The sequence below is a fragment of the Eurytemora carolleeae genome, unplaced genomic scaffold (genome assembly GCF_000591075.1).
Source record: "Eurytemora carolleeae unplaced genomic scaffold, Eaff_2.0 scaffold381, whole genome shotgun sequence".
Lineage (NCBI taxonomy): Eukaryota > Metazoa > Arthropoda > Copepoda > Calanoida > Temoridae > Eurytemora > Eurytemora carolleeae.
The window spans coordinates 91,652-163,740 of NW_019396271.1; the positions used below are offsets into that span (position 1 = coordinate 91,652).

A 72,089-nucleotide genomic window follows, 5' to 3' on the forward strand; every position below is an offset into this window, starting at 1 on the left:
ATAAACACAATTTTATTACATGTTAAAATATATGAAAACTGTATGACGTACCTTTTTACAAGTACAAAATTAAACTTTTATTCCAACCGTTTGAAAACCTTCTACTTAGAGGCCTACACAATCGACGGGGGTTGGTGATCAGTAAAATTTATTGTTTTCAGCGGATTTTCAGACCCCAACGAGTGCTAGTTCCCCAACCCCACATGAAAAAAACTAAAAAAAATTACGCCCTCCCCGGAAAAATATTTGTGTACGCCACTGGTCTTTTATCACCTTTAGTTTTTCTAATTTATTCTTTTTTATTAGGATATATTTTAAATATTAAAGTGCAAAGTGATTTCTTACACTCTTTGAAAATATTTTCGAAATTGCGAATTTTTTGGTCCGAAATTATCAAAATAGAGATTAGATTAATTTAGAGATATCTTACAAAATGTCGTTCTGTTCTTATTTAAAAATGATTTCTGTGAGTCTGCTTTTACGAATAATATGTTAAGATATTTTATCAGTTTAGGATGTGAATACTATAGTCGACTTATTTAGATTAAAGAATTATCAGAAAAATTCAACTTATTTTCTTTAAAATATTGAAAGTTCAAGAATGTCAAAATCAGTCTCTGCTATTCATCTTTACTTGTGAATAACAAAACAATTATTCAAAGAATATACAATACTATAATTCTACAATGAATTCCCATGCAAATACACTAATCATGGTGTTTTCAGCAACACAGAGGAATCATGGGAAAACGTTTCTTTCTCGCTGTCATATCTCAGGTTAAGGGATAAACAACCTACAGAGTTAACCAAAAAGGAAGAGACTTCAGAGACGACTGTACGGAATTTCTTCATTCCTTTCATCAAATATATGGTTCACAATAGCAATTTATAGTTTTTTTCCCTAATTATTTAATTGTTACAAAATTAATCAGACTTTAAACCGTCTCGAGTCACAAAAAAAACACATTTTCTTCCACATTTTTGATCAGATACATTTTTCAAGAGTATTTTGAACCCAACCAAAGGGTTCACTACTGTATAACAATATATATAACTCGATTCTACGGCTAGGAAATAAAAGGACCAGGATCTGCCATATTGGATTCACGATCCCCAGTATGCACGAAGCAACGAATAGGAGAAGTTCCATGGAATATACATTCGCTGCTTTGGGCGAATGTCGTGTTGAAGACGAGTTAATTGATTAAGTGTTCACCAGTTTGTATAATTAACCTGTAAATATAGTATTGTGTGTAAACATGTTTCATTATTCTACTCAATCTTGGTTTTTTTACTTTCAGACCCTTTTCAAGTCTACAGCAGTATTCCATTGTAAATCGGACATTGCCATCTCTTCATCGAGAGTCACTTGAAATGAAGATTACACTACAGTCCTATTAAACATGATTAAATGTAAGTGTCTTAAAAGTTTTATCTTTTCTGGGTAACCCTAAATGTTATTAGGTGCCGCGGATTTTCAGAAATGCAAAGAAATAAAACTAGGTGTATAATTGCTGTCTGAATTTGCGAGTTACTTGTAGGGTTGGGTCTTTTAAAACCGAATAAAAAATTATAGCTTTTCATTTCCTTTTTGATTTTTCAACTAATCTTCGTTCAGTGAAAACGAAGGGTTAAAATATCCCCCCTCTATGCATTTATGCATTTATCATAATTCTTGCTGATTTTTTAAGTTTTTTTCTCTTGTTTTTCTTTTATTGGATATCTAACCATCAAGTTCGCTATCTTAGCTAAAATAAAAGGGCGACCAAGCCACTTTGTAAATTAATAAATCCATAATTTTTGCTGATTTCCTAAAAGTTTATCTCTAGTTCTTCTTTCATGGAATATTTAAAATCACGTGTGTTATCTTATCTAAAAATATAGAGGGTGAACAAGCCACTTTATAATTATAATTTTAAATGTATAAGTTTCCTTTTGTTTAATAAAGTATTTTTAAAAAAATATCCCCCCCCCCTCTTTCTCCCCCTCCCTAGTAGTAGAAGAAGTAAACAATTTTACATCTCTGTATAAAACTAATTAGCTTATCTAGAGAGTTTTATTTGCTTACATTTAACGTATTTAAAAGTACAAAATAAACTTGGATGCACTTATGTAAATAGACCGCGCACTTTAATCTAAAATACGGGAAGTTTATTTTTTCCGGAATTGCTATGAAGACTTTGCAACCTTTTTTATAGTTTCAGTATTTTAGTTTTCATTTTATACACAAAAAGGAGGAACAAACCGATGAGAATTTCTAACTTTGGTTATTATCTAAAGCAGAAATAACGCAAAATGCAAGACTGTAATAACTGAGATAATATTGTTTTCAGTTTAGCGTGTTTGGATTATAAGAACTGAAGTAATAAAATCTCATAAAAACTTCGTGTTTGGATTATAAGAACTGAAGTAATAAAATCTCGTGAAAACTTCGTGTTTGGATTATAAGAACTGAAGTAATAAAATCTCGTAAAATCTTTTAAAACATCAATAATTATAAACTAGCATAGTTTGCAACTTGCATCATGCATGCACCTTGACCATTGAAGTTATTATTTTTTAACTATAGCTAACCTGCTATCATTGCAAGAAAACAATGGAAAAAGTAGTTTATTATTGTAAGTTGGGGGGGGGGGNTTTGAAAAAAATAGTCTTTGTTCTCCATTGCAAATGTTCTTATATAAATATAATTCAAAATAATAATTGATAAGTGGTTGAATTTTTATCAGTTATATATATATTTATATATTACAGATCTAAAAAGTGGTTGGCCTTCTTTTTTTTATCTTGAAATCTGCCTGAGATATTGAGAACCAAAACAATATCTTGGTTTTATTAATTAAAACAGGGCTAATCATCATTTATAAAAGAAAACCAATTTTTAACAAACAATAAAACAAAAGAAAAATGCTTCAGTGAAGTCACTTTATCTTTCCGATGTACCATGCTTTAAGTCATCTTTCAATTTAGTGAGGGGAAGGCTTGAATCACAACGCTGCCCTGACTGATCAATACCTTAACCTATTGGCAAAATTATGAACTGCTGAACAAAATATTATACCGATTATAATTATAATAATTATAAAAACTTATCATTATATTCACAAAGTGACCTTAAATATGACCATTTTAGATATATAACATGTGCTGCGTACATAAACGACGATTTACAGAGCTTGAATAAGTTAACCTAAGATTTATTATGACTCCTATAGAATGCGCAAAAGACTTGAATTATTTCTTAATGCACAAGATGTCTATGCAAACAGGTTGAGTGAAAAAAAGGGATTAGCCAAATAGATTATCAAGTACAATAGGTGGCAACACAGAAATGAACCATTGTACACAACGTCCACAAGTGTCAAATATAACAAGGAAAACAAAATTGTCTCATATTAGTTGACATTTTTTCCAAGATTAATAAAAAAGTGTAAAAACAGAGACTAAAGAACACATAAAATTGAACTTATTTTACCGTAAGAAAAGCACTTTATTTTAAAAATATCACTATTATTGATAATTTTGTCGACACAAAAACTGAATTGACACTTGTGACGACAGAATACAACTGTACTGAGAGTGTACAAATTCTACGTTGCCATCTATTGTACTTAACAATCTATTTGGGATTAGCGTTGTCTTGCAAACACTTGCAGGGTACATATGTTTTGGGTTAAAAAATATCAAATGTAATTTTCAAAATGCAAAAATAAATTTTGTACAAAAGCATTTTAATATGAAAAAGTTATTTTTTTTTTCGTCGGAAATTAATTAGAAAATATTATTGCTATTTATTTTGGTTAAAAATTTTACAAAAATCTATTGAGAAATATAAATGAAACATCCTAAACCAAAATCCGAGAAAATTGTTAGTACAAATCTACACCAAATCTTAAGCAATTAAACTGAGCACCTACAAAATGTTTCCTTACTGAATGTTTCCTTACAGATCGTTTCCTGCCACCAAACGTTTCCTGTCACCAAACGTTTTCTGTCACCAAACGTTTCGAGCTTAAAAACGTTTTCTTATAAACAAATGGTATCCAGAAACAATTTTAATATGTCCCAGAATGTGAATTTCATACATCTTCAGATGTAAATGCAGAGTGTGGTGGCGTTCTTCAAGAATGATTGAGTTTGTTGTCTTTATGATTGTTATCACAAACATATTCACGTATAATGTTCAATAGATTTTTAAAAAATATTTTTTTCAAAAGGCGTATCTGAAGTAAACATTTATTACAGGAAACGATTAGTAAGGAAACGTTTTGTGGCAGGAAACGTTTTGTGAGGAAACATTTGGTAAGGAAACGTTTTGTTAGGAAACTTTTTGTTAAGAAACGTTTTGGTAGGAATCGTTTTGTGACAGGAAACGTTTTGTGCAGTAAGCTTTTTGTGAGGAAACGTTCAGTAGGGAAACTTTCAGCACGGATAAATTAAAGCTTGATTTCTGGTTTTTGCACTTAATTGAGCATTTTGATAGTTTACTAAAGTTTTGGGCTACAAGAAACCCTGCCTGAAAGAAACGAACAAAACAAATTTTGTACAATCGTCTCTGAAGTCTCGTCCTTTGTGGGTAACCCTGTATGATATTTGGTACAGCTGTAGTTTAGACCAAATTTTAAAATTTGTTTATTCACCCTGTAAACCTTCAGATTCTATCTTTTTAAATAATATGAGTTGGATGAATTCCAGGGAGACGGGAGCGGAGGGGGAGGGGGGCAACTCCTTCACAATGCATTTTAATTGTGCGTGGCGCAAATACAAATAAGTTTTAACATAAAGAATAAGTTTTTTTTTATACGATGAAATTCTACTTAAATGAAAATAGAAAAAAAGAAGAGGGGGTAAAGGCATGTTTACATCTTAACTGTAGCCTTATTATTATCAATTGAATCTGAATACCAAGGTTAAAAACAGTTTATAACATAATCTAATAATTATAATACTAAAGGAACTGCCTGGGGGGGGGCACTCCCCCCTCCCCCTCCTTCTTGGCTCAAAAACTCAGTAATTGTACATTGTAGATGGACCTATTGCATTAAATAAGTTTGTTTTCAATCTACGTGTAAAACCAGTTTCAATTTATAACAATATTTAAAACACATAAGATTGATTAAATGTTGTCTTTTTATTCCAGAGTTATGTGGTTTTCATTATATAATGTATATACTGGATAAACTATTTATTTGAAGAGAACCCTTAAATCAGGGATAGTTGTTTATCCCTGGCAGTGTAAACCAATGAAAAGGTATCCAGTGTTTAGGGATCGTTTTGCTAACGATAAAAAAACGATCTTCTTAAAAACAACAATTGAAAAAAGGTAAGTTTATGGATCAAAGTATGAAAACTTGCTATGGTATGAGGCCATATTTAAATTAACAAAAACTAACATTTTCAAGACAATTCATGATAAACCTCTCTTCAGTGTTATTTATCTTTGGTGGGCTAATGATGGCCAGGCGCCAATGAGTCAGTTCAAGAATCAGAAATAAAAACAATTTAATGATCTAAAGTCATCAGAAATGAGCCGCCTGTGGAATTTTATTAACACTAATTGAATTAAGAAAAAAATTATTTAATTTTCGAAAAATAAATTCAAACTTAGAAAGAAATTTTTTTTTAGCCTATGTTTCCCTACCCATTGGTTTCCTCAAAAAGAAATTCAGCCAATATATAGAAACGCAAATTAATCATTTTGGGTTCCTAGACAGACGATTTATATCAAATTCTCTGTACAGAAACATAAAATAGGAATAACACTAGCTATACATTAATTTATATACAATATAATTTGTTTATCATCATACCACTTTTTTATTTAAATCAACAAAAACTTTCACATAAAAGGAAAAGAATCAGTTCCTCATTAAATGAATAATACAGGTGTAATTTTAATTCAATTTAGTTCCGCAGGGGAACGATTTACATCTATTTATTTTCATATAAACATCATGTACCATTAACATTGTCACCAATATAAAGCTTCATAGTATCGTAAGTAAGAAATCTATTTATAAATTATAAAAACAATGAAAAAGATTTAGAGAAAGTACACAAAAACCCCAGAAAGACAGGTTGCGGAAATATTTCTCCCAAAATTATAAAAATAATTATTTTTAATTGAAAATTTATAGGTGGCACGGATTGTTCGTATTTTTCGACAAATACTCCTTAAAGGGAAAAGATTTTATACTTAAAGGGACCTTTCACTTATTTGGGTAATTTCAGGGTAAACTAAACAGCCTATTCGCTGTTGATTGGTATCAATCTTACTTTTCAAAGACAACTGTGGCCGGAGAATAAGCCGATTTTTCGTTCAGAATTTGAAAAATATGACAGCGAATAGATTCTTTAGTTTACCCTGAAATTACCCAATTAAGTAAACGGTCCCATTAATCAAGAAGTTGTTTGCTCAAGATAAGAGTCCAGAATAAAAATTGTGAAGTATTCTAAAAATGTATAGATTGTATAGAAAACAGCCTATATAGCGTTCTCATATATAAATTTGTTAGAATGTTAAAAATAAATTAAGTGTAATAAGCTGTAAAGTAATTTAGAAAATTAAATTAGAGCAGTGACTTTTAATTTTACATTAAAACATGGCTAGTTTTGTGCAATTCACGGTTAAAGGAATTGGAGCTTTGATGTGCTGTCTATTCTATCTGTATGTTAGGGTACTGTTCCCTGTTCTATCTGTATGTTAGGGTACTGTTCCCTGTTCTATCTTAATGTTATGATACTGTTCCCTGTTCTATCTTAATGTTAGGGTACTGTTCCCTGTTCTATCTGTATGTTAGGGTACTGTTCCCTGTTCTATCTTAATGTTATGATACTGTTCTCTATTCTATCTTGATGTTATGATACTGTTCTCTATTCTATCTTGATGTTTGTTCTCTATTCTATCTTGATGTTCTGATACTGTTTTCTATTCTATCTCGATGTTATGATACTGTTCTCTATTCTATCTTGATGTTATGATACTGTTCTCTATTCTATCTTGATGTTCTGATACTGTTTTCTATTCTATCTCGATGTTATGATACTGTTTTCTATTCTATCTCGATGTTATGATACTGTTTTCTATTCTATCTTGATGTTATGATAATCTTCTCTATTCTATCTTGATCTTATGACTGTTCTCTATACTATCTTAATGCTATGATACTGTTCTCCATTCTATCTTGATGCTATGATACTGTTCTCATTCTATCTTAGTGATCTTGATGTTACAAGACTGTTGTTTATTTAATCTTAATTTTATGATACTTTTCATTATTCTATCTTGATGTTATGATACTGTTTTCTTCATGTTCTCTTGTTCTCGAAAGTCCAGATACAACAGCACTCAGATAGTTCTACATCAACAATAATATAGAGTTTAATTCACTGTAATATTTAAATTCAAATTCTCGGCGCTCAATTTTCTGCAGGAAAAATAAGAAAACCTTCATCGTCGATGATAAGACAAAGATTTAAGGGGAGCAGTTGTGAATCAGACATTTCACTCTCTCTGTTTAGTGGAGGCTCACTTGCAATAACACTTGCAGTTCCTATTAAGAACTAATAATAAATTTAATAACGTTAAAACTGTTTTAAAATTCTTTAAATTTTATATGAGACAACTTTCAGTAATCTTATAAAACTTTTTTTGATTCAATCAAATAATTTTAAACGTAGGGATAAAATGTTCAATTATGAAAAGTAATCTGTTTTAAAAGCTTATACTGTAATTAATTCAAGCAAAAATACCCATAGCTTAAATAGTCAAGACAAAATTTTTTTTTCAATTCCCCCCTCTCCCAAAAAACTAGTTGCCCTATACTTAGAAAACTTTACAGTTACAATTCCAACTGTATTTAATGGACCCCAAACAGCATTAGTATTCTGAAGAAAAATAGACCCTTTTCCAATTCTGGTTTTATTATCCAATTATGTTAAACAAATAAGACAATTATTTTCAATTATTTTAATTCAAGTGTGTTTAGGAAATGTAAACTCAAAAAAATCAAAAGTTAAATATCAAATAATAATTAGTATTTATAAACAATTAAGATTTGCACAGTATAAATTTTATTTAGCATAATAATTTTAACCCTATCACGATCAAAGTGAATAAATACTAAAGTGGAACAGACTAAGGCAACGACGACAGGTTGGGCAATATGGTTTTATTTGGTTTGTAAAAAATTGCATAAAAAGATTTCATTTGGAAAGTAAAGACTAGAAAAAAACAGACTAAAGACCCATGTAAAAGTCTTTTTTAGTTAGAACTTAGAAATTTTCATGATAAAAAATCAAAAAAATTTTATGTTTGTATGTAGTTTATATGTAAATACTATATAGTCGCAATTAATCAATTCACTTCTGAAATCTTGATTTACGTTAATCTATATTTAAGGTAAATACAAATTCTAATTTTGTGTTTGTAAACAAAGGGAGTCCAGTTTCTGTTGTACTAGCTGTGCAATCCGTATAGACCAATTTATATATACTAGCCTTAGAGGGCGCTTCGCGCCCATCTTCTAAATTAATTGTGAAAATGTTCTCTTTGTGTACATCGTAAAACAAAACAAAAATAATTCGCGGATTTTCACAAAAAAATGAAACAGTAGAGGGAATGAAACGGTAGAGGGAATGAAACGGTAGAGGGAATGAAACAGTAGAGGGAATGAAACGGTAGAGGGAATGAAACAGTAGAGGGAATGAAACGGTAGAGGGAATAAAACGGTAGGGGGAATGAAACGGTATAGAGGGTGGTGAAACGGTAGAGGGAATGAAACGGTAGAGGGGATGAAATGGTAGAAGGAATGAAACAGTAGAGGGAATGAAACGGCAGAGGGGATGAAACGGTAGAGGAAATGAAATGGTAGAGGACGGTGAAATGGCTGACCGGCATTCCAAATAAATCAAAACGAAGATATATCTCTGATATTATTTGAATTTACCAATTTAAAGTCTATTTATTTAAAAAGACCTTGAAAAATTGCCTCATTTCTAAAAGTTGTGTTAGATTGTTACAAAGTTTTAGTGTTTTGTCAATTAGATGACAAATTAAATATCAAGAGTTTTCTCAATGTCAAACACAACGATAGGATTTCTACTAACATTGTGTTATGTTATACCTGGAAATCAGATCTCAGTCTGCTCCCTTCTTGTTCTAGGTTGACCTCCAGCTGTGGAATCCTGAAAGTAATTCGGGACATTTAAAATCACCTTTTATTGACCTTGGTCCAGCCACAGAAGTATCAGAAACGTGCCTACAACATTGCACAAATGAAAGTACAATATACTATATACAATAAAATATACACTTTCAAAGTGGTAAAACACAATACATTGTGCAATTACAGCAAAAAGCGCAAGTACAGTACATTGCACAATGCCAATTATACAATGCGTAAGGACAGTACAATGTGCAATGACGGTTATACATCGCACAATTACAGTACAATGGATCTCAATGACAGTACCACAGACTAACACAGACTGCTATGACGCTAGTAAATTCGATATTTTTCACAGCAGGTTCCATTTTGTGCAACTGGAGTACACGACCAATCAACAGGGATCTGTATTCAGGGATATTTAAGGATCCGAAACAAAAAAATTTCAAAAAAAGACTAAATTCATAAATTTTATGTTTCATTTTAAAAATTTGAGTATTTCTTTAAAAGTTGTAAAACTTAACCCCTGGATGGGCATTATTTGCACCAAGTGACTTGTGGAAAAATAGCATGGCGTGCTGGGACACCTATCCCGTGAGATCTCATGAGCAGTTGCGTTTTCCAACTATTTAATACTAAAAATAAATATCGGAGATTAAAAAAAAAATCAAATTGGCCTTAACTTTGTTACAAGTCTAATACAGAAATTAAGAAAAAATTTAGAAAACAAATTTTACTTTTGCAATAGGTTAACCCTGTTAAAAACGTTTTTATTTTAAATTTATTTATAAATATTTATACATGATATATTAGTTTGATGATTTTATTCATGACTTTTGTCGGAGGAGACAGAATGAAGTCAGGGTTAAAACTATTGAACAGTAGACACCAGAGGATCCAGATGTGGCTGTAGTTGTAGTTTCTGCAGTTGTAGTTGTATTGTAAGGCCCAACAGTTGTGGTTGTATTAGTAGGTACAACAGTTGTGGTTGTATTAGTAGGCACAACAGTTGTGGTTGTATTTGTAGGAACAATAGTTGTGGTTGTATTAGTAGGCACAACAGTTGTGGTTGTATTCGTAGGAACAATAGTTGTGGTTGTATTAGTAGGTACAACAGTTGTGGTTGTATTAGTAGGCTCAACAGTTGTGGTTGTATTCGTAGGAACAATAGTTGTGGTCGTATTAGTAGACACAACAGTTGTGGTTGTATTCGTAGGAACAATAACTGTGGTTGTATTGGTGGGTACAAAAGTTGTGGTAGAATTAGTAGTAACAGCAGGTGTTGTAGAATTGGTAGGTACAGCAGTTGTAGTTGTATTTGTAGGAACATCAGTTGTTGTTGTATTTGTAGGAACATCAGTTGTTGTTGTATTGGTAGGACCGTAAGTTGTGGTTGTATTGGTAGGAACAGCAGTTGTGGAAGAACTGGTAGGAACGGCAGTTGTGGTAGAATTGGTAGGAACAGCAGTTGTGGTAGCATTGGTAAGGTCTGCCTTTTTTTCGTTGAATCTAAGTTGAGAGTTGAATATATCTACATTAACAGGAGTTGCAGCAGTAAAAACAACTATTAAAACTATAAAGATAAACATAGTTTTCGCTCCAAACATTGCTGATAATTTGTTTATAACTGCTGATGAAATCGATTTATCAACTGATGCTGATTTCAGCTCTCCTCTTGATTATATGTAAATCCTCCTCTCTTATCTTGAGAATGTTGACGATGTATTACGGATGTATTTAGTCATTTTCAATCCATATAATAATTAGTTCATATTATCAAATATGTTTTGACGTATGAAGGAACTAAACGCTCGTCACAAATTCTAACTTTCCAATTTTAACTTTGTTAACTGATGTCATGGACTTACGTCAGTTTAAACTATGAAGTTAGAAGTCAGCACTTGTTCGGGTGGGAAGCTCGGGATCTAGTCACCCCGGACTAATTAGAGTGAGAAGCATTTGGTGTCTTTGATTTGAGATCCAACGTGTTTTTGTCTATAATTCAACAATCAGTAAACTTACGGATTTGTTTATTATATAATTTTTCATTCGAAACGCATATGCGGACGAAAAAGTATTTTTAAAAAAAGACTACAAAATTATGCTAAATGGGTCAAATTGTGATCGAAAGTCACAACTTTCTCAAATATTGACAGAACCGTTAAATCCTCGGGATATTGATCTGCATCTTTTGCATGATTCTCCAGATTATTTTGAATCCTCTACGAATACCCGGTGGTGGTATATACCCTGCCTGGATAACTTTAATGGAGGGATCAAGCATTATCCTCAAATTTAAATTGTTCATATCGGATATCATGATCAAGTGTTAACAAAATCCAAACAAGAGTAATGATCGATTCCCTGTTAGGTCAAATATAGTCTAAGCTTCCACCAACAAGTTACATCAATATAAAGACTGGAAATCAGAGTTTATTGCGAGTGTTCAGTTCCTTTCAACATAAAAAGTTGATCAATACATTCTTATTTTTAATAACATTTTGAACATAACACATTCTTATGTTTTAGAAAGAAAGGATAGAAAAAGTTAAATTATCAAACTGCTTAATATTTAATATTTTTTGATTATTAGTTTGATAGATTTGGAGTTACATTAAACAGGTAAAAGATGGAGGGATCGAATCCATATTTGATTCAGATTCTTCATATACCCCCTCTCTTTTTCTTTTTCACAAACACTCCCTTGAAGAGATTAATCGATAGGGGAGATTAAGAATAAGAATAAGAGTTGATTAAAAAATATTCAATAATTAAAATGACTTTTAAAAGCATTTATTTTACAGTCCGCATACTTTTGTCATCTAGGCTAATATCCTACAATGATATTTGGGTCTAAGAGATGTTATGACATGGAGAAATCAGATATTCAGACAGGTCTTCATGCTGTAAATGCCTGAAGGAGAAATGTTATGTAAAAAAACATCTGTGTGAGTAAAATCCCCCCCCCCACTTTCCGGCATGAATAGGGGTTAATTTAACTAAGCTGAAATATTCCTCAAAAGTAAATTTACAACGATTGAAAATAAGAAAAACTTTTGAAATCTTCCAATGATGATTATTCACTATTACAATACACTGCAATAATGTTATATTTGTTAAATACACATTTTAATGTTTGCTTTACAATTTAAAATGTGTAAGCATATACAAAACTATTCCTTATCATTCTTGTTTACCTCGTCGTAAAATCTCCATGTTTTACAAAAAATATGCTTTTTAATAATATCAAAAATTGTTTTTTTTTATTTGGGATGAATATTTTTCACAAGCTCAAAAAAGTTGAATTACTTTAGACGTTTCCTTTCAGTTTTTTTTTGTGAAATTCATCCCCCCGACTTGTAAGCTAATTTAACTCTTTGCGAAGTTTCTCATTATTATACGCATACGGTTGAGAAAAAAAGAACGAACAAGTTACCTGGAAAACGAACTTGATAATTTGATTCCTCTGTTTTGTTTATTAGATCCAAGATAATGCGCAAAGACCACACAGTTAGAATCCTGCATCGAGGTAGATTGAACCAGGGCCTACACAATGTTAACATATTCAAAAACAATTTGTAGCCGGCATGAAATTAAGTTTTATATAAAAAAATCGAAACTTCATATACCGCAAATTAATTGGAAAAACTATCATGCATAAAGTGCACGCAAACAGTAAAATATTGTTTATGAAAAAGTACAAGCAAGAAATGGCAATCTATAGTCGGGAAAACCCCCTTAAAACGGAAAGAGACAAATAGAGAAAGGGGTCGGGCCCAGACTAAAGAAGACGGTAAGCTTTACAGACTTGAAAGAAAGTTGGAGCAACTAATGGGCCATTGTTGATATTATTAATTTTTTTAGTGGGAGCCGGGGGGAATATTGTCACTATCTAAACAGTTAAGGATGTAGTTACTATCTAAACTTTTATAAACATAATCGGGGGGGGGGGGGGGGAAAAAAACCTACCTGATATAATGAATCCAACTGTTTGACATGCGCAGAATTATCCGGATTGAAAACAAAAACTATCCCGTGCGCATCCTTCTGTATCGCAGGCCAGCAACTTTCATAGTTTCCAGATCCACTCGTATCCTTCATTAAAGGGACTGTCAAAGTTTTTTATGTGACCATTTTAAGTCCCGATTTGTATAAAACCATTCTCAAAGCAAAAATGTCAGAGAACTATCAAAAAAGCAATTAAGCTCTCTCACCACAAATTCAAATTTTCTAATCTCTATATTTTTTGCTTCCTGATGTCAAAGACCATTTATTTGTATTATGACATATCAAATTTGTAACTTATAAATAAACACTATCCGGTTGAAAATATACGATTTGATATCGTCCTCTATGTTTCTTAGATACTGTTTTTAAGAGGCCCTTGTATTAAGAAATAGGGTATGTAACATTTGAAAAGATGGTACACTTGAAACAACGTCATAAGGCCCTTTAAGATATAATTTTGGCGTTAAAAAACGGATCTCTAGTATAAAGCTACAAATGGTATAGAACAAGAGAGAATACGAAGCCTACCTTATACATTTCTTTCATTGAAAATTAAGATATTTCAAATTTTTCAAAAACAGTATCAATTAAAAAGTATTTTTAAAGAATGTATTCACCAAATTCAAATGTCTGTAAAGTTAAAAATCTAAAGTTTTGGATTCATCTCTGAACTCGTGAATGAATGTATGGAAGCAAAAGATAAAATTTTTCTAAGTTAAGATTTGAACTTTATCAACAAAGAATCTCAGACTCTTGAGTTTAAGGGACTGTAGAATAAAATAACAGGGGTTCCTTTTTACCCTACGTATAAGCGAAAGTGACCAATATATTCTTTTTTTTCTGTCTGAAAATCAATAATTCTTAAAAATGATTTTTCTGTGAATTTTAGGATATCCACGAAAGGACCATATTTATTGGGCAAAATTTTCGTAATTTTTGCGCAAATATTTTTTGAAAACTTTGTAAACAAGATTTGCAGTAAGTTTTGGTCGTGTTAGCGCAATTTTTTTACGTAATTTGCGCAAAACCGGAAGTATCCGGCAAAAGTAAATTTTAACGCAAAACAAGTTATTGCAAATTAATCAAAATTGACAGTTTCAGCACAGAATTAAACAGCTGAAGGTTTATTCTAATATTTACAAAGCAATATATTATTATTTTGCTGGTTTGTTACTTTTTGTTACAAAATCTTTAAATTGAGGGACAAAAATTAATAAACACATATGATTGAAATATGATTGAAATGTGATTGAAATATCAAACGCATATATATATATTATATATATGATTGAAATATCTATGCCCACTGAGATGAATACAACTATGAAACTTAGCCATCAAATTTGTATACAGCCTCGACTTTGAAGTGTCGCAACACCTTGGTCTTTGGATTTACCTCACCTACTCACTGATACTTTTTGGTAGGCCTAGACATATACATTTTAAAAATACTACGCGTCTGTTTCCATCTTAAGTTTAAAATAAGTAATTGGCAAAATGCTGCTCAACTTTTGTGTGTAATCGTGAATATCTTAATTTGCAGTGTGCCATCAGGCATCAAATTGCAAAATAGAGTTTAGGAAAGTAATCATTTTTTTTTAAGCATTACAATTATTATTTATACAGAATACACCTGAATTTAACCTTTTACTGAGAATTTGTTCCGCAAAATTGCGAAAAACAGAATAACGCAAAAGCGGAATAGCGCATCTTTTCGCGAAATAAAGTTTGGGAATGATTGCGCAAAGTCGCAATTTTTCGAGTAAAAATGTAGCGCTACGAAAGCAAAAATTTGCACTTTCTTTTGCAAAAATTGCGCAAAAGTTTTGCGATTGCAACTCAGTAATTGAGAAGTCACATGAAATTACGGGAACAGTCTCTTTAAAAAAAATAATATGTACTTTAATATTCGTATATTTCATATAAAAGATGCCCGAAGCCTAACTTTGAATTTGTCCACGAAAATATTTCATAATGTCACATATTCTGATTTTTCTTTAAACGTTTCTGTTAAACTTTGAAATAATATTTTTGGTAAAAGTGTGGAGGTTAAAGGTATGGGAAAACTGAAGATCATAGGAAAATTATTAAAATTCAAAAATGCTAAATAAAGTAATAATACCATTTTAAATTTTTTTAACATTTATTTTTGAATTTTAATTTTAACAAAAAATAATACCATTAATTCTAAGTTCCCAAACGTACATTTAGAAAAACATTTTTGCTAACAAAACATTTTTAATCTACTTTTATATAAAATCTTGCTTATTTTTCAAATTTAATGAAATGAAAAAAAGAAGTTTCTTCGCAACATAAATAAAACTCAGACTTAAAGATAAATAGGATATTTTATAATTAAATTTAACTAAGTTTTCACGTTTGTTTTCTGGATTTGAAAAATTTAACATTCTTGTATAATAGTAAGACTATTTCAGCCTCATTTAATTTTTATTGATATTTCTTATTTTATTATATAAACTGAAATATATAAACTGAAATATATAAACTGAAATATATAAACTTAAATATATTAACTAAAATATATAAACTGAAATATATATACTGAAATATATAAACTGAAATATATAAACTGAAATATATAAACTGAAATATATTAACTGAAATATATTAACTGAAATATATAAACTGAAATATATCAACTGAAATATATAAACTGAAATATATAAACTGAAATATATAAACTGAAATATATAAACTGAAATATATAAACTGAAATGTATAAACTGAAATATTCTTTACTAAAAACCAAAGTTCTACCTTCACCTTGCTTTCTGATTTAAGTCAACTCTAGATGTCATTTTAAAAACCTTTTTATTTAACTCACAACGGTACCCAATTAATCTATATCTACTTCAACATAACAATGAGGAAAATATAATCTTTTTTCTTTCTCAAATTGTGTGAATTGTTACAAATTCTTTCATCGCGTTGACAGCATAAATCTGAAAAAATTTAAATGGTACCGTTCTAAATCGGACATGACACTTTACAAATGGAGAGTTAATAGAAATTACGTAGAGTCTCTCAAAGACTAAGTCAATTACTAAACAAAAAAATAATACGCTTACCCAAAGTTCGACCTCGGCTCGACCAGATTTCTTATTAATGTCGAGATTCGAGGACTCGAACTCTAGGATTCGAACCCCCACAGTTGGTCGATATTTTCCTACAAATATCAAACAATATTTAATTATCCAAGCTTTGCACGGTGAACTAGACAGCAGGAGAAGGTCAAATTTATGTGAGATTACTGGTACGAGGTTGTGATCTCGTAGCTCCTCTATATGTCGGATTTTATGCACGAGTGAAAGAAAAACAAGTTTATCTGATTACACATTAGGAAACAAAATATTCTTCTAAGTAGCTCTTTAAATAAGGGGTGTTATGATTGAAAACCTGAAATATTTCGATCTTGCGTCAAATATACAATAAGAATATAGTTTCAAATTGTGATAAATAAGGGTTGAATGCTTTCATTCGTTTCGTAAATCTTTCTTTTCATAGAATGCCTGTTCAGCTATATTGTAAAACATATGAACGAAAAGTAAAAAATAATTATTGTTTAACTTTGTTTAGATTAGATATAAAACTTTTATAGAAACAATTCGACATTTGAAGAGAAACTTGAGAAAAGAAAGGAAAATGTTAGTTTAAAAGATAACATATAGAAATAGAGAAACTGTAAAATACTAATCAATTAATACGATTTTAATTCTAGACTATTATTGGAAAGGACCCTTTAAAACTTTTTTTCAATAAAGAAAAATGTTTGACCCTTTTTATTAATACCTTACCTTGCATATTTTCTGTGGCATCAGAAAGGAAATTGGATATCAGAGTTTTTCCAGACTGAAAAATGATTTTTAAGGTTTGTAAAGACATCATCGATTTTTAGCTTAGAAAGTGTTTAATTCTTATAATTTCCTTTATTAATTCTGCAGCAAGAAGTTCACCTGTAACTTTTAGAGAGAAACCGCAAAAGATATATAGATTTAACCCATAGATAGAGAAAATCACCAATATCCAAGGTTTCAGCGAAAATCAAAATTGTTTCGCAAAAATTTCCCATTTATCGCGAAAAAAAATTTCGCCGAAAACTTTTTTGCATTTCGATTGTTCACAAAAAATGCAAACATTTTCACTTTTTTCGCAAAATTTGCTTCAATCTGTTTCGCGAAAAAATTGTGGAAAGGGAATGCGAAAATTTTCGTCAAAAAAAGCGAAAATTTTGTGAAAAAAACGTTTCATTTAAAAGATTCTTTCTTGGTTGGCTTAAGGCTTATGGATAGCTGCAGATTTAGGTGAACGTACGTGGGCGGACAGAAACTCAGAAAGATAGCTAGAAAAATCAAAATCTCTTCATAAAACAAGAGAAATTATTAATATGACGTAATAAAACTTCAAATGTTCTCAGAGTAGAGAATTCCACAAGTTTTTTGCGCAATTAATTGTTGCAGCTAAACCTCTTTTACGGAATTTTTTTTCGCGAAAAACTGCCAAATTTTCCGCAAAAGTTTGCGAAATGTGAACGAAATTCTTAGCGAAGCGTTTCGTTCGCTTGAACCTTACCATTAATCAAAATAAATGTACCATTGTGATTGTGAATTGCACATCCCACCCCATAAATGGAAAGTTCTTGAAATTACACCTATACTCTTCAGTCCCATTTTTTAAAAGGCAATTTAATATCACCGAGCAGTAAAAAATGTTTGTAAAAGATAACACTAGATACATAAATTAGAATATACTAAAAGGTGTCGGGATAAAGGTTTCAGAAAGAAAGATGTGACTTTTTTAATTAGTTTCTAGATAATTGTGCCAGTAATTGGATAATGGATAATGTATCACTAACCAATTCTTATAATTTTCATTTAACCTTAACACTTTACCGGGGAAGGGTGGGAAAGTAATTTAAAAAATTATATTACAACATTTTTTATAACTTCAGCGCGCTTGTTCTTGGCTTAAGTTGAACCAAAAGTAAATGGTAAAATTCTATAGAGAGAAACCACTTGCAATTTCACTGCGAATTGGTTAAACGTATAAAGTAATTAAAAAAACTAATTATATTAAACCCAGAAAATTTATTTAAAGTACTAGATTAAACAGTATTATTCGCGTAATAAAGGAACAAATTTCTGCGATATATTTTCCCAATTTGATTTAATGAGACTGTCGACATGACATATATTCGATTTTAAGAGAATTTTTATCCGGCATTTTTAATTACAATTTCATGATCTTGGGTATAAAAGTTTCTTATTTGTTTCGAGGCAAATAAGTAACATTTTATACCGGCAAAGCAGGTTTCCCTTTTTTATTTCGCGGATTTTAATAAAAATCGCACATTTTTATAAGAACTTTAATTGAATAAATTTAAATATATATAAATATATATATATATATAAATTTATATACTGATTTGTGTTATCATTTGGGAAATTATTTTTTTGTTGTGATTTTGACTTTTTTCTTTGTTTTCGGATTAAATCAAAGTTGTTTAGCCACTCATATACGTTCGTGATTAAAAATCTTGAATTTAAACGTTAAAAAAACGAAAAAAGTAAAAATCTCAACTAAAAAACACAATGTCCCACATGATAACACAAGACAGTTGCATAAATAGATAAATTCGACGTGACCATCTCTTTCGTCTGATAAAACATTTTTAAGATATCTATGTTTTTTCTTTCTGAATTTCGATAATTCCCAGTTAGCTCTTCTAATGACTTCTGAACTTACAAATAAAGTAACATGGAAGAAAATGTTCATAGTTTTTATATTGGAAAAATTACAATATCTTGCCATGATTGCTAATAAGACATAGAAAAATAGTTGGTGGGTCAATTGAAATTACATTATAAAACAAAAAAGAAGATGTTTTATAATGTTCCTTGATTTATTTAATGCTTTATAAACTGTATACCTGGCTTGGGCCTACCACTAGTATCTTAACTTTATACATATTCTGAAAAATCATAAAAGATGAAGACGAAGAATAGAAATTTGAGAAATAATTCCTAACTTTTTACTGAAAAATTATATAAGATTAGGAAGAAGAATAAAAGTAATATAAGAATTTTTTTACTTTTCACATAATCTGAAGAAAAGATAAGACTAAAAACTAGTATAGCTATTTAAGTAAGACTTTTTAACGCTTTACAAATACTGAAAAATAGATAAGTATTTAAATAAAAATTATTAACTTCATACATATTCTAAAAAATGAAATAAAAGTTTAAGAAAAAGAATTCAAAACTTTTTTACATATTCTAAGAAAAGATAAGATTATAAATGAGAATAGCAATTTAAATGATAATAACTAGATAGATTAAGAATAAGAAAATAATTATTTTTCAACTTTACACATATTCTGAAAAAAAAGATGAAAACAAAGAATAGAATAAGAATTCTAAATTTTTTATAAAAAAGGATAACATTAAAAATGTGATTAGAAGTTAAGTAAATAACAATTGCTAACTTTGTTTATATTCCAAAAAATAGATAAAAATTAAGACAAAATAAAAGTCGTTTAAGTAAAGAAATCTGAAAAAAAGATTGAGAACACGAATATCAAGGAACAGATTATTATTGAAACTAGTCAAAGTATGAAACATCAGTATGCAAGATTTAGATATTGTCAGTTGCTAAAACAATTGAAAATTAGAACAAAAGTAGAAAACAAGAAAAAATAAAGAGCAAACCTGATTGAAAAAGTATCAATATTTTAATCGTAGAAGCAGGAATAGTTTGTAACCACTCGCAGTATATTTACAATGGTATGCAATAGAAAGCCAAATATTATTTATTTCTTCCTGCTTTCCTTTTGTATATTTCGGACGGATGAAATAGAACCATGTTAAAAACATTAAACGTAATACATAAACTTACATAGATATTGATATTTAATTCAAGTTTAAAGATTTCATCAACCATAACTTTCAAATTAAAATGTAAGTAACTTAAACTTAAAGGGACTGTAAACGTAATTTCAAGTGGCCTTTCATGCAAAAATGGCAATGCCCGATTCACAGTGGTACCCTTAAAAGCTTTGCCTGATCAAGTATAAATTATATATTAATGTTTAAAATTTTGAAAATCGATAAGTTTTAATGACATGGTTTCTCTACAAAAGTGAATTGCGCATTTCTACTGCAGAAAAAATTTAGGAATTATCACAACTAAACACTTGTCAAGCTGGAAAACGTATTATCTTCTACAGTATTGATTATATAAAAATTTAAAGGCCGGTTACCAAATTGTTAATTTGTCACTGCGTATATCTTTTCCATGAGGTTCACTTGAAATTACGCTTTTTGTGCGTATCTAAACAATTAAATTTTGATATTATAAATTATATTTTATGGAAAATAATTTGTTGGACGAGTTAGACAAAAAATTTTGTCTGGGGGATTTAACTTCTGTTAACATCTTAAAATCTAGTTCGTTTGTGGCTAAACATCCCACATGGGAACTAGAGTTTTTACTCACTCTTATATCCAGGGGGCAGACCCCCATTGCCACCCTCCCCCCAGTTAACGCCCCTGAAAGTATATTGACATGATTGCCTGGAGGGATGGGTTGTTTACAACATATTTACGTGTTTTTACCAAAAATCACCTGTAAGGCTGTACACGGCAGGGGTTAAGGATAAGGATGCGGTACTTTGATTGTTCAAAAGGGGAGGGGTGAATTCAAGGGGGTTATGAAGGGGGGGGGGTTTTATGTGCAGTTTCCATCAATACATAAAGAAGTGAACAGTTTTTATATTTGTATATTGATGGCATAAATAATACTCTCCATTTCACCATGGTAAACTTTTCACATTTTAAAAAAGTGTTTTTTATATAAAAGGCAAGGTGTCAAATATACATCCGATTAAACCATAGCAATGTAAGCTGTGATGTTCAGGGTTACCCACAAAGGATGAAACTTTACAGACGATTGTACGGAATTTGTTTAGTCCGTTTTCTTGCATTCAGGGTTCCTTGTAGGCTAAAACTGGTTTTTGTTCTGTGCTTGATCATTTAGTAAACCACTTAAATTCTATATTGAATCCATGAACCAAAAATAAAGCTTTAAATTGTCATATTTTTTTAGTTTTGGGTCTTCTTTTATACAGTCTCATCCTTTATGAGTAACCCTGTACGTTTAAAATTCAGTGATGGTGATGGACGGACGTTTGATAGAATTACCTATAGTTCAGCTCTTTCGGTGACGCGAATATTTATTTCAAATTATTGGACGACTTTCAAAACTCCACTGACAAAAATTGTTAAAATCAATGAGAAATCAATTAATATTATATATCTTTCACAAAATAAGTTCTAAAATTATAAAATTATATATATAAGCAAGACATTTATAGTAGGATGTGTAAAAAATTATTTTGTAATATTACATTCTAACTTTACGTCGTTTTTTTTAATATACTGTAAATACAGTAAATATATCTCATATTTCTGTATGCCTTTTTAACACATATGTATAAAGCACGGATTTTTTATATATAAATATATACTTACATCTATCACGGTAAATTAGAGGTCCTGGTCTAAAGTCCATCAATTTATAACAATTTAGATTTTCGTATTTGCGATCTCGTACAATATATTTTAAAAATTCAAGTGAAAAAGGTCTCTTACGCTATGTTTTACGTTTTTGAAAAAGAATTCAAATGTTTTAAAAGGGATAACATTTTATTTTCATCAATGTTTTAATATTTTAATATTTTCCTACTAGTATTTCAACTGTTTCACCTCCTTATTTTGAAATATCAAAGGTTTTCATCATCAGCTTACAAAGATATGGGAATGAGAAAAGTTGAGTTTGTTGCGAGGACTCATTTTTTCTCTGTAAATAACTTTAATTGTTTTGAAAACAAGAACTATTTTGTACATCTCGTCTCAATATTTCTCTCCCCGTTTGCTAAAAACATGACTAAAAATATTCCGATATATTCAGAGGATATACTTCGAGTTGCTCTTAGTTTTACGTAATATAAAGAGATATATAAACTTTAACTTTGTAATTAAACTTAGACGTTCACGAGCTAAATTTATGTATCTATAAATTCCACTGCAAACTAAAATATGCACATTAGCACACGAACATTTATTATGATTTTTCCACATACTCCTTCAAGCATTTTAAAGCGTTAATATCTTTATAGCCGAGGCTATAAAACATTTTTAAGATTGTTAAGATCAGACAATGAGTAAAAGCCTGGTAACAGTTTAAAGTCGATTCGGTCTGATCCGGTCTGAATAATTGGTACAAGATTTTCATAGTTGTTTAGATCGCTGTGAATTGTAAAGTTTACAACTGTCAATGTCAACACAACCCGTAGATTTGTAACTTCTAAAAGGAAACTGCAAACTTGTGCAATAGTCAGTAAACCTAACATTGTTCAATGTTCCTTGCTCATTGTTAAAATTTGTCATTGTTCATTGTTCAAATTGTTAAAAGTGTTCATTGTTTCTAATTTAATGTTCCTTGCTTATAATTCATTGTTCATTGTTTATTGTTCATTGTTTAGTGTTATTTGTTTATGGTTCATTGTTCATTGTTAATTTTCATTGTTTATTGTTTATTGCTCATTGTTTATTTTCCATTGTTCAATGTTTATTGTTTTTTGTAAATTGTTTATTTTTCATTGTTAATTGTTCATTTTTCATTTTTTATTGTCATTGTTTATTTTTTAATATTCATTGTTTATTGTTCATGGTTCTAGGTTATACTTTACTGTTCGTTGAATTATTTCTCATTGAAATGGTCATATGTTTTCACCTTTTTGGTCATTGGTCATTTCTTTGCATTTAATTGTGTATTATTCATTACTAAATGATCACTGTTTCTTGTTCCTTGGCCATTGGTCATTGTTTACTGGTCATTTGTTATTAGGCATTGGCCGTTCGTTTAGGGTAATATGTTTCTTAGCTATGGCTGAAATGCTTACCAATTACTCCCCAATGTTTTGCATTATGTATTTTGAGCAGAGCCAGGACCAGTAGGACTGTTTGAATCCGGCTTGAGAAGTTTCAAAGTCGTGATTTAATAAAAATGGCACTTCAAAATTTCTCTCGGCAGCCTTTTGACCCCCCTCTCCCTTCCCAATTAGAAACACTCTCAGTATTTTATATTTCATCTTTAATACTGACTTTACAATTAAATGCCAGTTTAAATAAAAGGTTTGGTTAGATATTGGTCTGATCCATTATGATTTATATTACAATGGTTTTTACCATGGTTTCTAACTAATAAAATATTACATTTTTACCATGGTTTCTAACTAATAAAATATTCTAGCCAGAGTGTCCGGCGTTGCCTAGGCTTTTATCATTATTCATGCTCATATAGTTACTCTTACCGTTTACCCGGGCTTGGTATTTATTTACCAATATAGCTTAAATTGCCCAGCGTTGCCTATAGAACTTAAAAAAATAGTCTTTGTCACCCCTGGGCAAGGTTATATATATATAACTTAGATGGTTAGATACTCTGGATGTGATCCAATGCAGGTCAATGTATTGCAAAGGAAAATATCCTCATATGACGTCACTAATACTTAAATAAATAACGATCATTACATTTAACAAATGTTGAATGTGCTAACAAGTTTGAAGCTAAAAAATGGAATAATTCTAATTCAAGTTTTCAATTTTTGAGTTAGTTTTTTCTTAGTGAGCCGCAAAATAATTTTTTTTTTTTAAATAAGCGTGATGTCATATGAAGATTAGAATGTCTAGTGTTATATTCATCTAACCTTATTATACAACTTTTCCCCCGGGCTATCCATGGCCATCGTTTCACTCAAAAAATGTCAGCCAATTCAGTTCAACGGTTCGGTCAGCTAAAGCAAATATCTAATATATATATATATATTCACGAGCGAAGAGCTTCATTATATAGATTTTATCTATTTTGCGACGTCTGTTTTTGTGTTATCATCATATTGATGTAGATAAAAATTGTTAAAATTTGCATTAAAAGGCTCAAAATCATTAAAAATGTTTTAAATTCCTCCATTAAAATATGAAATCTGTGAAATTATACACTGTTTTTTTTTCTTAAACATTGTGTACGAGAAATAATTCAAAAGTTAAATCTATCCCGAGAAAGAGGGGCGCAATTCGTTCTTTAACTATCGTATTCGTAAATTAAATTAAAGATATATCCGAAATCAAAAAGAATATGGGACCAAGAAATATAAAATATCAAATATTTAAAAAATAGTTAAATGTAAAGATTTTTTACCCATACTTGAGCAAAATAACCTCCTCTCATCACCTTACCCCGTCACCCTCCCCCCATGCTTTTTACCCCTAGAAAAGGTGTATTGTATATTATGAATATTGTTATTTACAAAAATATAAATTCAGAATTTAGAATTTAGACATTTCAATTAAAACTTAAACCTAAATCTTGCCAGTGGCAAACCAAGTTTAAGGGTCTGTTCACAAAATATAGATTGAAACAGATTTGAGGGTTTAGTTAGATGCAAGGCTAAAAATATATTAAAATTTCAAATCAAATCAAATCAAATATATATATATGTGTCCCAAGCCAAAAACATAGAAAATATCATATTTTAAAACATATTTATTTAAATTGATTAAAAAAATTTCAAAATCCAATAAAGATTCAAAATTTCATACATGCACTAACCGCATGTTATTGAATCTAATATTTTGAAGGTAGCACAAAAACAAGAAATCCATAATAATAAAGATATTGACAATATATCAAAAATAATGATGAATTTGATCATTTAGAGGAGAATTCTGCTGCTAGCGTTCATTTCTACCACGTCTTGTCAATTTGAGCTGCATGCCGGTCAAAGCGAGCCACGAGCGGGTCAACCCGAGCCACAACCAGGAAGAGAAGATAAACAACTCGGCTCACTGGTTTCTTGGCTAAGTCCAGGATTAAGTTACAACACGGGTATACTTTTATTTAAAATATTCGTACACTCTAAGAAATGTCAAATTTTCATCTTAAAAAAATGTGTTTGTACCGCCGGAGCCAAATTCAACTTAGTAGCATATTTTGTCAAATGTTGATGAATAATAAATTTAATCTAATAAAATTAAAAAAACAAGTTGGCTCCAGTGCTTCTACAAATTTGTTAGAATTAATTTTTACATTTCTTAAGAGTGTACTGTAAAACTTGCTCTAGCAGCCCAAAAGTCTGTCTACAATCCCTGTCAATATTCCTTCACCTATCCTCCCCTGTGACCAGCCCCCTCCCTCTCCTAATTCTTTCCTTCCGCCCTTTCCCCTCTGGCTAATTCCCTATTCTTTTAAATATTAAAAGGTCTCCCATTCTGAACCATACTGTCGAAAAGTCCAATTTTAATATGATCTGAATTTCTAAATTAGAAAATTCTGGGAAACAGCTTGGGCCCGGGAACCACCTTGAGGAAAGATCAGACGATGGGCCCTGGAATAATCCAGCTAAATCGGTAAACATGAATTTAATATTTTTACTTTAACTAATCTAAAATGCAACTAGATCCGAAAAAAATGATGAATGTTGAGAAAAAAGTACACAAAATTATCTTATGAATTTGGAATTTCAATTTTTTTTTATTGTAAAACTAGCTTTGGCTGAAAGCTAAGTAAGCTAAGACCAATACAGTGGTTCTCCCAAGTTTCCAAAACAGATTTTTAAGGCAAATTAGCCAAGGGCTATGATCAAACAAACCAACAAAGAGCAAACAGAGATTACTACTTTATATGTTTAGATAAAAGATCATATTTCGAATTATTTCTACAATAGTTTTGTAATTGTAGACAAGAGCTGAATTTTCTAGAGGACAAACTTACACCAACTATAATCCAACATACAGGTTTAATTATAATTCAAAGAAATTGAACCTTTGTCACAAACTCGAATTTATAATCCGTATATCTTTGCAACATGACGGTGTAAACCTTTGATATTTCAAATTTAGATTATTTGATCTCACAAAATTCGTAGTTTAAAATATTCTGCGACATTGTGTTTGAAAGATTGGAATTCGAAAATCAGAGTTTGTTACAAAGACTCAATTCCTTTTTTAAGAGACTGAATAATAAAGGTGTCATATATAGTTTTGATGAATTGCATTTTATAGGGAGGGTCGATATTTGCCTGGTTTCGCAATAGAGCTTAGGATGTATGCGGGATATAACCACTTAAATATTCTAAGAAAAAAACATTGTAAACACTTTTATATAAATGAGAGTTAATTTAAGAAAAAGTAGATGGACAAAAAAACTGATTTCTTTTGGCAAAAAACAACGCAATTTGATTAAATATCAAATAATAAAACTGAGGACAGCATTTAGGAACTTGAAATACATCTTTAGATACCCATATCGATATACTATTTCTTTTAAATAGCCATCAGCTCGCCATTTTTTATTTTCAATTATTTTAGTTGCGCAGTTGTTAGCCCGAAGCTTGGTTCTAAAATTGATCCAATCTTTATAGCATTCCACATGAAAATTCAAAAATAGCAAATGAAAAAAGATGTATGCTCTTTGTAACAAATAATCCATTTTGTTTTAAGAATAATAATATAAAATAGATTTTTTTTCATAGATATGTTACTGACTCCAAGACAGGGTTTACTACCTATGCTAGTGGTTCGGGTTCTGTGTATCAAGGGGGACCTGGAGGAAGAGTTGGAGCATACCAAACCGTGGCCAATCCAAACCCAACTCAAGCTCCTTCTTTGGTGGCTAAACTTGGTTCCTTTTTCTCTGGTTTAGGATCAGGAAGATTAAATTCTTATAGCTCAGGATCAGGAGGGCTAGGTCGGTATGTATCTGGACTTTCTGGATTATCAGGAGTATCCGGAGGATCAGGAGGATCAGGGGTATCATTAGGAAGAGAAATTGAAACGTCTACTCCATTCTATAACGGATATATCCCGGTAAACTCAGCTCCAAACTCACAGGCCCCTCCTTCTCCTAATCCAAGTTCGAAGCTTCCACCTATTGGAAGATCTCCATTGTTGTCCCCTTCTGATAGCGCGCCCATAACTGGTCCTTGGATAACAACAACTTCGAATAAAACCCCGGAAAAGAATTCCAAAAAAAATCCAGATGTTATTGTTTCCAATCCTGTCTCGACCAAGGGGAAATCAGCTCAAACTAAGACCAATGACAACTTTGGAAAAAGCGTTATAAACTCCTCAAAATCTAGAACTCAATTAGGACAGGGAAACTCAAATAAGGTAATATCTACCTCCAATGGACCATGGATTACAAAACCTTTAAATTACAAAGGTGCTGGAGGGTTGTCAATAAGTGGGGATAGTTCTGTAACCCTTGGTAAAAGTGCTGCGGCAACCCCACAACATGCTTCTTCTTTCGTCCAAGGTAATTTCAACGGACATGTTAATTCTGGTGGAGTTTACCTTCAGAATCCAGGATTCAATTCCTTCATTAATGCTGATTTCAACCAGGGTTCAGGATATCAGGGTAGTTTCGGAAACACAGGAGTATACTCTGGGGCATCAGGACCTCCACATGGAGTATTCCAATCTTCCTATTTAGCAAATTTCCCAAACTTTGGACCGGGAACCTTCCAACAAGCCCCAGGTTTAGAGAGTTATCCATGGTCTCAGGGAGGAACTCAAGAGCAGTCAACATATAAACCTTATCTAATTCTACCCAGTGTAACAAAAAGAACAACCACTAGAAGAACAACTACAACTACAACTACAACTACAACTACAACTACAACTGCAACTACAACCACAACCACAACCACAACTACAACTACTGCTACAACTACAACTACAACTGAAGTAATATCTGAACAACCATCAACTCCTGAACCTTTTATATCTGTGACAGAAGAAGCTGTTTCCACAGATCCTGAAACAGCAACAGCATCAATTTCACCTTTACAAGACATTGAAGATACCATTGATCTCTCAGAAGAGACAGTCTCAGAACCAGAATCAGTAACAACAAGTGTTGAAGAAAGCACACCTCACGGTGATACTGAAACTGTAGATAAAACTGAGTCAGTTGATAGTGATGAAATCGGAGATCCTACTGAATCTGGGGATGATATTGAACCTGCTGAAAGTAGCACAACTGGAGATGATAGTAAAGCTGAAGATGCTATTAAACCTGTAGATAATTCTGAACCTGGAAAAGATGTTGATTTGTTGAGGTAAAGATCAAATATATGATTTAAATGTATAGAACCCCAAAAAAAAGCAATATTTATAGCTGTTTTTTAAGGCCTTTATGGCAATAGAGAGAAAAGCCCTGTTTAAAGAAAACATATATTTGCAAATTCGCATACAAACTGAATCTAAAATTTTACTAAAATCTCTTGGAGACATCCATAAGGTCTAAAATTATTTGTTTAAGTTCAAATTTTTCGGAGGATGAATTTAACCCAACCTCATCCACATCTGCCACTCCTTCTACTGCTGACACTTCATCTACTTCCTTGTCACTCTTTGACCTGATGTCAATAGAGTCGCAGACCACCTTTTCAGAGACAGGTAGATAATGGGAGAGGATGATATTTAGAAAGCGGGTATATAGAGGGGATGGGTATACACACTTCTGGGGTCAGGGGGAAAATTTAATAAAATTGTATTGGAAAGGGGTTGACTCAAGAATGCTGAACATATTTTCAATTGGTGACTAAAGATAAAAATGCTATGTAAAAGTTGTTCTTGTTTATGCTTTTTTAATAAACATACTTTTGTGACGTAGAATTTATTTTATTCACATAGAATATTTTTCATTGAGCCTTATGAAGTTTTGAAGGTCAAATTGGTATGAAAAAGCTATCATCATCCCAAAAGTAGATAATGTTTTTTATGGATTTTTTAAAGAACACCCATTTTTCTGAAACAGACTCAAATCAAGATTCATCTTATGAAAATTACTGAACATCTATTTAAATAAATGTTTTCTTTAATTAGAAATATCTGCCCCACCTGCCACTACCCCAGCTACCGATGAAGATCAAGTAGTTGATAATGTTGAAGAAACCACCTCATTATTTGACCTGAGCCCACTTGGAAAACATGTAATCATTGTTCCCACCCCTCCAAACCCTAACAGGGTCCTAGGCAAAGATAATAGAGGTAGCACTGTTAAGGCAGTTAAAAATGCAATTATTGTCTCGTGGTCTTTAAGTACAGTGAAAACTTCAATAACAGTTAGTGGTGTTTTTTAATTTGTTTCACTCTTGTATGTCATTATTTTTTTTCTTTTATCTAGACATTAAACTATCTCTATTCTCTTTGGTTCCAGGTGTAAATTATCATCCAGACACATTTGCAGAAGAATATAACACAGAAACATACAATGATAAGAGGCATAGTGATAAACAGGGGCAGCAAGGAAGAACAGAGAATGTAGATGGAGAAACATCAGAAAGTATTGAACCTTCAGATAGCGAAAAATTACAAATTAAACCTATATTTAAACCTCTAGATGATGAGATAGAAAAAATTGAACCGGTAGATGGTGCTGAAGAGATCATTGACCCTGTAGTTGGTGTGACGGATGGTATTAAACTTACAGAGACAGGAAGAATCAATCCAGTAGATGATGAAGCAGGAATTATTGAACCTTCAGATGTTAAAAAAGTAATAACTGAACCTACAGATGATACAGAAGAGACCATTGCACCTTTAGATGATATTAAGGAGACTGAGGATGATGAAAAAGAAGATATTGAAGCTGAAAATGATGAGACAGCAGGATTAGAACCTGACAAGCTCAGGACAAGGTTCCCTTTAGCTCGGCCTACCCCACAAATCCTAGAGGTTGAGAAAGAAAGGATAAATATTATTCCACCACCTGAATTTTATCTTGATGAAACATTAGACAACGTTGATGAAAACCTGCCGTTTGCTAAGATTATTGAAGATGATGAGAGCAATCATTCAATCATTTACTTGAAACCAGAGGAGGAAAATACTGAATTTGACTTGATTTCTAATTTTGATGATGAAGCTGATGATATCCTTCAAGTCCCAGATACATTCACTCCCCCTGCTAAAGAGGATTGGGATAATGATGCCGATAATGATGATACTGAAGCTGAAAAAGAAGATGACGTTGAAGAGTTGAAATTAGTAGAAGCAATTGTAGTTGAGCCTTTACAGATCTCAATAGAGAAAATAAGAAGCCAGATGCAAGATGATTTAACTGAGGAGACAGATGAATACATTGCAGAGGTGGAAGAAGAAGATGCTTTCTTGATCGGGAAAGCCAATCTGAAAGCTTCAGCTAGAAGTGTAGAGGGAGGAAAAAACTCTAAATCAGAAGAACAAGAAGATGAATCTGAGTTAAGCAAGATCAATTACACTGTGACCAAAGATGCTCTTATTATTGTACCTATACCTGTAGACATCAATGAAGACCAGGTCCCTGATGCTATTATTGCTAGTGATGATCTCAAACCTAATCTTAGTATAGAACCACCAGAAATATTTGAAATTTCTAATAACTCTGCTGTAAACCAAAACGGAAAAACTGCAGAATTTTTTACTTCAGGAAATACAGATTTTGTAGATCTTCTAAATACTAGTTCAGACCAGGAGATTATACCAAGTGAAGATGGACGAAAACAATCATCAAGATCTGATGGAACCTTGAATTTTGCCACAAATAACCAGTTCAAAGTATCCAGAACAAAATCTGGAGACCTCTCCCCTCTCATCAGTTTCTTAAAAAATCATAAACAAACTCCTGAAATCAATCCCAAAACGCCGGATGATCTAAAAACTGACCGATCTGCGTTTAAGCGAAGAATTCTTCCCAAATCACCAATTTATGTTAAACAGACAGTTATCCCTGCCAACTCCGATGGAAAACCTTCCAATCAGTTTCCGTTTCCTACTGGAGAAGTTTTTAACTCTGAGATTGGAAAACTGGTTCCAACCCTAGATTCTAAACCTGGGAGAAGCTCTAAACCTTCAATTAACCCTGCTGGATATTCTTTCAATGGATTTAATTTCCAGGACAGGTCCGTTTTTAAATTCATATTTTAAAGATTTATTTGTGATGTCCACTTTATCATTTAGAGTATGATTCGTCAATGCAATTTTCCCTCAACATTTTGCAAATTGCATGGGGGTGTTTCATTAATTTCCAATTTGCAGGGTGTCTCATTAATTCTAACATTTATTCCAGCAATTCAGTTTAACGGAGCTAACCCTCACACAACTATCTAAATGACAAGTTTTAATGGCTTCTTAAAAAGTTGCTGCCTGCCAGCAAATAATAATATTTTTCTAAATGTTTTTAAATGTCGTCTTCCAGATTTGGATATCAAACTCCTTGGTACAAACCGCAGTTTTTAGTAACAAGCAATAATATTCCATCATATCCAAACCAAATGCAGAACAGGTAAAAAAATATCTTTTTTTCCATAAACTGTTTCCAAAGAACCCCTAACAGTTAAAATATCAAACTTACGAAACATTTCAAAGTATTGTTTTGTTCAAAATTTACAATACAGAAATATCGAATTTCTTTCGTAGTTTGTTATAACAAACAAATTGTTCATAGTTTCTTCAAATAACTGATAAGTTTTTTCATTCATAGATAGGTTTAAAAAAAATAAGAGTGAGTTCTGGATTAACTTTTATTTCCAAGATTCAATTGTGCCTATATTCTTCTATTCTATATTCTTGTGCCTATTTCATGATTTGGCAAAGAACAAAAAAGTTTACAGACAGTTGCAGTGAATAGTGAAAACAATAAATAAAATTCAAGTCAGAATTCTCGATCCTTTTTCGGAAAAACCTGTAAAATAATTTAAATAATTTCTTGAATTCTTCTGACATTATACAATGAAAATCCAAAACCCTATAGAAAAAGAAGACAACATTGAACCAATATCTAAGTGTACTTGATGTTGCCACAAAGTAAATATTTTTACTAGAAGTTTTAAAATCACTTTTCAGAGTGAAATGGCCTCTGCACAGTGCACAGTGCACACATTTAATTGCTACGCCTCATGTTCATAGGACTAGTTGAAATCATAACTTGGGTTTTCTACAGTTTTCTGATTTATACTGTTTATTGCAATCATCTAAAATTAAAACAATTGCTTTTTTTTAAAAATTCAATTTATTGATTATTTTTATTTTTCAGAGGCAACTACAAACTAGAATACGCTAAATCTCCTCGAGGTTCAATTGAAATGCCGGATTTTCTCAAGTTTGTAGTTACTATGAGACCAGCAAGCATATCAGACAGGTAAAGGGTGCTTCTAATGTCGTCTTCTCTTGACAAACAATTCGCACTAATACATTTTGTTATTTTTATTTTCATTTTAGGTCTGATATAATGAGTGGCGGGTATGCACGCGTAGATCAGTGGAGATAGATTTTAAACTTCTGTAAAATATTTAAAATTTACGTAACAACTCCTTTAAATGACCGCTTTTTAAAGTTAATATTTATATTTTGGAAAACAACTTAAAAAAGTTTCAGTTTATAAAATTGTCACCAAGAAAATTTATTATTGATTGGATTAATCATTATGCCTATAATTTGTATTCATGGTTGTAAATGTTTAATTGAGCACTGCATTTTTAATAAATTTGATATTCATGTATTGTTGAATCATTTTTAACCCTGAATATTTCTTTTTTAGGATTGTTAAAGTTTCTAACCAGAGCATTGTTTGCACGTTTTGGAAATTAAAAGTTCACATTTTGATGTAAACAAATGGATTTATCTTTGGCCTTCTTTCTCTTTTCAGGGCCTTTAGTCCAAATTAAACATTAAAAGACTACTGTTAAATTGAATAATACTTTTCCCATAGTTTTTAACAGAGAAATCGCCATTAAAATTCGTCTAAATATAAATATGCAATTTGTTTGTAGTTCCTCGAACCGAACAGCGATATCAGATATGGAACTAATTTTAGCTTTAGTTTATTGAGTTCAAAGCGAGATAAAATTACTGAAATTACCATTAATTCAAAAAATTCCTTTAAACTATCAATTTATTTAAAACATTTTAAGTTTGCAAGAAAAAATCTCTTAAATAGAAACTGAACAAAATAGGTCAGAAATTGCTATTATTTCGGTTTCAAGTTTTTAAGTTTCAGCTTTTAAGTCTGGGTCGACTATGAAGTGTCGCAAAAGGGGTTTCCAACGAAATTTTCGTTGAATTAAATTCACAAAGATGAATGAACGAAACTGAACGAATTTCGTTCAAAATTTTCTCGAATTTCAATGTACTTTGGCGAAATTTTAGAACTTATTTATGCAAAAATGTTGTCTATTTCCGCAAAATTTCGTTAAATTTTCATTCGATAATATCGATTTTTTTCCATTTCGCATCAAGAAGATTGTCGGATTTCTCATGGAGTTTCTGGTGATGCGAGGGCCGGGGGGGGGGGGGCCCAAAAAAATTTCGCACATTTTCATGTTATTTAAAAGATAAGGGAAACTATAGCAAATAATCTCAGGAAAAGAATCGTATTCATGAAAATTGATAAAATAAATTGTTTCTCCGTGATTTTCTGCATTTAGTAAGTGCAATTTTGGAAAGCCTAGTCGCAAGGCCTTGGCTTTTGATGTTACTTAGCTAACTACAGTCTTTATGTCTGTTTGTATGCTTTAAAGTTGAATTTGCATGATCGAAGTAATTGTCAAATTTGTCTAATTGTCAAATTTGTCTGATTGTCAAAATTGATTTTTGAGTGAGAGCTTTCAACCTTTGGCTCACGGTGACATGAATATTTGATGTACCATGGAATGTTTGGATTTGTATTGACTGTGCAGTGTGCATACTACACTTGTTTTATGGATACTCTATGTACCCTTGTCCGAATTCAATGAATTTAAGCCGCACCTTAAATCCGCAAAAAAACCGGTTTGAATTGAGCGCCGGCTAAATCTTGAAAAATTGATTACAATTTTAAGTCGAGCTCAAATTCTTTAAATTCGGCCTCTAGTTTAACATTTTACTATTTGAGACGACAAAAAAATTAACTCCATTAGGTAAAAGACATTAAATATATGCTATATGAAGATGTATAAAAAACTAAATCGTTCTAAATTCTATATCCTGTGAAAAATGGGCATCTGCTTCATTCGCGATTGTTTTTTTTTTCTTAAAATCCAACCAATCGTTCAAACATGGGACTAGTTTACGTAATTTCAAGTGACCAGCTCCAGATAAAAGAGAAACATATCCGATTCACAACGGAACCCAGGAATTGTAAACCTCTAATCAGTTAATGATGAGGGAATAATGTCGATATTCTATCTTGAAAACTGTTAAATTTATGAATTTCCTTCATGGTCTCTGCCGCATAAAACGCTACACTCATAAAACGCCACCAGATAAAACGCTACACTCATAAAACGCTGCACTCATATAACGTCACCAGATAAAACGCTACACTCATAAAACGCTGCACTCATATAACGCCACCAGATAAAACGCTACACTCATAAAACGCAACACTTATACAACATCACCAGATAAAACGTTTGTAAAGAAAAAAGCTACTCTATCATAAGACTGGGTCTTTCTAAAAACGTCTCACCATGACGAGGTAAAAACATTTTCATTCAAAAAAAAAACCGGATAGAATTTACTAAAAATCTATTACTTTTGAAAACATTATTTCCGGAAAATATCTGATGAGCAATAAAGTCGTGGTTTAAGGACAAAAAAATAAAAACTCCAAATACCCCTGAAAACTTGTTAAACACAAAGATTTATTTGCAATGTAAGACGTAATAGGACTGGTAATAAATTCTAAACTGGAATTGTGTTGATACAAAAACATATATTACAAATCCAAATGCTTTGTACAGGGAATAGAAATGTTTTAAGTGATAAAACAACGATATTTTAAGGGACTGTAGATGTAATTTCTAGTAACCCACAATGTAGATGAGTTACAAGTCCATTCACAACGATAAAGATTTATTCTAATTCTGATCAAGAATGTTTTTATTCGTTTCCTTTGAATTAAATCTTTCCCATTCTGATCCATGATCAAAGTGTGTCTTTTGAATTTTTACGTGTAGTGTTTCATGAGAGTACCGTTTTATGAGTGTAGCGTTTTATGAGTGTAGCGTTTTATGAATGTAGCGTTTTATGAGTGTAGCGTTTTATGAGTGTAGCGTTTTATGAGTGTAGCGCTTTATGAGTGTAGCGTTTTATGAGTGTAGCGTTTTATGAGTGTAGCGTTTTATGAGTGTAGCGTTTTTTTAGCATAGCGCTTTATGACTGTAGCGTTATATGAGTGTAGCGTTTTATGAGTAGCGTTTTACGAGTGTAGCGCTTTATGAGTGTAGCGTTTTATGAGTGTAGCGTTTTATGAGTGTAGCGTTTTATGAATGTAGCGTTTTATGAGTGTAGCGTTTTATGAGTGTGACGTTTTATGAGTGTAGAGTTTTATGAGTATAGCGTTTTATGAGTGTAGCGTTTAATGAGTGTAGCGTTTTATGAGTGTAGCGTTTTATGAGTGTAGCGTTTTATGAGGTAGCGTTTTTCTAGTATGATCTGTCCAATTTACGTCTATACCCTTTAAACCATAAACAACACTGAGCGACAATTGTAGTTTTCCTATATCTTAGATACTGTTGGAGTCTGTTATTTACATTCTTTGTATCTGCTGCATAAAATCGGCAATTCACTGTTATGGAGAAACCACAAGTAGAAATAAGAAATAGAAGTAAAAATAGATATAAAAAAGTTGGTAATCATTTCAGAAAAGGAATTATTTTTATGGTCTGTCCTCCCAGGGAATTCCTCTTTTTCCCTGTGTGTTGAAAAGTTGAAACATATAATGTTTTTACATTTTAGCTATCTATTTATTTATTTATCTATTTATTCCTGGTATTCCCTAGAGTGGTATGAATATTTGCTTCATAATATCTTCATTCCCTTTTCTTCAACACTCATATTTATCTCAATAAATAAAAGTTTAGTTTAAAATTCATGATATTTCACAACATCTTCAAGCTGGAGCTAACAGAATTTATAGCGTTTTCTTACTTTTGACCTTAAAACTAAGAAGTTTCCATAAAAAAGCTTTAATCAATACTGCCTTCAGTGTAAATATATCTTTATATTCTCAAAATTTAGTCTTTTTTGATGAATTTTCGCAACTTTTACGCTAAAACTTTAAATTTGTTTCTTAATTTCTGTATTTTTCGCTGAATTTTCGTGTTTTTTTTTTGCATATTTTCCATTTTTTCGCATCATCTTCCCATTAATTTTCGCATTATTTTTTTCGCGAAATATTCGCATTTTTTCGCAAAATTTTCGCGAACCGATTTTTCCTTTTCGCTGGAAACCCTAACTGTGGCGCATGGTCAAACAAAAATATACCCAGTAACAGGTTTCTTCGTAAAGAACGTACTAAAATATCTATGAATCCACAGACTCTCCCTAGGTGCAACTCATCCTGACAGCAGAATCCTAAGGGGTTTTATAATCTTGGACGTGACGATTTCGTCGCGTAACATCACTATGACCAGAGAAAAAGCCGATTTATCGCTTAGAATTCCAATTCAATTGTATGATACCTTTGCATAGACACTATTTAAACGATTTTTCAGTAACAACAGCCCAGTAAAATCTAAAATTATCATATCATCAAAAAAAATCTTTTTTAAATGGTAACTGATGCCATTTAAAGAGTAAATGTTTAAATTTTATTCTGGTTTGGAAACCAAGATTGTTCTGTCAAAAACAGTGTTGGTGTTTAAATATCAAATCATGTTTATTTTACAGTTTTCCGGAATATAATAATCTAGCTTGGGAACCCGGCGCTGCCCAGCCCCAGGTTACTAAAAGTAACTACCGCACTTAAATTTCGCTATTAAGGTCGACCCACTCAATTTAGAATCTCAAAAAAAATAAGAATATTCCCGCTTACAACTTTATATATAATATATAGTTATAGTTTAAAACATATTTAATTATTTATTAATCGCGGAAAAATAATTGCGAAAATTTCGTGAAAAAAATAATTGCTAAAATTTCGCGAAAAATATAATGCGAAAAGTTCGAGAAAAAAATGCGAAAATTTCGCAAAAATGGAAACTATGCAACAAAAACGCAAATTTCGCGAAAAATACAGAATTTTTTAATCAAATACAAAATTTTAGCGAAAAAGTTGCGCAAATTCATCAAAAAGACTAAATTTTGAGAATACAAGACTTATTTTCAAATCGGGATTTATCCGCAAGCCCAATTGATGGATTAACGCAAAATATAAATATAGATTTAAGAAACAAAATAAAATCACCACGGGAAGAACCAATATAGTTCGGAATATTTTAAACTCACCCTGATTAATAACTAAAAATACTCCCAAGATATGTTATGAAATTTTACTTTTTACACTTGTTACTTGTTGTTGTTAAACATGATTATGATTATGATATGATACAACTTCAAATATTGAGCTATCAGAGCAGAGAATTCCACAAGTTCTTTTGAGCAAGTAATTGTTGCAGCTATAGAACTCATGGTTTTCACAAAATTTATGCATTGCGCGAAAATATTTTGGCATTTCCGCGAGATTTTCGCATTTTGCATTTTCGCAAAAAAAATGTTCGGGAAATGTGACCCAAAATTTTTGCATTTTTTCGCGAAACGTTTAGTTCGCTGGAAACCCTAATTTTTTGCATAATATCGAACATATTGATTGCATTTCGAAAATTACGAATAATATGTTCGAAATCGGGAACAAAATGATAGGGATGTTTGCATTGCAGATTTCGATTACATACTGTTTATAACTTGGAAGTACTTATTTGTATATTTGTATATATATATATATACAGTATAAGGACGTTCAGGAAAAAAATTACTCTCGGAAATATTTGAGCTTGAAATTAAATAAAGGGTATCTTTTTAGTAGAATTTAAATTTTTTCTTCAGCATGAGTGTAACATATTTTTTAAATAATCAAGAATAAAAGTGTGTGTTACGATAGTCTAGACAATCATTTTTATGAAAGTGACTGATGTCGACGGTAGCTTTGCCTGTATTTTAAATTTTAAGATTTTGATGTTTTATCAATCCGCCATTTTATCAATTAATTGTAAAACAAACAATTTCACAGATTTTAAAGATTTTTAATAAATGAATTCGGTATTTTTTTCAAAATTCTTAAAATGCTTGTATGGAATTATGTAAGATCCTATGGAAAATGGGCCTGATCTGCATTAAAAGAAGGTATCTCTACTTCGCAATCAGTGTTCCGAGCCCGTTTCGAGTCGGATGTGGATCTAAAAAAAATAATTCTTTGTCAAGGGTTGAATTGGGAGCTTTGATTAGGGTAGAAATGAAAAAATTAAGCAATGCTCCTAAAATTAAAAGTGCCCCTTGTAGATATCCAGATCAAGTGATCGGAATCATCAGTATCCCACAAATTCTTTTCGATTCTTATATATAGCTTCCAATATTTGGATCACCTTGATCCAACACCACAAAAGTTCCTGGTTCAGACAATATAAATGTAAGTTATAGTCTGCATTATCGGACATATCCCTTTAAAGGGAGTGTTAGCAAAAAAATGAAAGGGGGTTTAGGCTTGCGGCGAAAAATAAGCGCTTTTGATCGCTACTAATCTTACTTCTATCTGTTGTGTCTAAGGAGAAATTCGCGAACATTCCCAATATCCCTTTAATATCCCTTTAATCTAGAAAATTTCTCAAGCTAAGCTGGCTAAATTCTAAAACTGTCTACTAACTCACAATAAAGAAACTATGGGTAAAGTTTCACTGTGTTTGAAACTTATCAGATTTGGAGAATTAGGTTAAAAGCTTTTTTTATTTTAAGAAGATGAGACCCTTCTATGAAGGGGATTGGGGGTAATTCCCCTATAATCTCTTAACACTTGAAAAAACACCCCCCCCCCCCCAACTAAGGAAAGAGAGTAGCACTTGAAAAATGTAATTAGTAAAATGTGTCTCATGTTATTAACAAAAGTAAAAATATTCCAAAGTGCTTTTTTAATTATTGTTAAACCTCCCTAATCTCACCAGATTATAAAGTTGTCTTTTTAACCCTATTCCTGCTGGGGGGGGGGGTCAATTTGCCCCCCCCCTGTAGTTTTTTTTACATAACTCAAAAAGTATTGGTCTGAGACTGTTGAAATTTTCTGACTTTTCTTACATACCCAAAGCCCTCCCTTTAGGCCTAAAAAGAGCTTTAATACTAACTGCCTGAGTCCTCTGCCACACTGCCTGAATGACTACTTTTGCCTGTAACAAACTAAATCTTTGTTTTGACCCACTTTCACTTGTCAGATTTTGATAAAATTTAGCTTTTTAGAAAGCCTATGACATAAAGAAACGGATTGCACAAGTTTTGCGAGAAAAAAAAATTGCAAATTTTTTGCAAACAACCTGTCAAAGGAAATTTGCACAATTTTAGTTTTTCTTGATAAAAATTCAGGTTATTAAAAATTTTGCAAAATTTTTTGCATAATTAAAATGGCATAGTCAAGGGCTTTTCAAAAATGTATAATTTTTCATTTTTTGGACAAATTTTTGTTTGCAAACATTTTTACTATATAACTGGATTTTGCGAAAAAAAATTCAATTTTTGCAAATTTGCAATTTTTTTTGCAGATTCTAAAAGTAGAGCACAAGAACTTTCTAATGATGTATCATTTGTCATATTTGGACATAAAACATGGGATTTAGAGGGGGGGTGGAAATTGACCCCCCCCCCAGCATTTCCTGGTTTTTAAGTACCCCAGCAGGGATAGGGTTAATGAGCTGACCTTGGCTCATGCATATTTCAAATCTAAGGGTAAACCCATGTGGTGGGTTGAATACAAAAAAAAATAAACAAACTTTGATAATAAAAATAAAATCGCCTATTTGTTACCGTTAGCAATTTTCAAATTGATTTTTCTTCAACATGAGAATTTATTTTCTTTCCGTTTTCAATTCTATATCATCACTCATGTTGCATTTTTACTACAGAGTGTCAGGAAGAAAAACAAATGCAAACTGTTAACTTGTTTCTTTCTTTTCCAAAGCATTTAAAAAGCCTTGAAAATACTATATTCAATTGACATAACACTTTCCACTAAACGCTACATATATCTTTGGTTAGTGTATCGGCAGGTTACTACATTACACACCAAAATCCTAGATGAGGGTGATAAGACTTAACATAACAATAGGATGGTCATATTAAAATAGTTTTAGGTCGTCTTTAATCTCATCCTTTGTGGATAACCCTGTACGTATTATATTTTAAATTATATTTTAATTTTTTTAAACCAAGTAACATTATAAGATCACAATCGCAAAAATACGAGGAAAGTATTAAATCCCAATTGCCAAAAAAAACTTACAGTGAAACCCGTAATAACGAATACATCGGAAGAATTTATCAAATGTCGTCTTGAAAATTTTTCAATGAGTTTTATACTATATTACGTAAATTTCAGTATTTGCGGGAATAAATAAATAGCCGTGAATATGCGGGAACAGTTTTAAAGAGTTCCATATAATCATTTAATTAAAAAATAAATATCTGCAATATTCCATTATCAGAAAGTGAAGAATACGACATTTGATGAATTCTTTCGATGTATTCGTTATTAAGGGTTTCACTGTATCTTAAACTATAATTTTTTAATCTCTATATCTTTACAGTCTGATGGTGAAACCCTCTGATTTGACTCCTTGATCTAACAGAAATCATAGTTTGAAATTTCCAAAGTCTAAGACAACAATCTGCAAAGATATACAGATTGGAGATTTGAGCGAGTAATCATGGTTCTGATAAGCAACATGCGAATGCAATAAGTAAAATCTCGTATATATCACTGATTTATAGTTCAAACCTTTATTTTAGAATAAACTATTTTTTAAACCATTTTATAAGAATATGTACGTCCGTCTTCTATAAGTTATCTTAATTTTGCGCTAATATCAAAATAAAGTAGATAATTACGTAAAAGGAGATATGTGCAAAAAATGTCGCGCAAGCGTTCTCTTCCGCAAAAATTGCTAAAAAGTTAAGCTAACGGGAATCATACTCAAAAGCAATGTGTCTCAGTTTCAATTATATGAAAAGCAGAAAAATGTTAAAAAGTGCTAATCTTGAAATATTGTGTTAAAGTTGAGAAAGATTTAAAGAGATGAGAATCTAAGGGATAAAATATTTAAAGGATCTGTTCTAAACACTTCCAAACTTAAAGATGTCAAGGGTTGGTTTCTAAGCTCTGCAACTCTTGGAACTATAACATTTCACTCTGCCAGGAGGAGGGTGGGGGGGGGGGGGCACCTATAGCCCCCTGTATGCGCCTCTGTCTTTAATTGCCTAGTCCACATAGCATGTCTTCTATTGAGTTTAAGACCAAAAGCTTTAAAATGAAGAAATTAAGACCGAGCGTATTGTATCTATATATAAATTTGGCTTGTCTGTTTGTTTGTCTGTTTGTTTGTTTGTATCCAATAAACGTCAAAAAGGCCGAACCGATCGGGCCCAAATTTTTTTGTGGGACATCTAGGGACTCCAGGGAAGGTTTATGAATGATCAAAATTTCAAATATTTGTCTCCATCAAAATTCGATCTTCATTAAATTTTTGAAAATTTTGAAAATCCACGAAATTTTTTGTGAAAATCCGCGAATTATTTTTGTTTTGTTTTACGATGTACACAAAGAGAACATGTTTACAATTAATTTAGAAGATGGGCGCGAAGCGCCCTCTAAGGCTTGTATACTAATAATAGGGGATACGTGAAACTCAAGTAAATTCCACGAAAGATTGAAATCTTATGTTTTCAATCAGAAAAATGTTTTAGATTTCTAATATGTAACCAAACATAGAAAGATATATCTAAACTATAATTTTATTATCTTTATTTCTTTATTATTGTTCTTTATTTGAGCCATTATATAGTAAAGATGATAGATCACAACAAAAAAATAATAAATTAATTTATCTATGATTCATCTAAAGTGGAACCTGCATTCATTATGTTAAAAAAGTTTTATTCAAGAACTTTTCATTTTTAAAAATATAATTTTTATAAAATATTTAAAAACAAATTTTGATTTGAAGAAGCTTCCCAGAATTAAATACAAAAGAAAGTTGTGAAATGAAATGGCGATGTAAAATATGCATTTTGCATATTTATGGCATTTATACCCTAGGCAGCTAGATGTATGGAGTCATAGATTGTTTAAAATAATATTTGAAATGAGAATATCATCAATTTAATGAAAAGAATAATTTACCATTTTATGGGATTAATTTGATTTGATCAACATAACACACAGCTCAATTGTGCACAGTGTACACTTCAGAGGAGGTTGATTCTTATTTTTACGCTTCTGATAAACATATTTGCTTTAACATTATCAAATACTTATAAGACTGTTAGTTTTGTATAGATCGCCCCACTGTGGACCTGTATACCCCCTCCCCTCTTTCCCACATTGCCTCCAAGAATTCTTTTTAGTTTTCTGTTTTGATTTCGTAAAAAGAAAATAAATGGAGCATATATAATATAATGCAAGGTTTACTTTATGCAAACCAATATGAATTCAAATCAAGAAAATGTCTTTTACCCCCTCTCCTCCCTACCTTCCAATTTTTCTACTCCCCCTCCCCCCCCCCCCCTTCTTTAACCTTCCTTCTTTAACATTTAAGTCTCAAATAAAAGAAAATTGAATCGAAACTTAATCTTTTATTTTTTAATATTCACTGACACATGCAGCATGATTGATAACCAGAAAACTCTTGCATAGGAAGACAACAGTTTATACTCCAGCGCTAGACCCATTCAACTGAAAACTGAAAAAGTGATTTAATAAGTTACTAATAAAAATTGTTTGCTGTGTAACGTCATCAAATATTTCTGTACCATATTTTTCTGGCTCTCACTGTATCAAAATATCTAATTTTGATTAAACAAACCTTACAAATTTAACAAAAAAAAGTTTCCATTTAAATCCTCATCCAATGTGAACAAATGAAAAATGTATCATATTAAATTGTTAATTAGTAGCTTCACCATTTTTGTATCTGCTACATAAGTTACAGTTAAAATTATTGTTTTTTTTAGATGGAAAAGCAATTTCGCGCAATTTCGCCAATATTTAATTGCTTCCTTGTTTGCATAAATGCCAATTATAGCGTAATTCTGCTCAATGAAATGGCGCAAGCGGAAGCAATTATTTAGCGCAATTCTGCGCTTCACGCCTCACGGAATTCCGATTGGAAACCCTACATTTAACATAAAGGTTTTGTATTTTGTATATCTGAAGGATCTTAAATATCCCTGAATACAGACGGCTGTTTATTGGTTGTACACAAAATGGAATCTGCTGTGGAAAATATCGCATATAGTATCTAGCCTTTAATAGATCTCTGTAGTTTACTATCTCTGGTTTAACATTAAAGATCTAGTTTGTTCATGATGGTATAATCTCTGTAAAATGTAGATAAAAAGGGAGCACATGGGGGGGGTAGAGCAGAGGGAAGAGAGGAGGGCAAAGGGTAGGGGAGAGAAGGGCAGTTGTTTGAATTAAATATGTTCACACTTTTTTCAAAATTTATTTAATATTTTCGCAGGAAATAGTTATCATAATTATGTCACATGCCAAAAGAAGGAGTAACCTTCTAACCCCCACCCCCACCCTACCCTTTGAAATCAAACGATGAAAATGATCTGTCTTAATGTTGTTCTTTTTAGAAATAAATAAATAGAACAAAAACTTTTCTATTAGATAGTCCCTTTAATTTGATTTTGATTTTGATTTGAGTGTCCCTCTATTAAAAAAAGAGGGTATGCGCGATTTACATCGGTACGCTTCAAAACATAATCTGATTAATAATTTAGAAGCAAAAATGCTTCTCCTCTGCAGAGAAGTGAACCAACAAATGAAAATAATTATAAACTTAAAGGATATCTAAATATTACTTGATCAGACAAAGCTTTTAAAGGTACCGTTGTGAATCAGACGTGCCACTCTATCATTATCAATGAAGGGACACTTGAAATTACATTTACAGTCTCTTAAAAGCAAAGTGTGAATTCTAAATAACTGTTATCAAAGCTTTGCCAAGTTTCTGAAAGTTAGAAAATCTTTTAGATTATTTAAGTTTAAATTCTATTACAACTTTAGTGGTTCACTTATGGAGCAAATAATTATTTTGTTTGAAGTTATGTACATTATACAGTGTACAGTAAATCTACATGTACATGTTTTTTTAATTGCGCACTTATAACATTACATAAGTGCGCATTAAGATTTAAGTTTTTTTGTGTTTTCGTTGTAGCGGAAGAAGGGGGGGGCAGGTTACAAGAATTTTATAAAGAATGAAACGATCTATAAAAGAACTGAACATGTTTTGTGCACTTGTAATTTATTAAGGTACACTTCATTTATGCATACTTCATACTTGCCCTTCCAAACATGCATGTCCATTGTCCACACTTGTATGCCGAGTCCATTAGCGCCTGATCCAAACAAGGTTCAGTCATATGTTTGTTGTCTATTCTGAGCTGAAAACTTTAGAATGAGATATCCTGAATCGTGATTACCTAATCTTAGTATCCAATTAATGTTTTTCTTAAATCGTTCATTCTTGGATAAAGTAGAGGAAAATCAAAAACCGGTTTTTCTAAATTAGAGAGTCCCTACCGTTTTTGTATATTATCTTAAATGGCGCGCAAAATTTCGAACTTATCGGCTTCATATACCCGAATCTGATTGGTTGAATTTTATACACTTTTCAGGATACAAGTACAAGATTAGATTAGTCTCGAAATTCAGAAAAAGAGAGGATCAAGCATTAATCTCGATATCCACCATTCTAAAGTTTTCAGCTCTGAACCAATAGAAATAGCATGGCGGTAACATCTATCGTTCTACCTGCGCTGGATTACAATCCTGCAAATTCGTTTCTCTTAGTACAGCAATTTTTGATACATAAGCTTCATCTAAAATTGTCAGGTATATTCCCTTTTGAACTTTAAAACTCGCCAGGTACGAGTACGAGCCCGGAAGAATAGAGAGCGCTGTAGACGAGTAGCAGCGCGGCACCAAGTTTAGCTCGGTCCTGGTGAGCCCTAAAAAGCTCACTTCCACAACGACCACCGTCGGCTTAAGACTTTTAAACAGTGATTATATAAATTCTATTTTTCAGATAAAATGGGGGACTTTTCAAGAGGGAAGCTTCCAGCTAAAACTACTTAAGTTTTATATCTATCTGTCTCATTATTCAATTAGAGATATGGATCCTTCAATTGGCGCTATACACTAAATGTAAATATTTATTTCTACTAAAACTATGGTGGTCGGGGACCCTCAAGTTATAATCTGCCATTAAAACAGGAGAGCATGCATTTTTCTCCGAAAATTTCTAAATTCTAAGATCATTTTGTTTACGCCTCACAGATTTGATGAGAAATTCTTGTTTTTTTAGAAAATTAAAAAAAAATATCTTTTGAATTTTTTATGTCAATCAATGTTTGATTCTAAAATTTAGATAAACATACATAAAAACACTAAACATAAGAAAAATCTATAGATTATAAGTAAATATCCAAAATCTAATTTATTCACTTTCTATTTTAAAATAATTTAATTTCATTTTTAAATAAAAGTTATGACAATAAAACAATTATTACAATTTCCATTTTCCATTCGGTTATACATATAAAACTTATTTTTATTTTTTTTGTACCAAAAATTGAGATCGACATAAAAATAAAGAAAAAGCCCGAAGACGATGTTGTTGACATATAACATGTTTTCATTAGTTTTTCTAATTCCCTCGTGGGTGGTTTATATTCCCGAAATAAATTATGTATGTTTGGATGTGGAAAAAAAAAATTCTGTACTTTTATAAAAGTTTAAGATGGAAACGCAAGAAAATAAATAAATTTAAAAATCAAATAATTTTCAAAAGAAAGATTAGTGATTTTGGAAATAAAAAATGGGATAAAAATTAAAGCGGTATTCCTGGTATCCCTGGTATCCCTGGTATCCAAGCTAGGTATCCCTGGTATACCTGGTATCCCTGGTATCCCTGGTATCCCTGGTATCCCTGGTATCCCTGGTATCCCTGGTATCCCTGGTATCCATAGTATCCCTTGTTACCCTTGTATCATCCCTGGTATCCCTGGTATCCCTGGTATCCCTGGTATCCCTGGTATCCCTGGTATCCCTGGTATCCCTGGTATCCCAATATATCTGGTAGCTTTATTATTTTCAATACACAATTTCTCTTTCTCTTTTTAAGTGTCTTGCGGATTTAAGCTGCACAGTTCATTTGATGTAGCGGACTGAATTTTAGAAAGCTAAAAAGGCAAAACAGGACGGTACACAACATGTTTGCAATATCAAAAATGGTTAATTGCCAGATTTTAACAGTTTTCAAAGTAAAGCTACGATATTATGTTATTCATTATAAACGGGCACTGTCGTGAATCGGATACGTCACTTTATAAATGAAAGTCATTTGAAACTACGTCTTTTTACTCAAAGTAAACTGAGATATCCTCGATCTTTAAATTTTATTTTAAAAATCTTGAATATAGCAAAAAAAAACATTTTTTCAAACTTGATAATAATTTCTACACTCCCTATCCCTTGCCTTTACATCTTTCCCTAACCCAAGTGGTCAATTTTATGATCCTGTCTGGTCATCTTATGATTCTAGCGTGTCAATTTATGATCACGGCTGATCAATTTATGATCTTGTCTGGTCAATTTATGATCCCGGCTGGTCAATTTATGATCCTGTCCTGTCAATTTATGATCCCGGCTGGTCAATTTATGATCCCGGCTGGTAAGTTCATGATCCTGTCTGGTCAATTTATGATCCTGGCTGGTCAATTTATGATCCCGGCTGGTCGATTTATGATCCCGGATGGTCAATTTATGATCCAAGCTGATCAATTTATGATCCTGTCTGGTCAATTTATGATCCTGTATGGTAAATTTATGATCCCGGCTGGTCAAGTTATGATCCTGACTGGTCAATTTATGGTCCTGGCTGGTCAATTTACGGTCCTGTCTGGTCAATTTATGATCCTGGCTGGTCAAGTTATGATCCCGGTTGGTCAATTTATGATCCTGGCTGGTCAATTTATGATCCTGTCTGGTCAAGTTATGATCCTCTCTGGTCAATTTATGGTCCTGGCTGGTCGATTTATGGTCCTGGCTGGTCCATTTATGATCCTGGCTGGTCAATTTATGGTCCAAGATGGTCAACTTATAGATTCTGGATAATCAAGTTAGCATTCCGACTGGTCACCTTATGATCCAGCTGGTTAATGTATGATCCTTGTTGGTCAATTTATAATCTCAGTGGATATTACAGGATAATATGTTGTCCTGCAGTAAGCATGAAACGTACAGAATCAAACCTAGAATGTAAAAAAAAAATCTTTATTTCAATGAGCTTTAAAAACTATTTTAAAGTATAACAACCCTCCCCCCCACCCTCCTACTGGAACTGTATTTGTGGAATTTCATGGAAATTTAAATTCCAATTTTAACCTGCTTGTTACAAGGGATTTATTTCTGACAGAATATGTAGATAATCTTCGTTTCGTTTTAAAAAAAATCGTTTCTCAACAATAATGAAATGTATTTGTGAGTTTTTGACTTAACAATCTTATAAGAGGCTTAGAAAGAGTAATTCCTAAGTCATTAAATTTAAATGTTTATAAATAGTTTCGTTCTACTCCAGAAGAAGAAAAATATAAATTTAACAATATTAAATTACAATAATATTTTGTATCCCGTTTAAAAACAAGAAATCTCAGAAAAATATTATTATTTTCCTATTTTTCGACGGAAATAACATCAACTTTACGGATAATAAAAAGGTGAATAAGGATTACAGCCCCCCCCCCCATTCCTTGTAATACTTGTAAAATTATTATTCTGTGCCTAGCCTCAGCGGTTTATATCATTTTAAAAATGCTGGGTATTAAAAATCAAAAAATTATGTATATCTATAATTGGCTGTTTTTTTGTTTATTTTCTCCTTAATATATCTATTATGAATACAATACAGATGCTTGATGATTTATCTTAGGATTTAAGGATAAAGAGACTCTGATCCTTCTGAGGCCACATTTAAAGAATTTGAGCCGCGGCTTAAATTTGAGACGCAGCTCAAATATGGTTGGTTCCACTTAAAATTGTATTCAATGTCTCAAGATTTAAGCCGGCTCTCAATTGAAACCGTTTTTTCAGGATTTGAGCCGCGGCTCAAATTCATTAAATTCGAACTCAGATAGTATGGAGAGCTGCATTACTTTGTATTAAATTAGCTTGAAAACTCAGCGTTGCCCAGGGTACTTATAGTTTACTTCCGCCGTTTACCCGTTAATTACAATTTAGTCATTTTCCCTATAAAAGTCAACCCACTCAATTTAGAATTTTCAAACAAATCTAAGAACTTGTCCGTGGTTCTTCCGAGTTTCCAAACCAAAATATGAGGCAAATCGGTCAAGGGGTTATCTGACATATATAAATTCAAACATTCGTTCACTTTAAAATAATAAATGTTTAAGAAATCTTCCTGGCTGTTTAATAAAAAAGAGAAATATAAAATTGAAATAAAGTTGGTTCCGTTTTGTCTTTAAATTGTTAAATTATGACAATTAATTCTTTACATATGAAAAAAAAATTTCAAAGGTTCTTGAGGTTTCAACTGAACAGCGTATATTTAATACTTTAGAATATACTGAGAAGAAAGGAACTAGAGAATTTAAATAACTTTTCCTTAAAAATTGCGAATTTTCTTATTACAATTTTGCAAATTTTCTGTTATTCTGTGATTCCATCTTTTTAAAATTTTAGATTTCGATAGAAATAATTTAATTACACATTTTTGGCTTTTCTGAACATTTGATTTTGAGAGAAACAAAGTTTCGCGGATTTTTTTGGGGCCATGGAGTACCAAAAACAATTACAAATTTTCAAAAAATATTGAGAAAAACACCATACAGGAGAGTTGCACAAAAAAAGTAAATTTTTCCCCTGCGCCGTAAATCACATTTTTTATTTGACTCACCTTGTATAGACAAATATTTTTTACAATTGTATCTTTATTAATTTTGCTGGGACGAAGGTTAAAGGGTACCACTGTAAATTGATTATGCCCCTTATTAAGGTAAGAGTTAAAACTACGCAGACAGACCCTTTAATGAACGAATAAGGTGTTGCCGCGGTAAACTTTTTATTATGATTTCTTCTCGTACTATTGTATCTTATTTTATTCTATTGTTTTAATATATTATATAATTATATCTACATAATTCAGGAAATATACATAATTCTTAATTTTATGCACTATAATGTTTGAGTAAATTTTACTGGTTCAACTTGACAAACTTTATATTCAAGAGAGAAACTTAATTAGGATGCGAGCATTGTAATTATCTGTGTGCAGCTGCAGTGGTGTTTAAAGGGACTCAGCACATAATTTATGCGTTGCAACAATTCACAACGGTACCTTTTAACATTCGTCTAAAAATATTTTCTTTCTTTTCTGAAAATCGATTATTTTCAATTATAATTATTATTGAGATTTACGAAGCAAAGAAAATTTATTTTGGTGTTTGAATCCAACACGTCTTAGATAAAAACGACGATATAATTCTTATTTATCTTAGAAACAATCTCAAGGAATATTAATTGTCTTAAAACATTCTTTAATAAATGAATATTTGCAAATTGTCTTTTTTTCCATATCATGATCTGAGTTTGTTTCCCTTTTTTCCATCTAACGGCCCATTTTTGGAGAAAAAAAATATTTTTTGTTTTGTTTATTTTCTTATGGTTTTTTACATTTTTAACATCGATTTTGCTGGTTATTTTATCATTATAACTGACGAGGGTCAACCGTGACCGAAATATATTTTCAATAAAATGTGGAACTAAAATCTACTTTATACTGTAAATTTTTTAAATGAATCCATTATAAAAACGTTTGCTAATTAAAACTTTTGAAAACATTAATCATTCATATTGAATTACTCAGTACACAGTTCAAAAATATTGAAAGGAATTGAGTCTTTGTCACAAATTATGATTTTCTAATCTTTATATCTTTGTAATCCAATGCCGTAGACCTTAGATATTTCAAACTATGAATTCTGTTAGATGAAATAATAAGTTTGACATATCAAAGTTTTACACCATCAGGTGGAAAAAATATAGGTATTAGAAAATCAGAGTTTGTTACAAAGACTCCTTTAAAGTTTTCTTGAATAGCGCGATCACAACCTTATTTTGAAATGAAATATATTCAAAAAATTGTAATTTTACAGTGGGTTCTATTGTGAATCAGACATGCCTTTAATATAACAGTCACAGTGATCTGGTTGCTGAGTAATATGCAAGACCATCTCAGACTTTATGACAAAGTAAACATATTTAATTTAATAGAGAACATTTTGAAAAATGCTTAGCTTCAGAAATTCATATTAAAGTGTAACCAAGGATTCAGAATTTAATCCGCAGTATGAACTTTGCAATTTTAACTTATTCATTCAAAATTTGCAACATTTTTCTTTTCTTTTGAGTCATGCATTCACTGTAAGAGAATTTGAACTATTCATGTTTACAACTCAGCAAAAACTAAAAAAAGAGACTTTTAAATCGAAATATGATGCAAACTGAACTAGACAGAAGGAGAAGTAAAAATTCATTCGACATTACGACTACAACGCTGTGACCTCGTAGCTCCTCTGGTTTTTATTTGATGCACAAGTATGAGAAAAACATTCCGTTTACCCCATCGTAAGGTGTTTACGATATAATACCTTACTGCATGACATACATTAATTTTGAACTTAAAAATGTCAATTTTGGTCGAAAGATATTTGAAAAATAAAAAATGAGGATTTAAAATTGATTTTATTTAATCACTTTTTAAAAATAAAAAAAAACTAAGAAACTTTAATCTGTTGAAACTTCAGAAACACACTATAAGATTATATAAGATTAATCAATTCTATTATATAACGTCAAAATAACTATTTTTTAAATTGTACCAAATTAAAAAAAATCATGTGTTCATTTTTAAACACCTTTAATTAAATGATATCAAAATATTTCTAGAGAACTTATGTCGAATGTGATCTTTTAAATTAGTGAAATAACTGAAATAAAATTATAAAGGTTAAAACACTTTTACATTAAGCATTGTTATGCATCTAGTATCTACATAACCTTGAAAGCTAAATTATTTTTCCTGATTTCTATTTTACCTGTTATCATATTGCTTCATTGTGTGAATTGGAGACCATGAGATTTTCATTGGAGCACTATTGGATGAAAATGCATGGGTCTCCGATTAGGATTATGGATCAAATGCATGAACTTAAGACTTATCTTCAGATGGACGGTGCATTAGACATATTCTAGAACTCATTAAAAAACGCAAAATCAGGTCCTACAAAACCTTTTCAAAAATGTTCAACGGTAAATTTCAAATACAAAATTCTTCAAATTACCAATTTTTCTATAAGCCATTCAGGGTTAAATTTAAAAAAAAGAATCCCTCCTCCAATTTTAATAGGTTAAAATTAAGCATTTCTTGTGGTAAAATCTAAAAGTTATAGAAGGTTGTATTAAACCTATTAGAAATAAACCAGATGTTCAGAATTAGACATCCCTTCCAATCTTCTTCATTCCCTCTAAATGTAAAAAAAAAAATACATGAAAAGAGATTTATTATCTTTATGAAAAAGTAAAAAATATAAAAGTTATTAAGTTGTGAGTTGATTCAATAAAAAAGCTAGACATAATTGCGATTCATCTATAACAGTTCTCACTACTCAGGATATAAAATCTTGCATACAAATGAGAAATTGCATAAATTCTTTATAACTTCTAGAATTAGTTTTAAGAAAAAACCCGTCAACTTATTATGTTTTCAAGTATCATTTTTACAATATGACTTTTTTCACCGCTTTTTCTCTAGCAATATTATTATTCAGCCCCCCGTCATCTGCCTCTAAGCCGCAGCGCTTGGACCATTACAATGGTGCAAGGTTTGTTAGCACGAATTTAAGAAAATGCTGCAAATTCTTGAAAATCAAACCTAAAAACAAAAGCTTTCTACAAGTGTTTAAAAAAGTGGCTCCTAATAGGCTTGTTGATCGTTTTCGTAAAACAATAAAAAAAAACTGTAATTTATTTGTTTTGTTTCGGGTCACGACGAAGGAACTATTCGTTTTTAACTTTTGAAACACGAATTTAAAGAAACGACGATATGGTTTTTGAAACCTATAAAATAACCCAACGAAGATAAGATAAGATAAGATAAAGTTTATTGCTAAAATAAATGTATCTGTATACAGATAGAGTTTACAATCACAAAATTGATGATTATATTAACAGTACAAGTATAAAGCAATTAGGTGGAAAATAGCTCTTGGCTGTTTTGATTATTTTTTCCAACTAATGTTAGTAATAATAACAAAATATTTCAATTAAATAGATTTAAGGAGAACGATTAGAGATAAACTATAGGATGTCTCTGTCTCAATTAAGAGTCGGGGTTTATAAGATGTAAACATGAAAAATTCAAATGGCCAACACTTGTTGAGATGTAGAGATACCAAGATTTATTTGGTGCATCGTCCCTTTTTGCTGTCTAATATCTGTGTCTGTACTGTACAAGCTTTGCCTCAGTTGTGTATCTATGTTTATTGTAAAACTATATATTCAAAATATCTAAAAAAAATTGCTAACTATACACCATTTATATGTGTGAATAAATCTTTATAATTTTAAAAGGGGTCGTTCCAGTAAGTTTTTGTCGTCCGATCCTTCCATATTGTGTAAAACTATGTCAAATATTCGAAAATCTCTCTGTTAACTTTACCTAACCAATATTGCTTATGAAACAAAAAAATTCATTTACATTAATTTAAACCCGCTGAGATTTTTCTTCTTGGCTTTCTTAAATCCAAGGTATAGGTGTAGACCTATACTCAGAACTCTATAAGGAGAAACCTAAAATAGATAGGCCCCATGGTTGGAAGAACTTTGATGACTTTAGAAATAGGCGATTTTTTGCATGGCAACAAGTTGGGGCCTCTTTAAGAAATAATCCGAAATATAAACATTAAAGTAACCTAAATAAGTATTTATTATTATTTGTAGTGAATCCCTGTTTTCCTGAATCCTTGATTTCAGACAATTTCAACGTTAAAAATAGATATCTGATGGAATCCTTGCTTTTCCCATAGATCTAATCTCTTGCATCTAACAATTATAGAAATTGATAGGTTCCCCGCTGTCATAATCTGATTCTTTCTTCTCCCTATTCAGAGATAATTACATCCCTAACGTCTAGACAAATCCCGATAAAGAAATGACTATTTTTAGTGGTCATAAACCCTCCCCCTCCCTTTCTTGTACCACTTTCCCCCTTCATAAAGAACCGATTAGTTTAAATATACTTTACATAATGCAATCCTAACTAGTAAATAAGAAATTATAATTAATTAATTAATAATTATAATTAATGTTTGTTATATCATAATTTTGTAAAGAATATTATTATGCTTCGTATATAACTCGTATTATCTAATTCTTGATGATGGAAAGAACCCCAGGTCTTCAACACTCTACGACAAGCACTGGAAGGAGAAGGTCAACCCATCTGACCTCTCCCACTCTTCCACTCTAGAGGATCTCGGACAACATCTACCGAGAGCTGATGAACCTGAATTAGAACATTGATTAATACTGTTTAGTTGAACATTCTCTTTAATAAATGAACCCACACAAACCCTCTCTTCACGAAATATTATTTCTGAGCATTGGTTAGTTGTTTTCTCATTGCAATATAAATTTGAATATAATAATAAAAATTATGAGTTGTTTAAGGTTAAAAGAGAAGTTTTTAAAAACTAAAAGCAGTTTTGTGCCAAACAATGGCATCAAAAGAAACAATGTTCCAAAACGACCCCCTCTAAAATTAAAAACTAGACATCAGAGCACTTTTTCGAGTAATTTCAAAAGACAATTAATTCCTGCCTATAAGTGGCTATTCTTCAACATTTAATTGAAAGTACAAAATTTAAAAAGCTTTTCTTGTGACTAGGATGTATCTATCTAGTTTGAAGTGCAAAAGAGACATATATATTAAAACAGGCAGATTTCAGCGTTATATTTTTCTTTTTCACATTAATTGTTTTGTGTTCATTGAATTATTTAAAACCAATACTTGATTTAAAGCCAATACTGTATTTTTTATAGTTGTAAAGGTTGCATAGTCTTTATATTGTCTGTTTCGAGTCCTGGGTCAGTTCATTTGCATTCAGACACATCTTCAAAAAACAAGAAGTCAAAAAGCTAAAAAATCCAATTATGACATGTCAAGGATATCAGGATTAAATACACCAGTCATAATATGAAAGTACGTTTTTGAAAGGAAAACATCGTTATTTTCCAATTCTCCAAATAACCATTAAAATAGGAAAATACAGCGGACCAAAAATAACTTATTTAAGATCTAGATATTTATTATCTCCGTATCGAGATTTTATTAAGGTTACAAAATTGTTTATATTGATTTTACAAAAAACTATTTTACGAAAGTGGCATGTACATACATTTGTAAATTAATCAAGAAATCTATTAGTTTACGGATACATTTTTTCTTTTTTTCCTTCCAAAATTGATGTTACATTCTTATTCTTAGAAGATAGAAAAAATGTTAAGAAAGGCGGTTTCTTTTTCTATAGCTAGATTTTGTGAAATTTAAAGAACATCATTATCTATTCAAGTATTGACAAAGCAGCAGTTCAAGAGAAAAAACTACATGATATTTAATAAGATAGCATACTTGTATGCAATTTGACAAAAATAACAATTGTGTTAGATTTATTAAGTAACTAACGACAGTCCTTGTCCCAGGACCTGGAGCTTTAGATTACAATTTGACCTACAGTGCATGATGTGCGCTGTGAAACACAATTTTTTCCCTTTTCTTTTTTACAATTTTTGGTCGGCTGAAGCGTTTTAAATGAAAAATTATCAAAGTAAGTTTTAATATTTTTTGAATTTTAGATGCACAGCCGAATTCAAATAGAAGAAACCAAACGTTTCTGACCCTGGTTGATCCAGGGTGAAATGGGTTCAATAACAAATTTTAGAAGTTTGAAGAAAATTTATGCAATTTCTCATTTGTATGCAACATAAGGAATTTATAACTTGCTCAGAGTTGAAAACTCTTGTTTTGTGGATATCGAGATCAATGCTTGAACTTTATTTCTTTTATCCTGTTCCTTTTCTTCCACTCTCTCCTTTCCTCTTATAACTATTTTATAGAACAATGAACCGACGTACATAAATATGAAATAAGGAAACAGGCATTGTTCATTCCGTATTGTTATCATAATTATACCCTGAAGGAATATATGAAATGAGGAGATTAACCATTCAACCTTAAATTGATAATGCCCTCTGTGGATATCGAGATCACACAATCGGGATTATGCATTGTACCCAACACACAAGCTCCCAGCTCAGCTTTAAACTAATAAATCTCGTTCTTTATTTATTTTCGCTTTTTACTCAAGATATAAATAAGAAGAGGTCGGACCGAAATTATAATTCTAAACATCTGGTTTAGTTCTAATAGGTTAAATACAACTAACCTTTTACAATTCTTCTTTATTGTGATGCAATCGTTTAACCCTTGACATTCAGGGAGGGGGGGGGGGTTACTCTTATATTTTTTTTAACTAATTCCATGAATTTTTAAAAGATTATTTTTAGTTCACAAAATAAAGCCCATCGGTACATATAGTTTCAAACTTCCTCTTACTAGATGATAAAGGAACTGCTCTCTTGTCACAAACTCTATTCCTAAACCCTAATATCTAACCAATCTGATCTTGCAGAACGCTGATAATTCAAACTATGAATTCGGCCCAAGTAAAATATTCAAAGTGTGCCAGCAGGTGGAGATAAAAATAAAAGAATTCGTGTTTGAGGCAATTGTTTAGTTTCTTTCTGTCTTAGGCTGTATTCAGCAAAGGAACTGAGTTTTTGGCTACAAATTTAATTATTTCCATCCCTATATTTTTTTGTCTAAAATGATGTGAACCTTTGATATTTCTATCTAACACTAATTGTGGGAACTCGTTGAAATCTCTGAACTTCTCCTCTCTTGCTTACCATTCGGGATTTTCAACCTTTTCCTCCTTATAGACCTATAAATGATAATTAAATTCCTTTCCATCGAATCCAAATTTTAATCATATAAAGCCTTTTATATTTTGCGACAACTCCCTTTAAAACCCGAAACTTGTTTATTCATATGTAAATTGTAAAATGGGTTTATTTCGTATTTTAAATTTAGAAACTTTCATCTTTAAAATTGAGCAGTGAAGGGAAAATTAAAGGTGGAAAGAGGGTGGTAAGGGAGGGGGGAGTAATGAGCTTTAAGAGAGCTTGCATACAACATTAAGATGTAAATAATTCAAATTACCCCTAAACCTGGAATCACAAGAATATACTTTTACACAGAGAAATAAACCAAAAGAACAAATATAATTTGTATATTGTTTTTTTCTTCTTTTTTTCATCCTCAAACATCAAAAACAACCGGACTGATTGGGAAATTTTTATATGACCAAACAAAGTGTCAAGAAAGGTGTATGGCTGATATGGCTCCAAAAAACTTTTATACTTAAACAAATATTAAAAATATTTACCAACGAAAACAAAAATCCCTAATATCGATTCACGATGAACCAAGAAAAAAATGTTTCAAGAAAATCGTTCTTAAACGTTAAAATAAAAAAGGCAATAATGAGAGCCTTAAAAGCTTAATATTTCAAACTTTATTAAAAAACAAAATTTTTCAAATTTTGGTTGTTTCTATTTTTTTGAGAATCGAGTGAAAGGAAAAGTATGTTTTCAAAGTTTTAAAATATTAGCTTTCGACATAGAGTAATAAAACGAAGAGGTGAAGCTTAGCTCAGATGTACACAACCAACCTCCCTATTGATTAATTAATAGAGCGGTCGGTTGTATACATCACGATATGTTTACGTATCTAACACTGTGCACTTGTTTATAAAGTGATCGTATTTCTAAGGGGGATTTTATGGAATTGACCAATTTTTAGATTTTCTTTCTTTATTTATTATCCATATTAAGTGTCTATCTAATTATCAATACTAATATTCAAATATCTACATAAAACCACCCCGTAAACATATCGTGATATATACAAACGATCAATCTTTTAATTAATTAATAGGGAGGTCGGTTGTGTACATCTTAGCTAAGCTTCACCTCTTTCGTTTTATTACTCTAAGGTTTTCGAGTATATTTTCACTGAATTTGTCTTCATTGTTTTAGATATCTTTATTTCTATTAAAAATATCTTTTTATTTAGAAAAACTTAATTAAAGTAACGTTGAGCTTCTTAAATAAAATTAAAATAAAAAACTGAGTTTGAGTTTAGAAATACATTTTACTTTTTTAAGTAATTAAAAAATATAGTGAAATAACAAGATGTTTAATCGTTAAGATGGATTTCATCAGAATACAGTTTAATTAAAGATGTTGGTCATATTCTTATAAAGGGAGTGTAAGCGTAATTCAATAAAGAGACCATTCACGCAAAGATTGCAATGCACATTTACATTTGAAACCTGATCAATAATGTGGAAGATGTTGTCGTTTTTCTAGATTTAAAAAAGTTTTCAACATTTATATTTAAATTGTGTTTTCCTACAATAGAAATGCGCAAGTAACTGTAAAGAAACCACAATAGAAAAAATTTAAAAAATTCGATGGTGATCACTGAAAATCTATCTGTTGCGTCTCTGTAAAGAGAAAATAGTTTAAATCGACTGCTACCGAAGACCGTAGCGTCCATACAAAATCAGAAAGTTTTAATATTCGACTCATGGATCGTAAAAAAAAATCTATTCCGAACAAATCATTCAGATATTACAACCTATAATCATAGAATTTTATTCGATGCATTCGTATGTAGTTGACGACGATTACTTGGCCGCCAGATGTCTCTGCTTGCGATGTTTCTGCATAGTTCCACTTGGGAGAGACACCTAACGGACAAAAATCGTCGTTTTAAGTGCATTGTTTAAAAAAGATAGAAATGTTATGAAATATAAACTATTTATGCATGCGTCAATAAAATTCAATGATTATAGGTTGTAATATCTAAATATTTGTTTGAATTATTTACGATCTGAGTCAAAAAGTGCAACTTTGTGAATTTGTATTGATGCTACGTTCTGCGGTATGAGTCGTGTTTAACCATTTTCTCCATATAGGCGTAACATGTATACAGAAGTATTAAGTAATATTAATAGCGATCACCATCGAATTCTCTTCGACGTAAGCCTATACCCCCTTCCCCATTGGCGACCGCTTTTTTAAAGATGTACTTCTTTAATTGGAGGTCATCTTAAATCACGCGGACACTCCCTTTAATAGAATAATTCTACACTAGTTTGCACCCTCTGTTGAACTGTAGAACATTATATTAAACCTAGGAACAGATTTAACCAAACTAAATTTATAGATATAGGGATTTACAGTAAACCCATGGGATATAAATTATATTTAACCAGATTAAGTCAGTAATTGAATTTCAACAGTTTCAACCCTTAGGATTTTTATACATACAGACGGAAAACTTTATTTGGTGAAACCAATTTAAAGGGACTTTGAACATAACTTCAAGTGTACCTCATTTAAACTGAGTCTTGCCCAAATCACAACTTTACCCCTTTAACATATATCTATTTAACATATATCTATGCAGATATATGTCTATAAATTTTTCTCATTGATAGTTGGGTTAGGGTTTAAAGACATGGATTGGTTAGTTGAAATAAATAATTCTGCAGTTGGCTTGAAAGTAAACAAAATAAATTACCATTGTTCTTTCAATATTCTCATAAATGTCAAAAGTTTTATTGCTATTGTTTTGATGTTAAACAATATTGAACCCAGAGCCCAGAAAAGTTATTTGATTTTCTCGTGAAAACTTTAGAATTTCCAGCATTATTTACTCACTATGTGCAGGATGTGCAGATTTGATATAGGGTTTCCAATCGGAATTCCTTTGCGCGGAATTGCATTGCGCGCAACTTCAGTTCTTGAATTGCGCGGAATTGTGCGGGATTGCGCGGATTTCACAGAGCTCGCAATAGCGTGCAAGTAAAATCCACTTGCGTTGGAGACCCTAATTTAAATATTCTATTTTAACAAATATAATGTATTACATCTAGGTATGAAATAAACAGTACACAGTTCACGGATATTAAATTAACTATGAATAGTTCTTATGTACAAAAAAAAAATTACCAGATCCTAGTTTTTCCACTTCCACTAAAATACTCAAACTTCTTAACTTTACCCAACGAAAAATTGAGAAAAAAAGGTTAAATGCTTAAACGAAAGAATACAGGACGATGAATACTGGATATAAATATTTGTAAATATCAGACAATTGTATGCCACTCCAATTATAGAACATACAGGGAAGTCAGATTGATGTGAATTAAAGCTACGATTTTGTAACCTAAGTCACATGCTCTTTAAGCTTTGATTTTATACATAAGAATGAGAGAGGAAAATTTTATTTTATTGCATATTTGAAATCCAAAACTTTTTTTGTTTTATTTTATTATAAAGAATGAGAATACAGTAAGCATAAAGTATATAAAGTAAGAAATGAGGATATAGGATACAAAGTAAGGAATGAGGATACGGGATATAAATTACGGAATGAGGATATACGATATAAAGTTAGGAACGAGTATACAGAATATATATTAAGGAATGAGGATACAGAATATAAAGTAAGGAATGAGGATACGGGAAATAAACTAAGAAATGAGGATACGGGATATAAAGTTAGACATGAGGATACAGGATATAAAGCAAGAAACGATATACGGGATATAAAGTAAGGTATGAGGATACAGGATATAAAGTAAGGTATGAGGATACAGGATATAAAGTAAGAAATTAGGATACGAGATATAAAGTCAAGAGTAAGGAAACGGAATATAAAGTTAGGAATGAGGATACAGAATATAAATTAAGGAATGAGGATACAGGATTATAAATTTAGATATGAGGTTATAGGATAACCAATAAGGAATGATGATAGGGGATATAAAGTAAGGAATGAGGATACAGGATACAAATTAAGGAGTGAGGGTACAGGATAAAAAGTAAGGCATGAGAATACAGAATATAAATTCAGGAATGAGGATACGGGATATAAAGTAAGAAATGAGGTTATAGGATAAATATAAGGAATGAGGATAGGGGATATAAACTAAGGAATGAGGATTGGGGATATAAAGTTAGAAATGAGGAAACGGGATACAAAGAAAGGAATGAGTATACAGAATATAAAGTCAAGAATGAGGATACGGGATATAAATTCAAGAATGAGGATACGGGATATAAAGTCAAGAATGAGGATATGGGATATAAAGTAAGGAATGAGGATACGGGAAATAAAGTAAGAAATGAGGATACGGGATATAAAGTAAGGAATGAGGATACGGGATATAAAGTAAGGAATGAGGATACGGGATATGAAGTAAGGAATGAGGATACGGGATATAAAGTAAGGAATGAGGATACGGGATGTAAAGTAAGGAATGAGGTTACGGGATATAAAGTAAGGAATGAGGATACGGGATATAAAGTAAGGAATGAGGTTACGGGATATAAAGTCAGGAATGAGGATACGGGACTCTAGAGATGGAAACCTCTCAGGATGTAAATTGAGTTGATCTCCAGTAGCGGAGCATCTTCTGCTATACACAGACCTACAGGGTATACGGAGTAAATATATGTTTATATATACAGAAGTATACAAACCTGCATGGTATAGCAAAGTAAAATCAGGATTATTTATGAATCCATCATTGATCAAACTTCAGTGTACATATTTTTCCGACTTTGTACCCTTTTTAAACTATGAAGTATTACCATATAGTATAACCATCATAAAACTGAAAAAGAAAAATCTATAAAAAAATATTTAATAAAAAAAGTAATGTAATGCGCCTAAAGGTGTGTTGGATAATGTTGTATTTTTAAGTAAAACAATTGTAAGGAATCTTAAAAGTGTTGGCTAAAAAAACCAACAATGAAATTATGTTACAAGAATATTTTGATTTTGGACTTACATAAATACCTAATATCTGTTCAAACAAATCATTCCTCATTAATTGATTTAATATAAACGCTTTTTAGTGTATTGATGTATTTGCCTCCGTGTTATGATTTAATTAAGGTTTCAGAAGAGGAAGATTTTTTTAAGATCTCTAGAATCCAAGAATTATACACAAAAACCTAGGAAATTTAATTAATTCAAATTTGCATTGGAGAGGGAACTAAATTAATGTAGTAAGAACGAACAGTAAAATTCGTTTATATCAATATCTTTCTTCTTTTTTATTATATTTAATATATGTTCTTTTAAAAAAAATTTAAACTATTGCGAAGAAATAGCTGGTTTTACTTTTTATATTATCTCGATATCACTTTTTAACAAAGCTATAACAATTAACACTTCAAAATTCAAACTGCCATAACTCATAACTTCCTCTGACCTAATTAATTAATTGGTGTTTATTGATCCTAATGTTGTAACGAAGAATTCGAAAATGTCGAAAATAAAATTAAATCAAATGATAGCCCAGGTCCTTTAAAGAGTTTGTTGGAGGGAAGTTTGCACGTGTAGAAAAAAACAGATTGTTTTCAAGAACTCCTTTATTATTATTATTTTTCCTCTGAATCAATGTATGGAACATGTTAAAACAAAAATAAGGATATGTGTTTTGCCGGAAATAGAAATAATACAGATTGTTGCATATTATTTCTAAAATAGGGCATTTTATTTTTTTCTTAGACTGTCTGAGAGGGACTGTCAAAAAAGTTAAAATAACCCTCCATTTTAAAAGTTATGTGACTGATTAAAATGGTTCCATTGAAATTCTTGTCTAAGTAAAAGTGAGTCAAATACGACGGATAGATACCGTAGGATTTTTGTTTTGAAGGGATAATTGCATTTTGGCAAGTTTCTTCTTTGTCTCTGTTGTATAGTTCAATGATTGTGAGTTATCTTTAGAAAGAACATATATCGAAAATAACAGTTTTAATAAAGAAAAATTTTCCCACCATTTTTGCTTTGTTTGAAATTTAAAGATTACCATACTAAATAACCCTGTATAAGAGACATAAATGGACTTCTGTACTAGTCTTCAAGAAGATTGTGAATATACATGGATATTGAACTTAAGAGTTTATGCAATAGGATAAACAACGTGGAAAAAATATTTTGAATGTTGAGGGAATTCATATTTTTTTTGAGATCTAGATATTTATTATCTCCGTATCGAGATTATTTAAATTGTACAAAATAGTTTACATGGATTAAATAAGACAGTTTTACATCAAACTCGTTTACATATATTTTGTAAGAATTATATAGGAGTTAATTTACGGATACTTTTTAAATTAAAATTTGGTATCAATGCTACTTAGATTATTCAAAACATGCGAATTGAGAAATGTACCAATGAAGTGGTGGAACATTAAATGCATAAAATAGGTTGTTGTTGGCGAGAAAGGTTTATGTGAAATGAATAAAAATATTCTGCAACTGTCTCGTTTACATATAATTTGAGCAAGTTATGTAGAATCAGTTTGCGTCTACATTTTACATTTTTAAGGAAAAGTTGATATCGAGGCTACATGCACTATGTAAAAACATACAGATTGAGAGCTCTACCAACGAAGTACATTGATGGTTCTTCGTTGGTGTGGCTGCATATTATTTTAACTATGTAGTCTTAAAGTTATATAACCGACGTAAGGTAAGAAGCTATGTAATTAAGAAACATTTTAGCGCGGAACATTGATGGTTCCTTGCTGCATATTATTTTAGAAGCTTTATAACCGACGTAAAGGTAAGAAACTATGTAATTAAGAAACATACTAACGCGGAACATTGATGGTGCCTTGCTAATACAAAATAACTTGTTGCAGAAACATTAATTTTCATTTCTTTCGTGTTCCTCTTATCGTTTAGGCTGCATGAACACGGTAGAGGGAAAAACATATACCAGAGGACTAGACTCACGCGGAACATTGATGGACGATTAAGAGAGATTATGGTTTAATCTCTTCATATTCCTCATATCTTTTAGATTCTAGAGTGAATTTTAGATTCTAGAGGGAATTCATATTAACTAAGTTTAAAAGTTGAATGATCCGAACCAGTCCAATGTTGCTGGTCCAGTCTTAACAGTACCGGCCCGTCTAGTGTACCCAGCATGTTGTTGATCCAACGCATTTTTTGCAACAGAATAAGTATATTGACATAATAATAACTAAACATCTTTTATGATTATTATTATATAAAACTTTATTCTATAGTAATTCTTTGAAATATTGTTTATCCTATAAGTGCATGAAATTACATTAAAGATGAAAACAATATAAATCATATGTATATCCATATACCTTTATTATTTTTCTCTAAATACAGGGTTAACCACAAACATGAGACTTCAGAGAAGACTGTACTTATGACCGTTTTTTGTCATAGTTCCTTACTATTTTTCTTTGCAAAATCATTTATTTCACCATTACGATACCATATTTCACCATTACGATTCCATATTTCACCATTACGATACCATATTTCAGGTATGAATCCAAATTTGATACACTATACACGATAGTCCGCAAATTATGAGACTTTGAAGACGACCTGAAACTCTTAAAATATAACGATAAGTTTGTTAATTTTGTTTTTGTCATACCTAACTACCAGGAATTTAAGATATAAGACTAAATTATTTCCGTACAGTCGTCTTTTCAGTCTCATCCTTCTGAATAAGCTTGTAGTTTTGATTATAAAAGGATGACATAAAGAATTTTGGAACAAAAAAAGTGTACTTTAGGTATCTGTCAATATTTTCCTGCGTTTTAAGTGTAGACTTAGATCGAATAAGTGAGTTTAGGGCTGGGCACGTTCCAACTTTTTCTATGGGTTTCGTTAACGGTTAAAATATAAAAAATAAAAATTTCCGCCAGCCGTTAATTTTAAAGGTAAAAACGGAACGACATTTTCCGTTTTTAATTTTAATTACCGTTAGTTAACGATCTCAATTTTATTATCGGCTTTAAGGGAAAATGTTCAACAATCATTTTCGACTCTAACGGCGCGAAAAATTAAAAAATAGAAATAATTTTTTTAATCATGCAATTTTAATCAGATAATAACGAAATTTACCTTTTTTAGTTCTTTAATTAACTTTTTTAACCGTTATTTTTTTGTTCAAAGACGATTATCCTTTTTAACGATTCAAAAATTTACGGTTTTTGCCGCTCGTTAACGGACTCTTCCGATAATTTTCGAAAACCTCCATTTCGTTCACGAAACTTTGTCTAGTTACAAGTACAATTAGTTGCCAAGTCACAAGATAAAATTGTGTGATAGAGACAACAGTTTTAGATCTAAAAAGGGTATTCAAATTTAAGAAGATGCTCATCCCTAACCCAACTGCAATGATTTTACATTCTGCAGAATTATTTCTCAGAATAAACTGTTTTCCAAGCCATTACACATTCACATTAACTTTACAGCGTAGTTTTCATACACCTTAGGGTAGCTTCCGATTCTATTGTATTCTGAAGTCTATAATTATTTAATACTTTTTATTATGTTTCATGTGTTGCGCTTTTTATAAACTCATAATTCTTTATTATGTCTCATATGTAACATTCATGTGTTGTACTTCATGTAGTATGTGTTATGTATTACATTTTATGTCCTACGTTTCATAAGTGTATATATGTCACGTTTTATGTGTCTATATACTTCATATTGCCAGCATGTGAACTAGACAGCATGAGAAGATCAAATTTATGCAACATTACTGCTACTACTACATGAACTTGCAGCATTAGTATAAGATGATCAAGTTTATCCGGAAACATATTAGAAGTTCAAAACATTACTGATACTACTACATGAACTTGCAGCATTAGTATAAGATGATCAAGTTTATCCGGAAACATATTAGAAGTTCAAAACATTACCGATACTACTACATGAACTTGCAGCATTAGTATAAGATTATCAAGTTTATCCGGAAACATATTAGAAGTTCAAAACATTACTGATACTACTACATGAACTTGCAGCATTAGTATAAGATTATCAAGTTTATCCGGAAACATATTAGAAGTTCAAAACATTTCTGTAGTTCTCAATAGCTCTTTAGTAAGAGGAGTTATGATGAAAAACATTAAAGATTTTAATCTTCAAAAGCAATTTAATTTAGTTTGTCGTGAATTGCAAGTGCAGTTTTTATGCAGAATAATTCTTTATATTTGAATCTGATCTGCTCTCATCCTATATGCTTTATAACGCATGGTCTAAGCTGTAGTGTATTCTGTATATATCTAGTTGTACACTGTATTATATTGTTGCACACAGTATTATCAGGGAGCGGAAACGTCATGTGTGTGTCTGTGACACAAGAGTGTGTGTAAAGTTTACCGAACCGAAGGTGTGTACTTTAGGTATATAGAGTACATACGAATCTCGGTATTTGTACAGTCTAAGAGAGTACATTTGTTTATTGTTAATTGTTTACTTAAAAATAAGTTATAATTTTATTAAAGTTTACAATAAACTTTATTCCTATTCCCTGAGTATTATAGTTAATATATATTGTTGTACACTGTATTATAGTGTACATATATTGTTGTACACTGTATTATAGTGTATATATATTATTGTACACTGTATTATAGTGAATACATATTGTTGTTCACTGTACATAAAGTCTATATATATTGTTGCACACTGTATTAAAGTTCACTTGCTGTTGAAAAAAAATGTTCAAAAAAATTAAAATTAAAAAAAATATTTTGAATTTTTTTAGCCTATGACACCACATGGCTACCCAATACCCATTCGATTGTCATCAAAAAATGTCAGCCTAATCTGTCCAGCCGTTTGACCGGATATCGGTGACATATATACAAATGTCTTGTTTTATTATATAGACTAGCGTTTTTAGAAAAAAAAATTTTTTTTAAAACGATTTTTTGGCTGAAACACCCCCCCCCCCAACACACCTGAGTGTCCACACAAAATTTTAGCCCATTCGGTCCAACTGTCTGGCCGGCTATAGGGAAAATTCATTTATATGAATGTCTTGTTTTATTATATAGAAGTTACATTGTTGTACACTGTATTATAGTGGATATATTGCAAAGATGTCTGTTACTTTATTACTGTACTTTGTTGTTGACACAAACACCACTCTTTTGCAATTTATAAAATTGATTAGAAACAACAGTTTCACTAGGGGTAGTTACTTTTACTAGGGGTATTTACTGTGGATATTTACTAGAGGTATTTAATACAGGTATTTACTAGGGGTATTTACTTCAGGTATTTACTAGGGGTATTTACTACAGGTATTTACAAGGGGTATTTACTAGAGGCATTTACTAGGAGTATTTATTAGGCCTAGCAAATACCCCAAGTAAATAACCCCTAACAAATACCCCTAGTAAATACCTCTAGTAAATACTCCATAGCAAATACCCCTATTAAATACCCCCTAGTAAATACCTTAAGTAAATACCCCTAGTAAATAACTCTAGAAAATGCTCCATAGCAAATACCCCTAGAAAACACCCCTAGTAAATACCTCTAGTAAATACTCCATAGCAAATACCCTTAGTAGATACTCCATAGCAAATACCCCTAGTAAATACCCCTAGTAAATACCCTAAGTTAATACCCCTAGTAAATACCTCTAGTAAATACTCCATAGCAAATACCCCTAGTAAATACCTCAAGTAAATACTCCATAGTAAATACCCCTAGTAAATACCTCTAGTAAATACCCCTCTATAATACTCCAAATGTAAATACCTCTAGTAAATACTCCATAGCAAATACCCCTAGTAAATACCTCTAGTAAATACTCTATAGCAAATACCCCTGGTAAACAACTCTAGTAAATACTCCATAGCAAATACCTCAAGTAAATAACCCTAGTAAATACCCCTGTAAATACCCCTGGTAAATACCTCTAGTAAATACTCCATAGTAAATGCCTTTAGTAAATACCACGTAGTAAATAATCCATAGTAAATACTCCATAGCAAATAACCCTAGTAAATACCACGTAGTAAATACTCAATAGTAAATACCCCTAGAAAATACCCCTAGTAAATACCCCTAGGGGTATATAATATATACCCCTAGTCTATGAAATGCCCTGTCTATGAAATGTCTTGTCTATGAAATGTCCTGTCTATGAAATGCCCTGTCTATGAAATGTCTTGTCTATGAAATGTCCTGTCTATGAAATGTCCTGTCTATGAAATGTCCTATCTATGAAATGTCCAGTTTATGAAATGTTCTGTCTATGAAATGTCCTGTCTATGAAATGTCATGTCTATTAAATGCCTGTCTATGAAATGTCTTGTCTATGAAATGTCATGTCTATGAAATGTCCTGTCTATGAAATGTCTTGTCTATGAAATGTCATGTCTATGAAATGTCCTGTCTATGAAATGTCTGGTCAATGTTCTGTCTATGAAATGTCCTCTCTATAAATTTCTTGTGGTAAAAAGTTGTAAAAGGTTGTATTAAGACTATTAGAAATAAACCAGATGTTCAGAATTATACTTCCTTCCCAACCTTCTTCATTTCATCTTATACCAACCATCTAAATGTAAAAAGTGAAAATAAATATAAAAAAGAGATTTATTAGTTTACGTTGAGCAAGTTATAAAATCCTTATGTTGCATACAAATGAGAAATTGCATCAATTCCCAGCAACTTCTACAGTGTACACTGAACAAGTTTGATTTGAAAATTGAACCTTTTTACATAAATTACATATTTTACATGCAAAGCATATTTTTATTCCTCCCTTTAAAAGTTTAAAATTTCCAAAACATTTTATCAGATTTTATTTGACCAAACCCCGTCTATCCATTTTGGGTTGGATTGGCGAAATGAAAATAATGAAATATTTAGAATATAAAACAAAAAATCATTAGATTGTTCAAAGAATGATTAGGTTTTTGGAATGTTTTAATATATAAAAATAATGATTATATGTATATATTAGAGTTTCCACCGGAATTCCGGGATGCAGTATGCGTGCGGAAATTATCCGGATTTTTTTCCATTTCCATTATGGAAAAGGTTCCGGAAATCCAGAATTCCAAAGCAATATCCGAAACGATTTTTTCCCGTTACCCGGAAATTTCCGGAACGTTGTTCTGGAATTAATGAACGTTCTGGAATTCCGGAATATCGTTTCATAAAGTTTACGGAAAAATCGTCCCGGAATTTTCCGGAACAATGTACAAGAATTACAATACGGCCTCTTAAACTTAAGTATAGACAAAACCAGTAAGTAAAACTACCAACGTTTAGTTAACCGGAAAATTTTGCGGGTTACAAAATGGAAACTGGAAATTTTACGGTTTACGTTACGTAAACTGGAAATTTCCAGGTAAAGAAATGGAAACCGTAAAAAATTCCGGTTTCCTTTTGATCCGGAATTATCCCGGAATTCCATTTTACGCAACAAATTTCCGGATCATTCCATTTCCAAAATGGAAATTTTGTTCCGGAATAATGGAAACCCTAGAATATATATGTGTGATATATTTTAAGTTCAATTTGTCAATTAGAAGTTTAAACTAAATTAAGCTATAATTAACCCTTTTTATCAAATGATGGCCAAATGAGTTTTCGAATGCTGAAACAATCTTTTTTTACTTCTCCAGCTCTGAGGTAGGTAATTATAAACTATGTTTACCTAACCTCTGTAACTAGCTTCTTTATCTATATATAAAGTTGTAATCTCTGTTTGTTTGTTTGGACGTCCGATCATAACTCAGAAACCCCTGCGCCGATTTGCCTCAAATTTTGATTGGGGAACTTGGGAGACACACGGGTATGTTCATTGTTTGGTTTTGAGATTCTAAATTGTGTGGGTCGACTTTTATAGCGAAAATTCAGTTTCCCGGTAGCAACCTTGGCAGCGCTGTCTTAAATTTTGATTGGAGAACTTGGGATATCCAACGGGAATGTTCAGAGCTTGATTTTGAGATTCTATGTTGAATATGAAAAATAGGGAAGAATAGCTAAATCTTGTGATTTAATACCATTCGTAGGTTAACGGCGGGAGTAACTAGGGTACCCTCACGGGCAGCTTAGTACATTACTTTTACTAAAGGGTCAGGGGTGCGTGCCCTTGGCAACGCTGGGTTCTCAAGCTAGTTATTGATAAACTGAAACTTTATGATTTCGGAGTTAATCAATTTCAAAACAGTGTTTAAACTACATGTGCTTACGAGTAGAGAGAACGCCTTTAAATCATTTGAATTAAATTAATCCAATTTATTCCAAATTTATCCTCCATGATTTCGGCTTTCGGAACTGATAATGTTTGGGTATTTTCATTTGTTACCTTGCACTTTCTTTGCTAACTGCATAGTTTCTTTTTATCTTCTAATGTTCTTTTGGGAATTACCATTATTTATCTTTGACTTTCAAATCAGTAATTTCCTGTTTCCTTCTGTTTTCCACATTATTTATCCTGTTTCCTCCTGTTCCCTATGTTTCCTCATTTTCCCTGCTTTCTTTCTCCTGTTTCCTTCTTGGTATGATATTGCCGTCAGAATTGAGAAAATTCCAACCTTAAAAGGCTTGATCAAAAAAATATAGCCAAAGCTCAAGTAATACAAATGTCTTGGCTATTTGGCATTTTCTTGGTTTATTAGCTTTAAATAAGGTTGGAAAAGTAGAGAAAATTTAGCTTTCTACCGCAAAAAGATTTTAAGTTCTTGAAAAAAATACCATATTTGGTGGTGTACCCCCCCCCCCCATCACCGGGATAAAATTGTGTTTTTCTGTTCAATTTCTCTAGGTAAGTTTATGTACATATTTCCTCTGTTATATATCTTCGACTTTATCTTCTGTTTTATGAGGATCTTCACTCTTTATACTCTTAACTCTCTAGAGGAACTCAGCTCAGAGAATGCTTCTGTTTATATAAACAGCTGAATATCTTTATTTTGTATGTCTGTCACGAATTTTTGCGTCCTTCAAAGTGGGTCCTTCATTAGTGTGTCATAACTATAGTTTTTCATTGATAATTTATATGTGCGTCCACAATGCTGCAACTATTTTAGTAGGTAACCGTCAAGAAATTTCCCAAAGATGTACACTTTACAGTAACTAGCCCGGCACGTATCCCATCATAGCGTTTCCCAATTTTTCCCAAATCTGTATTTAGATTTGGCTTGTCTGTCTGTCTGTCTGTCTGTATGTGTGTCTTTCTGCCTGTCTGCCAGTCTGTACCGATCAGGCCCACATTTTTTGTGGTAACTCATATGACCCCCGGGAAGGTTTACTGACGGTCAAAATTGCACAAAGCACAAACTCGGATTTTGTATTCCCTATATCTTTTCAACCTTATGGTGTAAACCTTTGATATATCATACTTTGGCGATTTTATGTGAGAGAAATCATAATCTGAAATATCTAAAGACTATGATATTGGGTTGCAAAGATATTGAGATTAGAAAATCAGAGTTTGTTGCAAAGACTCAATTTTTTTAAACAGAAAAATTTAACTTTACAATTGTGTAGATAAATTATGACTTGAAAATTAATGAACTAGATATGCCCATTAAGCTATAAGCCCATTAAGCTACAGGCCACATTAAAGAAATAGTTAATTTTACCCTCTAACTGATGCAAGCCTGTATAAATATATATTTCTAAATATGTGTGCGATAATGATTTCAATGGATGTATATTGTACAATGTACAGGGTGACCCACAAAAACAGAGACTTTAAAGGGAGTGTTCGCGAAAAATGAAGGGGGGTATAGGCTTAATGCGATAAAAAACCGCTTTTGATGGACACTAATCTTACTTCTATCTGTTGCGTCTATAAGGAGAAAATTGTTAAAAACGACTAATGCCGAAGAACGTACCGTAAAAAAATCAATTTAATTTTAAACAAATCATTCAGATATTACAACTTATAGTCATCGATTATCTCTTGCCACATTTGTATATAGTTGATTTTTCATAATATGTTTTAATTGCTATGATCTGATAAAAAACATTTATTCCTGTTTCGAGGATTTTTGGTAATGAAGACGAAATTTTAATATTTTCCAGGAATGTTCGAAAACAAGTTGTAAGCTAAATATTATTTTAAAAAATAAAATCAAAACATATTATGAAAAATCAACTGTATACAAATGTGGCGAAAGATAATCGATGACTGTAGGTTGTAATATCTGAATCATTTGTTTGAAATTAAATAGATATTTTTACGGTCTCAGTTGTATGTTGCATCTTTCTGAATTTGTATGGATAGTACGTTCTTCGGTATTAGTCGTTTTTAACAATTTTCTCCTTATAGACGCAACAGATAGAAGTAAGATTAGTAGCGATCAAAAGCGCTTTTTTATCGCATTAAGCCTATACCCCCTTTCATTTTCGCGAACACTTCTTTTAATGACAACCAGAAACTCAAGTACTATATAAACATTTTAACTTCAGAATCTGTCAATTTAATTTTTTTAAATCTTTCAATGATACGTATACTTAAGTTTGTAAAAGAATAGAAAAAATTTAGCAGTTAAGGTTGTCTCTAAAGCCTCATCTTTTGCGGGTAATCCTGTATGGAACATTTCCTTAGAAGAGTCATAATTAGGTGTAGCCTTAATTAACGCACTTGTTATATTGTATTTGCTATAATATTATAATAAAATTACATCACTATTCCTTTCATCAAATATATCTGATAA

General features: G+C 31.4%; 2 protein-coding genes across 10 annotated transcripts; one reads left to right on the forward strand and one right to left on the reverse strand.

Annotated features, from left to right (window-relative positions):
• Positions 1-7,227: 7,227 nt before the first annotated feature.
• On the reverse strand, positions 7,228-21,465 carry LOC111699854 (intraflagellar transport protein 22 homolog). 8 transcript variants are annotated; one of them, XM_023470603.1, is made up of 9 exons: positions 21,392-21,465; positions 20,452-20,522; positions 19,123-19,164; positions 16,991-17,045; positions 16,265-16,362; positions 13,137-13,262; positions 12,604-12,713; positions 9,126-9,186; positions 7,228-7,358 (listed from the first exon to the last, which is right to left on the reverse strand). In XM_023470603.1, the coding sequence occupies exons 3-9, from the start codon at positions 19,159-19,161 to the stop codon at positions 7,281-7,283; spliced, it is 567 nt and encodes a 188-aa protein (XP_023326371.1). In that variant the 5' UTR covers positions 19,162-19,164; positions 20,452-20,522; positions 21,392-21,465; the 3' UTR covers positions 7,228-7,280. The 8 variants fall into 8 exon arrangements, with proteins under 8 accessions (XP_023326371.1, XP_023326376.1, XP_023326370.1 ...); XM_023470608.1 differs by lacking the exon at positions 19,123-19,164 and having other exon boundaries at positions 21,392-21,463; XM_023470602.1 differs by lacking the exon at positions 20,452-20,522 and having other exon boundaries at positions 21,392-21,457.
• LOC111699853 (serine-rich adhesin for platelets) lies at positions 20,614-32,787 on the forward strand. Of its 2 annotated transcripts, none has more exons than XM_023470598.1 (11): positions 20,614-21,008; positions 24,971-25,139; positions 25,578-25,660; positions 25,992-26,047; positions 26,785-28,371; positions 28,575-28,711; positions 29,141-29,305; positions 29,475-31,197; positions 31,494-31,580; positions 32,331-32,435; positions 32,516-32,787. In XM_023470598.1, the coding sequence occupies exons 1-11, from the start codon at positions 21,006-21,008 to the stop codon at positions 32,562-32,564; spliced, it is 4,164 nt and encodes a 1,387-aa protein (XP_023326366.1). In that variant the 5' UTR covers positions 20,614-21,005; the 3' UTR covers positions 32,565-32,787. The 2 variants fall into 2 exon arrangements, with proteins under 2 accessions (XP_023326366.1, XP_023326367.1); XM_023470599.1 differs by having other exon boundaries at positions 29,141-29,290.
• Positions 32,788-72,089: the final 39,302 nt, after the last annotated feature.

Excerpts from the sequence above, each read along its gene's own strand:
- LOC111699854 (XM_023470603.1), bottom strand. The coding sequence starts at position 19,161 with ATGTATAAAGTTAAGATACTAGTGGTAGGCCCAAGCCAG. Across the intron at positions 12,714-13,136 it reads AGTTGGATTCATTATATCAG|GCCCTGGTTCAATCTACCTC; the intron begins GTAGGTTTTTTT and ends AACATTGTGTAG. Across the intron at positions 7,359-9,125 it reads GACTGAGATCTGATTTCCAG|AACTATCTGAGTGCTGTTGT; the intron begins GTATAACATAAC and ends TTGTTGATGTAG.
- LOC111699853 (XM_023470598.1), top strand. Across the intron at positions 28,712-29,140 it reads GACCACCTTTTCAGAGACAG|AAATATCTGCCCCACCTGCC; the intron begins GTAGATAATGGG and ends TTCTTTAATTAG. Across the intron at positions 31,581-32,330 it reads CCAAACCAAATGCAGAACAG|AGGCAACTACAAACTAGAAT; the intron begins GTAAAAAAATAT and ends TTTATTTTTCAG.